This window comes from Lytechinus variegatus, chromosome 13, assembly GCF_018143015.1.
Source record: "Lytechinus variegatus isolate NC3 chromosome 13, Lvar_3.0, whole genome shotgun sequence".
Taxonomy (NCBI): Eukaryota; Metazoa; Echinodermata; class Echinoidea; order Temnopleuroida; family Toxopneustidae; genus Lytechinus; species Lytechinus variegatus.
This window is the reverse complement of record NC_054752.1, coordinates 13,432,184-13,504,272: the sequence shown is the minus strand read 5'-3', so window position 1 is coordinate 13,504,272 and position 72,089 is coordinate 13,432,184. Positions and strand designations below refer to the sequence as shown.

The 72,089-nt window shown below is 38.2% G+C and overlaps 4 protein-coding genes across 5 annotated transcripts in view; 3 read left to right on the top strand and 1 right to left on the bottom strand.

The window, feature by feature from the left end:
* The window catches only part of LOC121426811 (G-protein coupled receptor 54-like), a 7,880-nt gene extending 4,691 nt beyond the window's left edge, over nucleotides 1-3,189 (top strand). The window contains exons 4-5 of the mRNA XM_041623208.1: nucleotides 1-1,066; nucleotides 1,874-3,189. The exon at nucleotides 1-1,066 is cut by the window's left edge and continues 4 nt beyond it. Coding sequence (XP_041479142.1) covers nucleotides 1-457 — 457 coding nt within the window. The 3' untranslated portion in view covers nucleotides 458-1,066; nucleotides 1,874-3,189. The remainder of the gene's footprint in view (nucleotides 1,067-1,873) is intronic.
* Nucleotides 3,190-9,283: 6,094 nt separating this feature from the next.
* Nucleotides 9,284-27,912, top strand: LOC121426262 (peroxisomal bifunctional enzyme-like). Of its 2 annotated transcripts, none has more exons than XM_041622499.1 (17): nucleotides 9,284-9,731; nucleotides 10,245-10,281; nucleotides 11,483-11,594; nucleotides 13,233-13,371; nucleotides 14,157-14,313; nucleotides 15,648-15,777; nucleotides 16,463-16,574; nucleotides 18,102-18,189; nucleotides 19,358-19,513; nucleotides 20,777-21,040; nucleotides 21,551-21,703; nucleotides 22,749-22,920; nucleotides 23,667-23,807; nucleotides 24,674-24,798; nucleotides 25,717-25,814; nucleotides 26,346-26,458; nucleotides 27,117-27,912. In XM_041622499.1, the coding sequence occupies exons 1-17, from the start codon at nucleotides 9,580-9,582 to the stop codon at nucleotides 27,194-27,196; spliced, it is 2,229 nt and encodes a 742-aa protein (XP_041478433.1). In that variant the 5' UTR covers nucleotides 9,284-9,579; the 3' UTR covers nucleotides 27,197-27,912. The 2 variants fall into 2 exon arrangements, with proteins under 2 accessions (XP_041478433.1, XP_041478432.1); XM_041622498.1 differs by lacking the exon at nucleotides 18,102-18,189 and adding an exon at nucleotides 17,946-18,033.
* Nucleotides 27,913-32,453: 4,541 nt separating this feature from the next.
* On the bottom strand, nucleotides 32,454-55,869 carry LOC445813 (proteoliaisin). Its single transcript, XM_041622548.1, is given in 17 exon segments — nucleotides 32,454-32,648; nucleotides 32,651-33,109; nucleotides 33,957-34,034; nucleotides 34,357-34,434; nucleotides 35,075-35,200; nucleotides 36,736-36,844; nucleotides 37,661-37,750; nucleotides 38,706-38,861; nucleotides 39,703-46,643; nucleotides 46,877-46,957; nucleotides 47,794-47,986; nucleotides 48,814-48,947; nucleotides 49,801-49,975; nucleotides 50,696-50,818; nucleotides 51,469-51,521; nucleotides 55,298-55,349; nucleotides 55,759-55,869. Coding segments are annotated over 17 exon segments (9,048 nt in total). The 5' UTR covers nucleotides 55,864-55,869; the 3' UTR covers nucleotides 32,454-32,553.
* A 409-nt stretch (nucleotides 55,870-56,278) lies between these two features.
* Nucleotides 56,279-70,979, top strand: LOC447792 (soft fertilization envelope protein 9). Its single transcript, XM_041623025.1, has 14 exons — nucleotides 56,279-56,525; nucleotides 57,152-57,218; nucleotides 57,971-58,200; nucleotides 59,597-59,809; nucleotides 60,755-60,893; nucleotides 61,235-61,437; nucleotides 61,991-62,138; nucleotides 63,135-64,105; nucleotides 64,902-64,982; nucleotides 65,486-65,582; nucleotides 66,629-66,751; nucleotides 67,185-67,361; nucleotides 67,917-67,982; nucleotides 68,581-70,979. Exons 1-14 carry the CDS (start codon nucleotides 56,415-56,417, stop codon nucleotides 70,977-70,979), a joined length of 5,025 nt encoding a protein of 1,674 aa, XP_041478959.1. The 5' UTR covers nucleotides 56,279-56,414.
* The last annotated feature ends 1,110 nt before the right edge of the window (nucleotides 70,980-72,089 follow it).

The window sequence follows — 72,089 nt, the reverse complement described above, 5'->3', positions numbered from 1 at the left end:
AGAAGAGGCCAGTCAAAGTCAGAATCATCGTCGAAATCATAAACAGAAGCGGCGGGTAACGCTGATGGTGTTGAGCGTCGTCATCGTGTTCGCAGTCTGTTGGTTTCCCATCTACGTGGTCAACCTCTGGTTCCGTTTCGATCGCAACTTTCCCCAGACCAACTTCATGTACGGAGTCAAAGTCTTCGCGCACCTCCTGACCTACGCGAACTCTTGCGTTAACCCGTTCGTGTATTCCTTCATGGGCCGGAACTTTCAGCGCTATTTTCGGAAGGAATGCTCGTGCTGTTACTCGTGCCGATGTTACTCGCGGCGGTATCGGCAAAGCGGTGGTCGTAAGGTGATGACGGAGGATCGCGCGATGGCGCATTTTAAGTCGGGACATTCCACAGGGAACACGCACTCGACGGTAGCATTGCCTTTGTTCTCACGAAGCTCCAGAAGCTCACAATCATGATCACAGTCATGCGATGATTAAAACAACAGGAGACAATTTCTTTCTATTTTGCATATTTATTGTTAATGTTATTCACGATTGTGACCACGGAGTCAATATGGCACACTGATTGTTATAGTGCCTCAATTTATCATGAAACTGTTTTAGAAGATGTTTCAGAAAGTTGCGCAATGAACGGACATGTATATAAAAATACAAATGTTTTATATTTATATGAATATGAAAATGTTTATATTTATTGTTTTTTTTTTCAGGGTTAGATCATTGTCGGGAACAATAATTGTCAACAACACTATATTCGTTTGTGTTGACATTAGCGATTGGATTTGAGTGTAAAGTTTGTCAAAGTCTGAAGAGGTTGTTGATTTAGTGCAATTTTTATTGAAAAGCTATACTCCTTGGGTACTATCAGTTATCCGTCTTATACACGGAAAATGTGCATGGATGAATTGAGACAAATCCTAAGATAGATTAGACAATAAGTTCAGGTCCCAGGATAAGAAATCTTACAACTCGAGCACACACAAAAATCAAGAACCCAAAATATTACTTTATAACTTGCGCTTTTTTAAATGATATCATTCTGATTATCATTATTCACATTATTAGGTTCAGGGGCGTAGATAGCGGGGGGGATGCATCCCCCCCAGAATTTTAGGTGGGGGGGATGGTGTGTACAATCATCCCCCCCCCCAGGTTTCTGTGGGGGAAGAAGCAAAACTATACAGTAATAAAGCAGTGAATGCTAGTTAAAATCAATCAATAATAATAGCAGTAATAATCATAACGTACAGCAATGACAAACATGATCAAAAGTGGACTTTTATTCAGAGTCAGTCATCTTATATGCATTTACAACTTGCAAGTTTTAAGTAATAACAACTGTCTTGCGTCGTCATATACATTTAAGGATCGTTATTCAGAGTTTCACCAAGTACATTTCCTTATAATAATTATGTATTTGCAAAGGAGATAAGTTCAAAATATTTCATTACAGATTTAAGAAAGTGTCGCTTAATCACTCCCTTTCAGAGCAATTGCTTTCATAACACATTAACACTGTTCAAACGAATTAATAAGAAATTACCTATACACATACACTGACCCTTTTCCCTGCTGGCCATGTCCTCAACCGCTACTTTGCAAAGGAAAGGTGAAAATTTTCAGTCTCTAAGGAGCGAATTAGTAAATGAATGATTTTGGAATGAAAGTGCAAATTTTGGATGGCCTCAGTGATATCCGAGGTTTTTTTCACTCAATATTCACTCTTTCATATTATATTTATATATTAATTATATATATATATATGTATATATATAATATATATATATATATATATATATATATAATTATGACCCAGCTAGGGATCATCCCCCCCCCCCCCAGGTCTAAGGACCTGTCTACGCCACTGATTAGGTTGTGGCTGATATCCTATGAAAACTTTAGCGAAATTGGTACCGAATGCCTGTTAAATGCGTGGAATCAGCGTCTAGTTTTATTTAACTCGATGTAACAGTCTAACAACCTCATTGAATTGAAAATAGGTAGAAACTTTCTGATTATGATTTGGGCATGCTGATTTCAATGCCTCTAAGAATTAGTGCATGCTGTAAGGATGGTAAGGTCTTTGATCTATCTCGTTTACATGGCGTACTATGACTATATAATTTCCGTCGTCCTTATAGGGTATAGTTCCGATACAAATTTTACACGAGCGTAGGAACATAGCTCGTGAATACATCGTAGGGGCATCGTACGATCAACGAATGGGCATCTGGGTCCCATAAAAGTCACTATTGATTATGGTAACTTTGCTATCACGTGGTAGTGACCATAGGATGACAATGTTACCATAATAAATATAGTAACTTTTATGCAACGGGGCCAAGATGTCAATCTCGAGGGTCAATTAACCAAATCGGAATCACTCCCTTAAAATACTAACGTTAAACGCGAAAGCTTTGCTGTGGAAATAATTAATACACGATCAATCAAGCAATTCAATAGAATTACTATGCCACGGGATGCTCATCTTCTCAACCTCAATTTGTAAATATACTCCTGTGATTTTAACAATACTGTAAATGATTTCAAACATTTTGTAAGAAAACCATTTTGTACGTTCGGTGCAGTTTATGAAACATTGGATGTCTGTATAGATGCAATTTTCAAAGATCTTTTAGGTGGAGTGACGTGTAGTTTATTGCTTTTGAACTACAATGAGTACCATGTATTATTGATTAATATGTTCATTTTATAATCTGAATAGTATTTATCACCCTTTATTCACTGAATAATACACTATATCAATTTTGTAATATCACTTAAATGTATCACGTATTTACACATGTTACATGTAGATCAATCAACGAGACCGTAGCCGATATCGTTGGACTGTATTGACATTCATGTATTTCCGACTAAACATTCTTATTGTGCCTTTCAGTGTTTAGTTTCTGTACAAGTTTTACCTTCTTGAAAGAACATATGATTTACACAATTTTGACGTCCATCCATTTGCATCCCTTTATTGAAGAGACAACTGAGAGAAAGCTCTGAATTCTGCAAACGAGCCTGGAACCTGCATTTCTACAATAACGACGCGGCGCGCCGACGACGAACACGAGTATTTCAATTAAAATTACAACTATTACTTTCACCTCTGCTGTAACTACGACTGCTACTCTACTCCTGCTATAATTACTAATACTCCTACTACTACTACTACTACTTCTACTACTGCTGCTGCTGCTGCTGCTGCTACTGCTGCTACTACTACTGCTACTTCTACCATAACTACTACTACTACTACTACTTCTACTACAACTACTATTATTATTTATACTACTACTGCTACCATGACTAATACTATTACAACTACTATTACTATTTCTACTTCTACTTATACTACTACACTGTTTAAAAAACCCGTGATTTTACAGAAAAAGAGAAGATTTTGCAGAAAGTAATAACAGAATCATTCTGTATATTCATAAAACAGGAATTTTTCTGCAATTTAACAGAACAGGTGTGATTAAAAAGGGGAAAGGGTGTTTGATTTAAGGAAAAATGTAAGATTTCATACACCAAATACCAATTTCCTGTAAGATTACGCAATCTGGTAAGATTACAGGTGTTCTCGAGACTCAGCTGCAGGAACTTCTTTTATTCAAATTTTCTAACAGTGTATAATTTTACTACTGCTTCTACTCTTTCTGCTACTACTGCTACTTCTTCTTCTACTACTACTACTTTTACTACTTATCACTGCTTCTATTACTACTACTATACTTTTTTTCTACTACAACGGCTACATGCTGCTCCATGACTGCTGATATATTTTACCATTATTCTTCTTATATAATACCAGCACTATGCTAGAACTACTAGTATACTACTTTTACCACCACTAATACTAATACCATACCCCTCGTACTAATGCTATTACTATACTTCCACAATTCATGTTCCTATTCAAACTGCTACTACCATTATTCTACTACTACTTCTACTACTTTTACTACTACTTCTACTACTACTACTACTACTACTACTATTATACTACTACAACTGCTACTATTATTACTACGTCTACTATCATCACTAAAGCCACTACATTACTAATGCTATTTGCATTGGTAATGTTTATGCTATTACTTCCACAGTATCTCAGTTCTATTACTACTTCTATCACATCTACTATTTTTTTTTACTTTAACTACTATACTACCACTATCACCATTACCGCTACTACTATGACTGCTGCTGCTGCTAATATACTACTACTACTAATACTAATACTTCTACTACTACTACTACTACTACTACTACTACTACTGTCATGACTACCACTGCTGCCTTCTACTGCTATTTCTACTACACTACTGCTACATCAACATCAGCTATTCTATCAAGATTACTTCTACTGCTACAAATTATACTACTTATACTACTGTTGCACTTTCTACTATAACTACCAAGATCGCATAAACTCCCTCTATTAATCACTTTCATTTTTCAATTACAGCGTTACCGACGATATTAATTCTACTTCTACTCCTCCCATCCTTATAGTATTACTACTTTTTTACACTTCCTATTCTACTAAATGCTATACTACTACTACTACTACTTCTACTACTACTACTATTATCATTACTACTACTACTACTACTGCTACTACTAATACTATTACTATATGACTACGTTTTGAAAATATTATTTCCATGACTACCATTACTCCTGCAACCACTACTGCTGCGGTTACTAGAACCACTCGTACTATAATACCTATACTAATGACTACTATACTATTACTACTACTACCACCACAGCCATTATATACTACTTCTTCTTCCTCTTCTTCTTCTTCTTCACCTTCTTCTTCTTCATCCCTTTCTTCTGCTACTACATGTACTTCTTCTTCTAATATTACTTTACCACAACTACTATTCTACTCCTTCCTGTACTAATATTACGTTTACTAGCAAAATGTACTAATATACCATTACTACTAGTAGTACCACTATACACCCCTTATCACTTTTACAATTGCCGCCGCCTCCACCATTTACTGCTATTCTTTTTTTTGTTACAACTATCACTAACAGTACTAGCTGCTACCAACAGGTCTGTTATAACTATTACTACATGCTACTTACTGTTACTTCTGCTCTTGCGACACTCTTTCTCTTCCTCGTCATCCTAATCTTACTTTTAGCACTACTTCCACCAATATACTACTACAACCATCACCACCAGTTCACTAAACGTGTTACCCGGCCATATTAGTTTTGTAATTACACCACCAGTTAAGGTTAGTGATCAGACAGTAAGGTTTAATTCCTTGTGCTATCGGTAAGTCAAATACGAATGCAACAGCAACTTTAACTACTACTACCATGACTACTTCTACGTATTATACTCCCATGACTACTTCTTCTACTGCTACTACAACCATTGCGTATACGATACATTTCTAATTTTGTTTCAAGTATAACTTTACAACAGGTACTTCTACCATTATTCTACTAATACTACTACTCCTTCTATTACTACGACTGCTACTTCCAGTTTTACTACTATTTTATGACGATTACTGTTTCTACTATTACTACTACTACTTCTACTACTACTACTGCTGCTGCTAGTACTAAAGTTTCGACTATTATTACTATCTACTACTATACTACTACTACTACTATTACCACTTTTACTATTCTCATTTCTACTACTAGACTACCAATGTTTGTATTCCCATTTCTACTACTAATACTAATACTATACTGTTACTACTATCCTTCGTCATCGTCTTCTTCTACCACTACTACCTCCACCAACTCCCTCCTTACCGCCACAATCGATTCTACTACTTTCGCTACATTTTATTGTCACTACCACTGTTTCTGGCGTTACTTTACCAGTTACCACCACTAAATGAACAATTACAGCTAATCAAAGCACTCATATTTCAGCATTCAGTCTGAGAGGAAAACATGCCCTGGCATTAGAATCTTCTGATTGAAAGATTAAAAGACGAGTGTCAGAAGACTACCACATTTCCTGATGTATTTTTACTACTGCTACGTGTCCAAATACAATTCGGGTGGTACGTGCAAAAATATTTGTGTCGTAATTTTAGCTCTCTGCGCCATACATCAGTTTTAGCCATAAGAAAGTACTTTGCTTTCAAATGTATTTCAATCTGATATTGCATGTTTATGTATAACTATCATAAACCAGTTGTGTCAACATAATTTATTGAATAATTTGGTATATCCGGACTAAGCATATATTTATATATCAATATTATCATACGGTTTATATGTGATAGAAAATTTGTATTCTATTGTTTTGTTTTATTTTGTACAAATACCTACTAGACAGCAAACGTATTGAGGGATCTTGTGTTTTCCTGTTTTTTCCTGTTATTTATCTATGATTAAATTATAATAAAAAATAACATTTAAGAGAGAAGATGAATGTGTGACATCTTCTTCATTTCGTTGTCTTTGCCTCACTAACTATTTGCACAATACCCCCCCCCCCTCTCCTTATGTCTAGCACGCGTTTGGAACAGTGTAAAAAAATGTATATATTTTTGTTTGTATCGCCTGCATAGCAGAGCGAGACTGAAGTCGCCACTTTCCCGGCGGCGTCAACATTAAAATCTTAATCTAAGGTTAAGTTCTTGAAATGTCATAACCTAAAAAGTACATCGGCCTAGTTCATGAAACTTTGGCATAATGGTCACCCAGTATTATTAAACATCCTGCCATAGTTTGAGGTTTGCATGACCCAGGTCAAAGGTCATTTAGGGTCAAAGAATTAGACCATGTTGGGGGAATCAACATCAAAATCTTAACCGAAGGTTAAGTTTTTGATATGTCACCATAACTTAGGAAGTATATGAACCTAGTTCATAAACCGTGAACGCAAGGGTAATGAAGCATTACTAAATATCCTGTTTGAGTTTCAGGTCACATGATCAAGGTCAAAGGGCATTTACGGTCAATAAAAATTTTGTCCATGTCGGGGGTATTTGTTGATTTCCTTCAAAACTTTCAAAGTTTATGGATCTGGTTCATAACTGTATAATCAAGTATCACCGAACATTCTTTGTGAGTTTCAGGTCACATGACAAAGGTAAAAGGTCATTTAGGGTCAATGAACTTAGATTATGTTGGGGAAATCAAAACGAAATCTTAACCAAGTTTAAGGGGTTTTTTAAATGCCATGACTCTGAATGTATATGGGTCTAGTTCATGAAACCTGGACATAAGAATAATTAAGCATCAGTGAACGTCCTGTATGAGTTTCAGGTCAAATAACCAAGGTCAATGAACCTTAGCCGTGTTGGGGGTATTCGTTGAATTGAAATTTTAAGGATCTACTTCATGAAATGTGGACATAAAGGTAATCGAGGATTACTGATCCTCTTGCGCAAGTCTTATAGGTCACATGTTCAATGTCAAATGTCATTCAGGGTAAATGAACATAGTATTTTATCATCATATGAACGATGTTTTGAATTATATAATAATCATTCGATAGTGATATTCAAAGTCAGCACTGTTGCTATATTGGATCGCGTAATGCAGTTGAGACTGCCAGAGGCGCTCCAATAGTTTTCTATCACCCGATGATAACATTATTCGTGACCAATAAAGGAGCATGGTGAAAAAGAAAGAAAGGAGACTCGAGAGAGAAAGCATGGATCAATAAAATGAGGTGAATGTGAGACTCGAGACGAAGAGAGCGAGACGGAAGTGACAGAAACAAAAATGGGATGCCAGAGGGAGAAGAGAGAACATGGAGAAAGAAAGGAAACTGAAGAAGATGGAGTTGTCATGTCTAAAACTTAGAGATCAGAGCAAAGTATTAAATGCATAATAATAATAATAATAACACCAACAACAATTATAATTATGATAATAATGATAACTTATTCAGGGAGGTTTTATAAGGCAGTGAAATAACTTTAGCAAAGAGATGAAAAAATAATTTTCAATGTGCCTAAAATATAGACTGTGTATGAGCTATAGCTATACCACCCCTCCATCCAAATCTCGTTTCGAGAATCATTCATGTTGATTTGATAATGAGGTTTGCATTTTTAATCTAGGAAAATATGGACTTCGAATTATTACTTAACATTTGCCGTGTTTGTTGAAGCTTGATCATTCCAAGTCATACATGATATTTTCCAAATGACAAACATGACAAACGGAAAAAATATACTTCTTGACAAAGCTGCTAGGAATATGACGAAATAAATATTTAGAAGCCAGTACTTTTTAGCACAGTAGTGTTCTTTCAGTTATCGATTTCTGAACCTGTCTCCCATTAGAGAGAGAGAGGGGGGGGGGGGGGCCTTAACAATATGCATTTGAACAGTTCACAACAGATCAATGGCTCATTTTGAGAAAAATTGATTGAACCATGGACTTAGGTCCATGATTTAATTAAGAGGTCATTGAGATCACTAATTGATAGAGATCCTCAAATTGGCATTACCCAAGATTTATGATGTCTCGTATTCAGACATTAGAAAGTTCCCATTTACTTTCGAAAATATTTCACTTTATATAATCTATTTTCCAAAGTCTATTAGTATATATAATAAGTGTAATCTGGACATGGGAGGATACAGTTTTCACAAAATGGAGCAATTAAAGAGATATTTTATTTATTTATTTTTTATTTTTGCCCATCACTCGTGTCGAAATACATGTATGTTGGTGAGTGGCATGTCCCATCTTCGTAATACATTGCCAGTGTCAGTATTCTTTACATTAAAATGCTTTCGTCTTTCTCATTGTTTGTCCAATGAAACATTGATCGATCCCGGCAGTCAAAAAAATGAAAGCATGTTTAAAGGTATGTGTATGTCCACAAGTACGTTAGTTGCCCGGTACATTCTGCGGCAATGAAATGTCGGGCAACACAACCGTCAACGTCATGCCTGAGCACGAGAAGGGAAATCCCCTGACACGCCCATTGCCTGCCTGACTCGGACACGCCCCTCGAGCCATTGAATTGATCCCTGGGAATTAAATGTTCGTGTTTGTTTACCAACTGTCACATTGTAGATGTAGTCTTATTAAATTCACCTCTTGAAAGACACAATAGAACAGTCTCATAAAATTAGTTTTTCTTGATGAAAAAAAAAAGAAAATTGATTGAAAAAAGTGAGATGGAATTAAATGATATAATATTGGTTTTCTTCATGAGAAATTGGAAAGTACAGGACTATTTATATCCTGTTTTCGGAAGTCTATTTTGGCGTTCTTCTTTGAATTAGACTGAGTTTTGTGCGGAACCTTAACCTGCGCTAGCTATCCATGTGCAAAGTTCAGGAGCGAAGCGTCAATACGAATTTCGGGCTCCGGAAAATTGGACTTTGCCACTTCACAATTCAAACTACGGTGTCTTACTTGACCAGGGGATTGTTACACGCATTTTACATCAGCGGCTGATCTCTGGATTAATGATCGTCAATCATAATTTTATGATATTTGCATTGAAAACTACCAGCATATATCCCGATCTAGACGGTACTGTGTCGGCTATTCCGCCATCCACTACCCGGTGCATTGAGTGACGCCTGCAGCTCATTCGCGATGTTACGTGCGAAGAATTTGGTTCAACTCGTCATCAAGTCAAATCTGTGTACATCAAGCAGTGTAAGGACAGCTGAGGCAATGGCGACTCTCTCGAAGCGTGGACAAGTTGCTGTTGTCACATTGAAAAACCCACCACTCAATGTTCTCAGGTAAGTAACTTCTGCTCTGACTTAGTGGCAAAATTTATGCGGCAGCCCGAACACAACAAAGTGTCATCTGGGTTTATTGTAGGTGTAACACTGACAACTAGCAATCATCGTATTCAGGAATTTCAAATGTTTATGATGGTGGTATGAAATTTACAAACTCATGCTAAAGTTTATCATACATGTTCATGAATTTTAGGGAATCGTTCTGTTTTTCAATATGTGACTAAAATAAAAAGTTAGACTGAATGACTGATGCCATGGTCAGAGAGGATGGATATACATCTAGGCCTATTTCAATTAAGTCTGTTGATGTAATTTAATCTTGATTGTGTTCAAATTGATTTTGTTTTTAAGGTGCAGTACATGTAGTATTAGTCCCTCAAGACCTTTGAACAAAGTTACATTTTTCCCAAAAGTTTCTTCTGGTAAATTAGATGAGTGTAACTGAAGATTTTGTTCATTTGAGAATAGTAATATGTCCCATTTCTTTCCCAATCTCTTCTTGTCTCGCAGCTATCCAACCAGAGCTTCAATTGTTCAATCAATAAAGGTGAGATCTAGTCTTCCCCTCGAGAAGGCCCAACATGTTTTTTTTTAATTCCTACACATACCCTATTTAAAGGCATACTTATATATCAAAGAAAGTATTGACTGGAATGTGCTGATTGTATGGAACATCCGAAGAAATGCCTAGCAAATGTAGGATTAATTCCATAACAAAAGCCCCCAAATGTTAAGCTTACGAAAGCATAACAATTAATTACTCATTTATTTCAATCAAATTTCAGTAAAAATTTACCTACAATTAAAGAAATTCACATATTGAGGAGACAAGTGGAGTAAAACAAGATCTATTGAAATTCTCACCAATCAAATTGGTCTTGTAGAATTCTTGTCTCTTGTGATTTCTTGAATATCATGACTCCATATGTTCACTGTAGGCCCTACATAGTGGAAGAAAAGAATTTTTTTTATTTTTTTTTTTTTTTTGAAGACCAACACAAATATGGTGTTTTATACAGAAAGAAAATCTTAGAGCTTTGGCTATTTATCACATGCTTTTGAGCCGGGTGAGCGGGTGGGTTAGAGACACTTTGAAAGTCTTATTTGATTTTGAAATCTTTTCAAATACTCTTACAGGAAGAACGTGTGTTTATTGTATTGCTTGTCAAGTGCCCTACTTTAAAAACTGTGCAAACAAGTGCACCAAGAATCAATACAAATTATGTATGTGAAAGGGTATCCATACAATACTGTATTGACTTTCATATTCAAGCTAATTTTATGTAGACTCTGTGTAGTGTAGCAAAGGTCTGGGTGGACCGAACTGTAAATGCTAGCAAACCTTCATACACCAAGAAGCCACACGTTGGTTGTGTTTTAAAAGAGTTAGGATCTAGCTTAGCATCTCTAGTAACCATTAAAGTTGACCAATGATTTTATTTTTCCTATGAAATATGCCTATAATAGATACAATTTTTGCACCTACATGTACATGTAATCAATCATAATGCAGAAAGAATTGCAATCAAACACAATTTCTACCAAAAGAAAATCAATTTCAACATAATTTTCAACCATTCTGAAGCACACATGTAGAACTTGTGTGTGATTTTACGGTTGAATAGAATTCATCCTTTTGAGCAACAGGGCCCATGGCTAATAAAATCTATGCAGTTTACTGAGTTAAAATCCATATCTTTTGATCCATTATGCTCACTTCATTTTTCTCCTTCCAATCCCTGTGCTAGGAAGCAGAGCAAGATGCATCAGTGAAGAGCATCGTCCTGTGTGGTTCGGGCAGGTCATTCTCTGCTGGCGCTGATATCACTGAGTTTGGCAATCCAGATCTGGTGTTCAAAGGTAACTGATAAAGCTTTGAATATTAAACGTTAGTTTTGGCTGTTTACAACCAACTGTGGAGATTATATACCTCAGATTGGTAGGAAAAGGTTTCTTTTGTAAGCCCAATAGTTGATTTTGGCCATGCTGTAAGGTTTGGGTTTGCTAAGGTTAAAAAGAGGTTGACTTGGTTCTGTTAAGGCACCCTAACACGTGTCAGAGCGGCATCTTTTGTTGTAGGAGTTTTGAACGCATCTATTTGAATTTCTTCATGAACAAATATGCTGCGAAGGATAGTAGGATTCTGACTAAAAGACAACTATTTGAGTCACCCCAACTTCACATAGAAGTACAGACTTCAAACAGATGATTGGTCCAAATATTTCAACTGTTTTCTCATGCTGTTATGTTGAAAAATAATTCTCTCAACGGACAAGTCCACCCCAACAAAAATTTGATTTTTAAATAAAAAAGAGAAAAATCCAACAAGCATAACACTGAAAATTTCATCAAATCGGATGTAAAATAAGAAAGTTATGACATTTTAAAGTTTCGCTTAATTTTACAAAACAGTTAAATATGCACATCCTGGCTGGTATGCAAATGAGGAGACTATGACGTCACCCACTCACTATTTCTTTTGTATTTTATTATATGAAATATGATATACAAATAATGCATGCAGTCGAGTGCGTCAGTGGAAATGCAGAGCACGCGAGGTTTCTTTAGACAGATGCCGCACTGTACGTGCACAAGCTGCTTGCGGCGAGTGCCCAGCGTGCACCATCTGAAGAAACCAAGCTTTCTCTGCATTTACCTTTATGCACGTCAGAGCAAGTGCATTATTTGTTTATAAAATAGCAACACAGAAACAAATTCTTAAAAAGTTACAGTACAGTTTTGTTGGACTTCTCTCGGCACTTCTACTGCACTGGTTTCCTTGAGCATATACCTAATGTCAATTTTCGTTGCGCACCTTTTGCACTGCCGTGCAGTGCACAAAAAGGTTGGATGTCATGTGACGCAAATTGGCAAATCGCGATGCCTGAAATAATACACCTATTTTATAAAATATTCTAATTTTCTCCTCATTGTCAAGTGATAAAACGATTAATTCCTCCCTGAACATGTGGAATAAGCATAATTTAAGTCTATATATGGTTCAGTCAATTTGGTCCTTATTGTCAAATCTATAAAAAATGAAATATTGTATAATTCAAACAATAAAAAACAAAAGAAATAGGGAATGATGGACATCATCGACTGACTCACCTAGTTGTGCATATCACTTTCTTGTAAAAAGTAACCGAAACTTTAAAATGTCATAACTTTCTTATTTTACATCCGATTTTGATGAAATTTTCAGCACCATGCTTGTTTGATTTTTCTCTTTCTATTCAAGTCAGCATTTTCCTGGAGTGGACTTGACCTTTAACTTCTTGCATTGCATAATCTGCAATTTTACGATGTTTAAAGCCTCGCTTTCAGCGTTGGACACTTTCTCATATGACACAAATGGAAATCCATAATCAAAAGATCTACGCTTTGAGAAAGGAGGTTGTGACCAAAATCATTGTGTTCCTACACTTATTGAAGGCCGTTTTTAGCATTGAATTGTATTGGTACATATTCCAAGATTGTATCACTATTGTTTTACAGAACCAAACTTGATTGAGGTAACCAAAGCAGTTGAGGCATGCAGCAAACCTGTAGTAGCTGTGATGCATGGGACATCGTTGGGAGGTGGAGTCGAGCTTGCTCTAGGATGCCATTACAGACTCTTACATAAAGCTGGAAAGTAAGTACAAATCTGCAGTCACCTATCCAAAATATGACTTGTCTTTGAGCTTGAAAGTAATTTTAGCCAATTTTACGAGATCACTGTTTTTTACTCTCCAGGGGCCACGGAAGCGGGGGGGGGGATGCTGGGTGGGCTTCAGCCCCCACTTTCTTCCAAAACAGTGTAACGTAAAAATGACCATCAGGGGAGCGTTTCATCAATATTTTCATCCGATAAGTTTTCAGATCTGACATCTTTTCATGATTTTGATTGGCTGAGAGCCATTGTTCCTATAGTAATTATCGGATAAAATGGGACTTGTCGGATAAAACGTCTGACAAGTCCTTTCATGAAACGCCCCCCTGATTGTGATTTTTTTCTGCTCTGAGTGTTCATGAAGTTTATGAGCTCTCTACTATTGAAGAGGCATGATTTAATCTTAATCTCAGTGTACTTTGATATGTGTCAGAGGCTATAGATTTACTCTTATGTTGAGGGACTAGTTTTGTTATCATGTGATAACAATGCAACCTAATATTTCATTACCCAGAAACATTTTTTCTCTTCACAAAATGCCTCTGTAATAATACAGATCTTTAATAGTCACATTTAGTCTCTCAAGGAATCCACAGCATCTCTTTTGAGTTTTCATATTTTACAGACCAAATTAATGGGGGTGGGCGATTGGGAGCCAGAGGACCAAGGACCAAATAAATGATTTTTTTTTAACAGACAGTACATCGATAGACATACCATAGACTGCACTGCAATTTAGTGATTTCCTGTTGTATTCTCAATCCTAGACTTGGTCTTCCAGAGGTCCACATTGGTCTGGTACCAGGCGCTACGGGGACTCAGAAGGTACCGAGGGTCATGTCTATCCCTGATGCCATTGACATGATCACCAGTGGACGGCATATATCGGCCAAGGAGGCTTATAAAATGGGCATCGTGGACAAGGTATTATTCAACTCCATTGAGTAGTAGAATACTTATTCATTTATTTATTTACTTATTTATTTATTCATTTATTTATTTATTCTCAAATATTTCAACAGGGTGGCCTGATCTGCGTAAACATGCAATATATGAAAAACATAGTAACAGGATATTATGAGATAGAGAAAAAAATAACAAATAAAAAGTAAAAATACCAGAATATGTTAGGAGATACAAATGGCAAGATACATAATATTTATATGCAAAATACAAACATTAAAAACTGGTCTTCCTCAGGGGACTGTCGTTATTATAAAAAAAAAGATGAATGATTGTTAAATCATAAGGCAATGTATTACACAATACTAGTAAATTCAAGTTTGGAATAAAAAACCAAGCAGAAGACATATCGCATCATTTGGTCATTTCATCACTAATATATATCGAGATAAAAAAAAACATGACACGTTTTACTGTTTAAATATAAGGAATGAAGTGTGAGGGAATAACAGAAAAACAAGAAAGGAATAGGAATTGAGATTAAGTGTATTTTAGGAACAGGACAGACAATGGAATAGTGAATGATGTTATGCTGATTAAGATGAACGATGTGGTTTGTCTATATGTGTTTAAGTTGGTATTTGAAAGAGTGAACAGATTTTGAAAACCTCATATGGTCAGGCAGTTGGTTCCAACTGAAAGAGCCTAGAAACAGGAAAGATTTTTGGTAAAAGGTTGTGTATAACACAGGTGGTTGAATTTCTAGGTTGTACACCAAGACAATAGTAAATCCCGTTCGGTCTATTTTAAATTTTGTATAAAAGACTAGTTAGAGCCACCCAATTTAAAACCTACCAGGAGTTGATAATCAAGGGCCTATTAATAAGATTTTGTTTGTTATGAAATGAGAAAGAGCTCATTAGAAAGAGCAATGGTGTTGCCATGGGTCTCTTCAGATAGTATGGTTCAGAAAAGATTGGTAATGATGTATATATTTTTTTAAAGAGACTTCCCACACTAATCATTCACTATGTCTGGTGAGCAAAACCCTATATGGTCAATGGTCTTTTAGAACCTAATATCTCAACAAAAAAAAAATGAGGGCAGCAGATAATGTTTTACTGTAGAGGTAGGCATAAGAAGGTTGCTACCTACATGTACCTGTATGTCATAAACTCTAAACTCCTGTATTTTCATAGCTGCGCTTAATTTTGAAATACAAGAATTTAACAGCTCATTGGCATTACATCACAAGAAAATTATTGCGTAATAGTTCTTTATGCACTCTGTTATGCATTCCCAAAGAGCAATAATTTCTGTGGCACATCAGATTAAAACTTCATTTATCTTTGCAGGTTCTGGAAGATGATTACCTGGATGAGGGTGTGGCCTTTGCTGAGAGTGTAGCCAATGACCCGGTAGGACCAAGGCGTGTCAGTCAGATGCCCGTCAAGGTGGATGAGACCACGCCCATGGTATTCAAAGGTATGTAGAATTGTTTATACTCATATGGAATGCAAGAATAGTTTTATACTTCATGTTCTAAACTCATTTGGTCTACTACCAATTGTGTGTAATTGCTATTTGCTATACAATACACTTGTTCCAAAAGAAAATAGACAAAGTGGATGTAGAAAACCCAGAGGCCCGTATTCTGAAGTCAGGTTTAAGTTTATAGACCATGGTCTCACTCTGCTAAAATTATGGGAAGCCAAAAGTTCGAAAACTGTTATATTTCTTATGTTTACTATTTTGTTTCGTTTTGTTTTCATAATAAAGAAAAATACTTCAGTTATCATTCTCAGAAAATTATGAACAATTTGGGTGTCATACGAGTTAATAACTTGAATGTGTACTGTTAGGGATTTGTGCTTCAATTTTCTCTCCATAGTTAAACCACAACTTTAAACCAGGGTTTAATTTAAACCAGAGTTAAGAATATGGGCCATAGACTTCATATACATAAATTGGCATGAGGCCAATGCTGGCAAAATGTGGCCTATACGCTGGGCTGGAGCACCTATATGATTACCAGTAATACATGGTTATGTAGGTAAAGTACCAACACTGATCCATATGGATGGACAGCTTATTATACATTACCAGACTCCAGGGTCGATATTTTCCTTTCTTTATTGATGTTTTGTGCATGTTTTATCTTATGATGCAGTTGCATATGAGAAGGTTGCTGCCAAGGCCAGGGGCATGTACTCTCCTCTCTTCTGTGTGAAGGCCATTGAAGCCGCCACCAAGGCAAGCTCGTTTGAAGAAGGCCTCCAGATGTAAGAGAATTTGATTTAAAAACATTACAATCTTAAACCCTTTTTGATGAATTCATTTGAATTCATGTACAGGTGCAGTTGTGATGACATCATTTTTTTCCTATTGGTGTATGAACAGAGTTGTTTATTGATTGATTTTTCCCTTTCAGTGAATGAGAAGTACACTTTAGTTAGTAATGGAACTAAACTGTCTGCCCATTACCACTCTGTGGAATGATTTTTTTAAAGTAAAGGAGGAAAATGTGTCATTATTTTATGTGGTAATATATAGATTTATTTCATGTGATTGGTTTTGAAATGTCTATATTTCAGAAATTAGGTGCTTTGTGATTCCAATTCATTTGACATCATGAAGAGCAGAAAGAAAATGTACAAAATCAAGAAAAGGGTCAATTTTTAAGAAAAAAAATCATAGAGTTGCTTGCTTTTGTCATTGGACAGCAGTATTCCCAAAGAATTTACATGTATGTTGGTAATTCATTATTTTTCATAACTCTCCAATGTATTCAAATTACATGTCTTATTCATCTTCTTTCTAATGATAATAGTGTATATTTGTAGAGCGCACACACTGTCAGTAGACGCTCATGGCGCTAGCCTCGCAACAGTTCTCATTTACAATGTAAAAATTCGATTTTATAGAAATTGATTTAAATACGACACAAGAACCATGGACAAGTACAATGTAAGAATAATAATTCACATCTGCTTCATTCACCCCAACCCATCCATCAGCCCATCATCATGCGGAACCCAGTGCCCTCTAGCTACCCCGTTCACTGACAACTTAAGGGGTAAACCCAAATCTAGAATTGCAGAGAAAGGTATACTAAAAATGTAGCAAAACTAAAGAGGGGCATACAGCTACATACGGTACACATCAGAGGGCTGTTTCATGAAGCTGTTCGTAAGTTAAGAGCGACTTTAAGAACGACTGGTGAACCTTTCTTACACGCTAAACCATCGCCAATGGTGTATACCGTTTACCAAAATAAAGGATCACCAGTCGTTCTTAAAGTCGCTCTTATCTTACGAACAGCTTTATGAAACACCCACCAGATTTGCAATTGATAATGATATTGCAGGCCACAGAAATATCAGTTGATCATGATCTGCGCAGCTGTGCCATGATTTAAGCATTTATTATTATGTTGATTCACTGTGAGGATCGATGCACACAAACATACATGTAACTGTAGGACGTTGTTGAAAGGATGAAGCCTTGAAATTTGTTATATCATTGATTAAGATCTAGGGTGGGTTTTTTTTGTCATTAATCGGTTCAATGTTTTATTACTTAGTCACCTGTGTGCTTGTGACCATCTGTATAAAGTGCCCCATAAATGTTATTCGTTATCATCTTATTTTCAGGGAGGGATACATTTCAAAGTTTCTTGGATTGGGTGATCAGTCGAGGGCTCTTCAATATGCCTTCTTTTCTGAGAGGGCAGTGTCCAAGGTAATCAGTGTTTTCATTCTCACTTCATTCTCCATTTGTTTGTTTTTTATTTCCATTCACACGTCCAGGGAGAAAAATATTCAGACTTTTCTGGCTGTTTCGGAACAAACTCCGGCACTGCAGTATGCCTTCTTTGGGGAAAGGGCCGTGTCTAAGGTACCTTTCATTTCATTGTCAATGTTTTTCTGTTATCATTATTATTTGGTTTATTTTTTTTTCAATTTGTAGGTAGAATAACAACCTTCTGTCCACATTTTAGTAATGCATTTTAGTAGATTTTGTCAATACATACCAGTTCTACAGAGTATTTATATCTACTAAGTAATACTTAGTATACAAATATACCAGGTTTGAGAAAGTATAGTGGAAATATTTTCATCCGAGGTTCATTCGGCAATTACTATTTTCCCGAGGGGCGCGAGGCACGAGGGAAAATAGTTACATTGCAGGGCCAGCCAAAGATAAAATATTTCTCCTCCACTTTCGCAAGAAACGGCCGGTATTTTTGTTTTATATCCCTTCCATAATTAAAGTTTGAACGAAAAATATTGGTAATCTATTCCTGATTGGCCCATCTCCATAATCTGGACAAAATCTAGATCAGCTTAGCTCTAATTTAAGCAACATTGGCTTATCATTCTACAAAGCTAGCCGGTTCCTGAGAAGACTGCGCATGGTATCGTCGGTTCCCAAGATCGATCAGGGTGGTCTGGTGTCGCGCGGCGCAGCTTGGCGGCTGTAATAGTGAGATCGATCTTCTGATACTTCCACTTAATACCGGTTTTGAAGGTTGTGAACTAACCTTGCTGTACTAAAATCAGACAGCCCGAATCATTCGATGATCGAATGATGACCATCATTGATTTCATTTTCAGCATGCAGATTCATTATAAACAGACAAGATGCGATTTCACATTGACAGTTAGTTATCGGAGAGTTTGTGATTCAGCTTGCATTGCATTTTTGCCTGTGTTGATTGCGCTGCCCTCAGCGAATCCCTGATAAAGCATCTACGCCGTTGCATCACTAGACTTGCCCGATAGAGGCAGTCTGTCTTGCACTGTGCCTGAGTGATTGCGTGGTTTTCAGTGTGACGCATGATAGTAAAAAACACTATTCTACTCTGTCGTCACAAACTATTTTGATCTTCGATGATTATCATTTTCTGGTGAAATGATGATTAGTCACGTGAAGAGCTCTCGACCAATCAAATAGCAACAAAGTTTCAGTAAGGGATATAATATTCACTGTAATTATAATAATTGTTATCATTATCTTATTTTTATAACCATTGTGGTTGTTATTATCATCTTATTTTTATCAGTGGAGCGTCCCTGATGGATCTACCAGCTACAAGACAGCCAAAGGTCAAGAGGTCAAATCGGCAGCTGTGATTGGTGCTGGGACTATGGGTGTTGGCATCACAATGTCAATGGTATTGGCCGGTATCCCGACCTATCTTACAGAACAAAACCAAGAGGTTAGGACTGAAATTTATTAATCATAAAAATAAGTTCACACATGTAGTACAACAAGCATAAGGGGCTCCAAAAATTTGCAATGTAGCTTTTCCAAAGCCCCCTTTGCTTGTTATTGCTGTAACCTCCTCAATCACTTCTATCTCCTTTTCTTTATTTGTTTCTTATTCCTATCCAAAATTTGAATATATTTTGATTATAGCAGGAATAAAAGCTGGATTCATATATTGCTTTTCCCAGAGGATACAATGTGCACATGCTATTACACTGGCTTTAGATTGGGCTGTCGCTTAATTCCATAGCTCTGTACATTCAAGGAATTGATTTTGCCAGGTACACATTCATCTATCTCACCTGGGTCAAGAGCAGCACAATATGGATAAATTTATTGCTGACAGAAAACACTCATGGTAGGAACTTGAAAACAACACTCTGATTGCAATATGGGTCACAACCACTAACGCAACTTGTCAAAATTCTGTGCCGTGTCTTTTAGCAGTTATCCGGCTATAAGGACTCTATGAATGTGATGATTTATAATCAAAGGCTTCTTACAGGACTCCTGGAGAAAAGACACGGCTGTGGCGTTTGGCGAGGTGCCTCAACCACGATGTACCCACCCAATGAAATTAAATGAAATGAGCTTTACATGCATATCTCCTGTCAATTACATTTCTAATAAGTTGATATTTATGTCCCTCCATTGTTACATTATTTGTTTTGATTATGCATGAAAATAGTAACGTTTTGAAATAAGCTTTAAGGCTGCCGCACACCTTACGATTGGTCTGCGACCCGATTTAGAATAAAACATGTAGAATTTGATGCTTTTATGGAGAGATGGAATATCTTACTGTGTAATGTTTTAAATCAACCTATGTTCAAATCTGTGACTATTTTATCATTCTGATAATAATAAAATCTAATTTAATATCTAGTCGTAATGACGTCATAGCAATCTTACGACTGGCTATGATTTGAAACTAATTTTCTCTTTACTACAAAATAATGGCTTGCAATCATCCCAAATTGTTATAATAGTATTCTTTAAGTTAATTTAACCTTAAATAAAATGATTCTTTCATTCACATTTTCAGAAAATAAGCAAAATGTGATTTGTTCAAAAAATCATATCCTGGACCATTCGTAAGGTGTGTGGTGGCCTTTACACACATATCCTTTCTTTGATACCATGTACAATGATTGAATACTTGTGTTCTTCCACTGTTACAATATTATTATTTTTTTATCATCAATGAACGTAGTACCTTGATAAAGGACTCAAGATGGTACAAGGCTTCCTAGCCCACGGGGTCAAGCAAGGTCGTATGAGCGAGGACAAAGCCAAGCAGATCTTCTCATTGGTACGACCGACCTTGAGTTACGACGACCTGAAGGATGTCGATGTGGTCGTCGAGGCCGTCTTTGAAAACATGGCTTTGAAGAAGGAGATCTTCAAGAAACTTGACGGTGTCTGCAAGCCCAGCGCTGTCCTTGCAAGTAACACATCAACACTGGATATAGATGAGGTAATTATGTAAAAATGTGCTTTGCATGAAACTGTAATAGTAGAGGATGTAGTAGTAGTAGCAGCAGCAGTAGCATTAACAACAGTAGTGTAATGAACAAAACAATTTCAAAGGGGCACAAAATAGCGCAAGTGGGAAGAATTCTTAAAACTAACAACTTCTGACCCTTTAAAAGAAAGTTTTGTGAAAGGTTTTTGCATAGTATCCAGCAAATTATATTATATTTCACTCATTTTCTCTTTCTATTTCTCCTTTCTCCTTTTTTTTTGGTTGGTATTGGAGCTATTATTTTGAAAGAAGGGGGAGCATCTGCACACCAGTGATTAAAGTTGATAATAGTACAAAAGCAGTAAATTTGTCTAATTCTATGATTCCTAGGAATTTCTGCAGGATAGTGCTTAGTTGGCTCAAGATTGTTTGAGGGGCACTCATCCATGCCAGGCATGCATATTCATCGGTTTGATTTTGTATCATAATTTATCATCACTCAAATTTCCATTCCTATTGCAGATGGCTTCAGCAACAACTCGCCCAGATAAGGTGATGGGGATGCATTTCTTTTCTCCTGCTCACATCATGAAACTTCTTGAGAATATCAGAGGCAAAGACACTTCACCAGAAACCATGGCAACGGCCATGGATCTTGGAAAACGCATGAAGAAGGTGAGAGATTCATGTTCGAATCCATTTTTCTTCTAATTTCTATTCCTTATTTTGGGCATGCATTGAGGATGAAATCAAAATTTTGTGTTGATGTATATATTCACTGTATTCTTGCATTTTGAGGAGAATTTGAAAATATTAAGTAGTCTTCGAAAAAGTAAAAGTGAGACTAATCAAACTACCCCTTTGAACTAGCTACTGCCTTCAATGGTGACCAGCCACCCCAAAACAAACAAGTCATCAGGGAAGGTTCTCTGTAAATGGCCAAAATAGTAAGTTGGTCTCCAAAAGTAAACATGAGAACTGGCTTATCTGAAAGAGCAATTATTCTTCTTGATACTGTAAAACATTGAAGTTGTAAAGTTGAATGAAATAAAACATACAAGAGTTTCTTTGACATTAGTAATAACTGCTGGGAAATTTCACCAAGATTGCACAGCGAGCTCATCACTTTAAGCTCTCAAAGAATTTCCTCTGCATTCTATCAAATAATCGCAAAGGTTATTGTTGATCAATTTTGATATTAATTTAAAAGCTTCAACTGTTCTCTTCCAAACCCGATCAATCAATTAATTTTGGGCGACTTATTGTTGGTTCTTGGGTGGCTGTATTGTGTTATTCAAAAGACATTAAATATCATGTTGTGACTAATACTAAATAGGTTCATTATTGCGGATTGAAATAATCGCTAGAGGGTATTCATTTGTCTCGCAATCTACTATGGTCAACAAGGAAATTCGTGATCACTCTCACAAAGTGTTCACTAGCTTACAAGCTCGTGAACTTGTAGCTAGTGAACACTTTTTGCGAGAGTGATCACGAATTTCCTAGAAAGCCAGTGAACACTTTTTGCGAAAGTGATCACGAATTTCCTTGTTGACCATAGCAGATTGCGAGACAAATGAATACCCTCTTAGGATTATGTTGTGACTAGTTTCTAAATATCGGTAAGCATTTGCTTCATAAGAGTGATGAAAGTATTGAAGAGTGTTTTTTTAATAAAACTGATGACTTACTTTTTCTTTCTTCTATCATTTCTATTTAGGTATCAGTCTTGGTTGGTAACTGTCCTGGATTTGTTGGAAACAGGATGCTAGCCCCGTACTCCAAAGAAGCAATCTTCTTGCTTGAAGAGGGTGCTTTACCTCATGAGGTTGATCAGACGTTGGAGGACTTTGGTCTGGCTATGGGTCTATGCCGAATGGGAGACTTGGCAGGTAGGTCTCCCACGTCTCCAACCGGTGTGTTGGCTCAATTGGTAGAGCGTCCATCTCACACTTGGAGGTCGGGGGTTCAAACCCCGGCCGCGTCAGACCAAAAGACGTTAAAAGACGGGAGTTGCTGCTACCCTGTTATGCGTTCAACGATTAAAGGGATAGAGCCTCGTCGAACTGGCACTGCACAGCGGCCGCCGGGCCCACGATCAATTGGGCAAAGCAAATTTTGGGAGTATTTCATTTCTTGTCTATTTCGAACAATAAATTTTGGATTTATGGATTTATCATTTTTTTAATACTAGACACTGGAATACTTGTCACCACGTACTCCTCCATCTCTATCATTATCACTTCATTATCGTCATCATTATGATCATTGCATTATCATCATTAGTACATGCATTATGATCATCTGACCATTATTATTACTTTCATCATCATTATCATTATAATCATTTCCATCATCATGATCATGATTATAACTGTAATCAATATCACCATCATTACCATCATTGTTACCATCACACTTTTCATCCTCATCATTATTCTTGATCATTGTGATCATGATGGATTATCACCCTCATAGATATTATCATTGCTATTTATTAACAATATCATTGTCACCTTCCCCCTTCCTGATCTTCACTTTTCCTTGTTTTTTTTTCATCTTCTTTGTCTTTTTACTCTTTCTGCTGCTCTCCTTCTTTCTGCTACTACTGCTTTTAAATCTGCTTTGTTCATACTAGGTCTTGATATTGGTTATAAGAGTCGAAAGGAATTTGGTTACATCCAGCGGGAAGGACAAGACGATTTCCTCAGGAAAGGGGAACGCTACAGCCCTCTCTCAGATTGGCTGGTGGAGAGTGGAAGGCTCGGGCAAAAAACAGGTTAGTCAGAATCAACTGTCCCATGAACGTGTTTAGTGTACCTGGACAATATGCAATTTGACTCCTTTCCATTCCCCGAATGAATCCCAACAGCAGATACAGGGGAGTATGTTCCTAAGCATTTTTGTCAATGATTTGCATTGAAAACCTGCTGTCATTGTCACTGTATTATAGGGTATATGACCACTTTGCGCTCATGAACACAAATATCGAGAGCCATATATAACACGAAATACATGCATATAGGGCAACAAACATGGTAAAATAGAAAACATAATACATGGATGTTGACCAGTGAGAATACAGACCTGGGGAGCGCTTCATCAACATTTCTGTCCGACAAGTTGTCAGGTCTGACAACTTTCCTTGATTTTGATTGGCTGAGAAGCACTGTTACTATGGCAACTGTCGGATAAAATAGGACTTGTCAGATAAAACGTCTGACAAGTCCTTTCATGAAATACTCCCCAGCAGTGCTCAAAGCAAAATAGAGCAGTGGAATATACTCTTCAAGCTTGTTGTCAAGGTCTGCGACATTGGCTGTTTTGTGTCAATTGACCCAGGATGGGAGTAAGCTTTACCCAATCATTAGATTTTTTTTTATTCACTGTATTTAGTATATTTTATGTGTAGCATCGCAAAAAAAGAAAGAAAGAATGAATGAAAAGTATAGAAACACTTTGGCAACATGCAATGTCAACCACCTTGACAATGACACAACAAACGGCAAGTTGATTGCAGTCCATCACAGGAAGAAGAAAATGAAGAAGATGAAGTTAAAAATGTATAAATGATGGTGTTTCCCCAATCAGATGAATTTATTGTGTCAATCTGTCAAAATATTTTGTTTCCTCCCACTCATCTAGGCAAGGGTTTCTACAACTATGGCAAGCCAGGTGGTCGTAAACCAGAGGCTGATCCCGAGGTCACTCAGATGATAATGGATGTGTCTCAGAAGGCAGGGATCACTAGACGCCATATCCCAGCACAGGTAGACTTTAACCCATAGACCTCTGAATTTTATTTATATTCCATTAGGTTTTATATAGGGAATACCTGGTTTTGGTAGGCAATAAGTTAAACATGAATTGTAGACATTCGTCCATTTTTTATACTTCCATATACTTCATAATGTACATGTAACAGCCATGGACAGTGTTCTTAATTAGCAAATAATCTGAGTCAATACACATATTTGAAAACAAAACCAATCTGCTTTGAATTATGGATGTTGTTTGCAATAAATGTACAAATATATTTCTTATACCTGATAGCCTTTGAATTTTCCTGCTGGTAAGAAGGTCTACTCAAAGTCTGTTTCTTAACCTATTCAAATTGTTTTAATTTTCTTTGGTTTCAGGATGTTTTAGTAGAAATAGGTCATGTGTATGAATATGTTGTCTTGAGTTTTCTGATATATACTTATTTTGTCTCATTATTTATGAAGGTTTTCTTGTGAATAAACTTGAAAAAAAGGGCGTACTGAAGCGTGCGTCTTGTACTCATCAGAGTAAACCAAAAGAATGAACAGAACACAAAATTGACAGTGTGAACGAACCAAGGTCTGGGGGTTGTTTCACAAAGATTTAAGAATGACTTAGAATCGCACTTAAATACCGAGTTGCGTACGGTATGAAAGGCTTGACCGCATTGGTCAGATCTTGTCATGAGGACGCCCACTAATGTGTATCTACCAATAAGATCGCGCGTTGCATATCATGCATGCGTCGGCATTTAAGTGCAACGTAAGTCGTACTTAAGTCTTTGTGAAACACCCCCCTGGTTTGGAAATTATTTGAGATAGCTGCAGTGAAATCCCACATGGAGGGATGACTTTCTTAAAGTTACCTGAAACATGTTGGCACCAATGGCATATTTAAACTGTATAGTAATATTGTTGTCTCAACAGGAAATTCTTGAGCGGTGCCTGTATGGTCTTATTAACGAAGGCTTCAAGTGCCTTGAAGAGCAGATAGCATCTTCTGATGAGGATATTGATATGGTTTGGTAAGAGAATGTATCTTTGAAACATTCCATTTAAAACATAGGACAACTAGGGGCGTCATCAGGAACTTTTTAGTGGTGGTTTAATTAAGTAGAAAAAAAAATTCTGTCTAATCTAGGGGGGGTGGAATCTTGCCCCTGTCCCTCTGGTATATTTAGCATAGATTACAAACTCCAGTCGATTAGGGTACAGGGAGAAAAGTTGCTTTTTGATTGAGCTTGCAACAAAATGGGAGCTGACTGCTGTAATATTTAATTAAATATTAATGTGTCATATTTTCACCCCCCCCCCCCAGAAAAAAAACAGATGAGGTATATGGGTACCGACAGGAAGTAATACCTCAAATAGCTGTGTACACCTGAATAGGTAGCTTAGCTTAGCCGGGGTAATAATAATAGCAGGGTTCGCTGGGAGAACAGTTTTCGGAACTGAAGTGGCTACCTTGGGTAAATATACCAATATTGTTATTATTATTAAACCTTGATTTAACAAAAAACTGTTCTTTCCTTCTAATTTCCATCAAACATTTACAGGTTGTATGGCTATGGTTGGCCAAGACACACAGGAGGACCTATGTATTATGCTAAGAATATTGTCGGCCTTCCTAAACTATTGGAGAGAATACTGTATTATCACTTTCAACATCGTAAGTACCTTTGATTGTGATATAATTAGTGATGTGCATCTATACATATTTATGTAAAATGTTTTACTATATTCATTTTCTATTTCATGACTATGACATTTTGTTTATTTAAATGTAAAATCATCTGCAATTTTGCATTTTTATCAATAATCTTGATTTCTTTATTTTGTATATCAAAATTGGATTAAATTGGATTAAATTGAATTGAACCTTTATTAGGATTGTTTTAGCGGCACCAGTAATTAAATGATGTTTACTGTAGTTTTATAGAGACAAGGAAATGCTGTTTTCATATGTTTTCTTACTTAATTATGTATAACTTAATATTTTATAGATTTGGTCTTTTAAGGAGACATGCCCTATTTCAGTGATGAACCTCAACCCTTAATTCAACCATTCTTTCATTAAATTTGAATAAATTACATACCTTGGGCCTGTTGCAGAAAGAGTTGCAATCAATCGCAACAGCACGCATTACGAAGTTGCGATTGATTTTTTTTACTTGCATTTAAACACAACTTTCTGCAATGGACCCCAATACCTGTAACATCATCAAAATAGGGTATACACAGGTCTGTACAAAGCAGATCAATGTATATACCATTTATGTGACACATCTCAAGAAGTGTATCTCTTTGCCATATTTTCCCCCATACAGCCAATAGCCCATACTGGAAGCCTAGCCAGCTACTCATAGACAGGGTTTCAGAAGATCATCCACATGCCAGCAAACTGTAGTATGCCAGTAAATATTCCATGTTTAATCTACTCCTGAAATACCTTTGTTATTAAGTCAATGATTAGAAAATCCTGTTACTTTAACTGTTTTGGGAACGACAAAAACTAAGGGGTGTAGCAAGAAATGAAACAAATACTGCAGATCATGGAGGGCGTTAGAAAGAATTATACACACAAGGTACCTTGGAAACAGTCCCAACAACGCCTTGGGCATTTTCACTCTTTCAAAGGTAGCAAGTGTGGGTAATAATTCCAATGCCTTTGGTGCTTTATCCTAAGTCTGTTCATTTTTGTTATCAGAATCCTGCTACACTGTATAAAGGCACCAGCTTAGGAAATACATGAGGACGTTGGGCAATTTTCTCCCCCATGACAGCCTAAATCACCATGTAAAATTCCCCAAATTGTATGCTTTGGGGCTACCAATCTTTCTAGAGTCACCCCAATATCTGTTCCAACAATATTCAAGATTATTATATTCTCATTGTAGCAGAAGAATGATATTTACTTTTACTGCACAATTACTCTTTACCCCTGACCTGATTCCTAACATTTACAATGTAGAACAAGGCCAATAATGCATTGACTTCTGTGGTGCTAATTATGTATTCATGAGGTTATACTGGTATATCTCAAGCCACCCGTGGACCAATTCTCACCAAATTTTGGTCGTGTGGGTTTTTCATCATGCTCTGCCAACATATGGTATAAAAAGTGCTGAAATGCAAAAAAGTGAAAATTGATGACGTCACACTTCAGTATAGCGTATGACTTATGAGATGGTCATGGGAGTCGTTATTTGGGAGCTTCTCCAAATCCCCCATTCCTTTGTCTCTGATATGTCATACAAAAGTTCCATTCAAGAACGAGACTACACATTCTTATTTTGAAAGAAAATTGATATTTTCATCAAAATGTACTTTCTTCTGACAAAGAAGCTTTCTCTAGACCAATGAATATATTTTATTTTGATAATTGTTGATAATAATAATATTGAATGCTTTTGACTCTCTTGATGCTCCATGTTATTGATCAGGTGCAGATCCACAGTACCATTTTAGGACCTCTTAAAGCCTCTTAAAGCTATTGTTCAATCTGGAAAGATCCACGTCTGTTACCAATCACCTATGTAGAATGCAAACTGTGACGCAATGACACTCGTCAAGTTTGTTATTGCAATTTATATTTTTGACCAAATTCTACATTACTACCTCATTGATTAGAAACACGCTAACTTGAGACCAAAGTTCATGATGTTTTGTGTTGATGATTCATTTTAGCTAATCATAATATAGGTAAGTTAATAGTGTCCTGTTGAGATATACATGTACATGTAGTATGCAGGCATAGACCCTTTTTGAGACCTTGATCATCTGGAGAGTGTTTCATCAACATTTTCATCCGACAAGTTGTCAGATCTGACATCTTTCTCTGCTGTTGATTGGCTGAGAGGTACTGTTACTATGGTAACTGTCGGATAAAATGGGACTTGTCGGATAAAACGTCCGACAAGTCCTTTCATGAAACGCTCCCCAGGTGGGTCTTCACACAAGACTAGCGATAGGGCTTTCTATACACAGTCATTGTAGGCTGTGCACTCAGACCCCTTAACTCGGGGGTTTGAACAGCAGGCTTATATACATGTGGATTGTCATACAGTGATGATCATTAACGAAAGAGGGGAGGAGTGATTGAATATTTGAACATTTTGGCCTCTGACACCAAGAGTTCTTCCAAATTAGTCATGATCGGTGAATTAATGAATCTTTTGTGGCTCAGTCACTTTTCCCCTACGGCAGCTACATGTATATCGCGAGTCCAAAACGGCCGTTTTCATCATTTTTCGTACCAGCTACATATAGGCTGTTTAAATGAAAATTCTGTGTTTTCTACTTGTATGGCCACCTTAGAGAAAATATGACTGCATCATTAGACATCAGGTAGAGTTTCCATTGTTTAATTGCATGAATCAGGTAGTAAAAATATGGTTCTTTTTAGTCTTGCATTGGAGCGTTGTGGCCCAGTGTATTAGTCTTCGGACTTTGAAACAGAGGGTCGTGGGTTCGAATTCCAGCCATGGCGCAATTTCCTGCAGCAAGAAATATATCCACATTGCGTTGCACTCGACCAAGGTGAGGTGAATGGTACCCGGTAGCCGTGCTAAAGCCGGGGTAATAATAGCAGGGCCCTATGGGAGAACAGTTTTTCGGAACTGAAGTGGCTGCCCTGGGTAAATATGCCGCTATTATTATTATTATTATTATTGCATTTGTAAGCTTGACCTTCTGAACGGGCTATTGAATTAACAATGTCCAGCGCCACAAAGAAATCACTCAGCTGAGGCATTTCGGAAAGTTTCAGCCAGGACCCCGCTGCATAACAGTTACTATTCCAGTAACTTTGTCATCCAAAGGTAACTACCAGCCAATCAAAATCAAGGATTCCATGCAAGTTACCATTGCACTGTAAAAAGTTACCATAATGGTAACTTTTATGCAACAGGGCCCAGGCCTTTAACAACAAATGGAAATTTTTTTTTACCCAATGTCAGTAATTAGTAGAATCTCACATGGTGTCAGAGGTACAATTGAATATGAATTAGATCTGAATTCATAATTTAATTTCCTCCTTGCATTACAATGGAAACGCGAGGAAACTGCTAAGAAAGATACATAGTGCCATAGTGCCAAAGGCTGCGGGGCTAAAGCCAGGGTAATAATATCCAATGAAGCGCATAGGGACGCATTTGGCAGTGATATGCGCTATATAAGCATGTTGGTATTATTATTATTGAAACTTTGTGTGAATGCACTAAGCCTTATACAGTGGCTTTCGCTCATTCCTTGTAATTTTGTCTATAATGACTCCAAGGATTAGCTTTGAGGAAACACAATTTCATACAATGAATAAATGTTGCTATCTTGTTTGTATAGATTATGAATAAATTTCTATCAGTAATTTTGTACTTCAAATTTATCACAATATTAAAATATATATTATATATTGATACTAGTATACATGTATGTGACATGTTTTGTGCAATTTTGAATAAAGAAATCTTAATTTTATATACATTGTATGCAAGTTTTTATAGTAAGAATAATTTGAGTTGTTTAATTTTTAATAGGTGTAGATAGTTGGTTCATATTAGTTTGTTATAAGCAAAAAATATGGAACCAGTTTTTCTTGATTTTCGAAGTATTATGATTATGACAACCACTATCCCAGATCATACAGCATGTATAGGAATCATAGCGTTTAATCAATCCATGAGCCAACCTCTTAGCATATTGGCAAGAAAGTTGCAAATTCTAAGGTATTGTCTAAATTTAGCCAATTGGACCCTTAACCCTAACTTACCGGGGGGGGCAGCCATTTTCAGCCTCCTCCTCCCTTGACATTTTCTGTGATATATTCGCTGTGTGAATTTTTTTACCTCGCTGCTTACCAACGTTTCACCTTCAAGTCTTGTGAATTATTTGAGACCACGCAATTGCGAAATTATGCAGCATTATGTAGGTGCATGTCAGACCAAAATTGCTCAAAAACGTATTCATGTACAAAGTCAATATAAAATCTGTTTCATTTAAAATTTATAAATCAGTGATTATTCTCACTTTTATTTACAACAGTTATATAATTTGATGCTATTTATGACTAAAATAATGCCCCCGATGACTTGTGTCAAAAAACAAAGAGATAAATGTACATAAGAAATTGATTTTGGTACCGAATTCTTTGTCATTTATAGTTATTTGGAATGGCATAAAGAATATATTTACCAAAAATTAGCTTTCCAGGAGCCTTATTTAGTGAATTAGAGCAAAGAGTACGATTTCATGAATAAATTAGCATAGTTCATATAAAAAAAATGAATTTTGTGCAATAAACTTATGCAATGGTGTAGAGCCACCGGGTATGGTGGCTCAGCGGTAGAGCGTCCACCTCATGAACGGGAGGTCGTGGGTTCGATCCTCGGCCGAGTCACACCAAAGACTTATAAAAATGGGACCTTCTGCCTTCTTGCTAGGCGCTCAGCATTTAGATTGGAGAAGGGTAATAATAACATGTTATGTTATGCAGGGCCCGCTGGTAGAGCAGTTTCCTAACTGAAGTGGCTACCCTGGGTAAATAAAACATAATTATTATTTATTATTATTTCATTATGTACCTTTGTGCAAATTTTCGTCATGATCATGCGATCGGCAGCCGAGATCTTGGCGGGGGCCTTTTAGGTGCCCCACCCACCCCCCAGGCTAAAAGCTCGCAAAATAGCATGGGTAAGTTGGGGTTGAATTGCAATGGGTGTTGAAAATCACTATCCTACATGCAAAGGCGTTCATAGCCTTAAAATTTTCATCTCAATTCAATTATAATTGGCATTGACAATTATTTGGCTTACAATTTTCATATCAAATTGCATTTTTTATATTCTCAAATCGCCCCTCTGATAATAAAACCGACAAAGTAATTACATGTTTTCCACAAGATCTTTTGAGTTCAATGACTTCCATTGTTTTAATAATAAAAAAGAAATTTTTGAGAAATAAAACTTTCCTCATAGTATGTTATCAATGTGACATAGTAATCATTCCAATTAAATTAATTGCAATGAATTAGCAATTATCTATGCATTAGCAAATTAAACTTAATTTTAATAAATTAAAAAGTACACATCCATGAAAATGGTTATCACAGATTGAATATCTTTAAATAAATAAGGTATATTGCAAATGATATAAAAATGCAGTGAATACTTGTAGGACAAAACTAACACAAATACTTTTGGATAAACAAAAATACTTTCAGTAGTTTCATGAATGAAATGCAATACTGGAATATTTATATATCATAATAATAATATGATCCTCATCTCAAAGAAAGGGTGCTTACGAATTATAGCAGAAGTAATATGCTTTTTTAAGCTATTTAGGGGGGGGATGTATGATGTTGATCTTCATTCCATCTCGGACCTGTTCATATGAGTCTTTAAATGCCATGGCCCGTATTCTGAAGTTAGGTTTAACTTAAACCTGGGTTTAAAGTTGTGGTTTAAGTATGGACAGCGATTTGTTACATAAATCAGTAAAGATATAATATTTTACCTCATTTGGCTCTCAAATCATTCATAATTATGTAGGAAGTAGGAATAGGTGATTGTCTTCACCATCGATGAATCGGGAAAGAGCACAGTAAACATAAGAAACATACAACTTAATTTTAAAAAAATGACACTTTTGGCTTTCCATAATTTTAGCACAGAGTTAGACCACGGTCTAAGTTAAACCTGACTTCAGAATGCGGGCATCTGGGGATTGTATCTGTCTTAAGATGTCATATCTAGGAAAAAATGACACTCATCGTTTTCGCAATGTTTTCCTCTTTCTATTGAGCAAAGCATTCTCCAGTGCTGTAATACGCTTCAGCATCCCGTTTCTAGGCAACGCATCATCGACCTTACCCCCTGGTCCGTGTTGAGAGGGATTCCTTCCTCTTTTCTCTTCATTCTTCTCTCTTTCAACTTCAAGGACAATTCATTCTTCAAGCTGCTTATGATGTCAAGTTTCTTCCGGGCATCTTGAGACAGGAGGATTGGATGATGTCGACCTGTCTCCGACCGGGTTGTTCCCGTCCCTGCATCGTTTCCGAGATCATGTTCGATATCATCGTCTCTGATAGCATTAAGGTCACCGTCATCAGAATCATTTTCTGCAGGGTCATGGGAATTGCGTGAGGCTGCTATGGCTTCTTTGAGGTCATTTATGATCGAGTCATCCTTGATCTTCTTGGTGGCTTTGAAACGCTTCTTGCTGGATAGATTTGGGAGATGTTGGTCACGACTATCAAGAGGACTTTCCTCAGGCATGCTGGTGCTTGTAACATTTTCAACTTCCTCGTGCAATGTAAGATACTCTGAAGAAAAATAAAATGATTGATGTAGATCAGAGAATTTGAAAGACAAGAGAATTGGCTAAAAACAAAGAATACGAAGAGAGCAGGATTTTGTGTTTGATGTTCACTCAATCATAAGATATGCACACTGTGCTACCTCGGTGAAACTTCCAAGAAGTCCAGAAAAAAAAATAGTCGTCAAAGAAACTTTTGTTTTTCGTCTTTTATTTGACTTTGCAACTTTATAGTTTGTTTTGCTGTGGCTGGTCACCGCGATATCCATCCACATCTTTCATAGGTTTTTCAATTATCCTTGTGATCTCTCGGCAGCCTTTCACCGATATCCGAAAAAAATGAGAGACTCTTGAAAGAGCATTGAAAGGCAAAGTATAACATTTGGCAGTTCGCTGACAGACCGCTAAGAGATTCCATAAAAAACTACAAGATTTATTTTCCTGAAACACCGCTGTTTTTAACCTTTTCAATTTTTTGGAGACCACAGAGACCAAGTAATATAAAGATCATTCCTGGATTGTAAAATACCTTGGGGATCAGCAATAGTTCAAAGACCATTGAAAGATCAACCCAGTTTTAGCCTTTCAACAGTTCTCCAGTTGTCTTGCTCTCTTTTAAATTGGGATTTTAATAATGCCGAAGACAACACATCCCTCCCCGTTACCAGGCAGGGGCCTGGGAGCGATTTTTTAAGAGATGCTAATCGGAATGAAAACCTTTTTTGTTTTAGCATACCAACCGTATTTCCAGGGGTGCTGTCTATGGTGTTTAACATACGCAGCACCCCTAGAAAAACCTTTTGGATGCTCTAGCATCTCAGGGCCATGTTCCCATGACACTTAATTAAACATACCTGCACGATTTAACGTTTGTTCGATGTTATACAGCGTGTTTGTTATATCCCCTGCATTGTACGTCGTACCATCGTAACCTTGAAAAAAAAAAATTATATAATTATTCAAAATTGATATCAAAGCTTTGATATGCAAGACAATTGCTTCTTTGTAATTGCATCAGCTTCATTAACCATACCGGTTTCTTTTTTACATTTTAATATGTCATCAAATATTGGTATCATTAAAACTATTCATTTCGGTACAAATATATTTTTCTTGTATAACTTTCTTCTTTCTACTTTATTATATGAAATGATAAAACGTTGCCATCACCCATTTCATATTTAATTGTGAATCGCTTAAAGAGCGCATGGTATTCTACAAGCAAAAGCTCATTAAATTTTTGAAAATACGTACCATTTTCCAGAATATTGACGAGATTATCCAAGTCACTGTTCAATTCTGAGAGTACGTACGAGAGTCCATCATTTGACCCTGAGGGAAAATGATGAAACAGCCGAGTTTAAAGTTAAATATTCTAGATTAATGCCATTGGCATTGGCATTTGTGTTACAATATTCACTCTGGTTGGACTACATTGTATTTGTGCCTGATTTGTTCTGATGTAGTATAAGTCGTTCATATCGTAAGTGTCAGGGGCCGCGGAACCGGGGGGGGGCTGGGGGGCTTCAGCCTTCCCCCACTTTTTTCCAAAACCGTGTACAAAATGTAAAAATGACCATATGATTGTGATTTTTAACATGGTCAGCCCCCCCTCCCCCCCCCCCACTTTGAAAACCGTTCCGCGGCCCCTGAGTGTATTCACTTCGTCGTCTTGTCTGTAATGTCACATATTCTCCACGTCTCTCTCACACACAAGCTGTTGGTACCGCGGGGCCACACCAGACTATTTTCATGGGGAAGGGAGCGGGCAAGACGCTCTGAAAGTTAAGGTAACTTCTTGTTTTCTCTTGATGAAACCTTCGGATATTTAAGGCCTAACCGATGTTTCAAATAATCTTGCATTTCCCAGCACTTCTGCCATCTGTCGTTGTTTGTAATCACTAGAAATATTATTGGGTTTAACTCCCCCCCCCCCCACCCCTGCGTGGTGCTTGTCTTATTGAAACCATACCTTGTTGTCCTGGGCACAATGCTTCGTCTTCACCTCCGAGGCAGTCATTATAATCATCGCATACAGCATACACAGAGATGCAGTTACCGGCATAGCAACGGAACTGATAGTGCGGATCACAATCCTCTGCCAAAAGAACCATCAGGTTTACGTGAAGAAATATTGGCTTGTGACAAAAAACAATTAAGGTACATGTATATATCATTGACAAAAATCACAAGAATCTTAGTCGATTTGGTTACAAATGTCATCTCGTCAAAATGTAATCAAAAGGTAGTAAAATAATCATTTACTGCCAGTCAACTCTTTCATATTATTGTCTCGCCCACCAGAGGTGAATGCGAGACTTAGGGATCCAAATGTCGTCCGTCGTCCGTCCGTCACAAATCTAATGACACATAACTCCACAACCGTAAGATGCTTTTCAACCAAACTTGGATGGTAGATGGACTTGGGGGACCTGCATGCTATGCTGCAGTCGGAGGTCACATGGTAAGGTCAAAGGTCATTTTCAGGTCAACGTTAAAGTTTACATGCAAGACTCTCTTATGACACCTAACTCCGCAATCGTAGGTCACTTTTCAACCAAACTTGGATGGAAGATGGACTTAGGGGACCTGCATGATACGCTGCAGTCGGAGGTCATATGGTAAGGTCAAATGTCATTTTCAGGTCAACGTTAAAGTTTACATGCAAGACTCTAATGACACCTAACTCTACAAACGTAAGTCGCTTTTCAACCAAACTTGGATGGTAGATGGACTTGGGGGACCTGCATGTTATGCTGCAGTCGGAGGTCACACGATAAGGTCAAAGGTCATTTTCAGGTCAACCTTACCTAACTCCGCAACCGTAAGGTGCTTTTCAACCAAACTTGGATGGTAGATGAACTTGGGGGACCTGTATGTTATGCTGCAGTCGGAGGTCACATGATAAGGTCAAAGGTCATTTTTAGGTCAACATTAAATTTTATGTGCAAGGCTCTTTAATAAGGCAAGTGTTATTCCATCCCAGTCATATTACAATGAAGTTTTGATACAATTCTGTTGCATGCCCTCGCGAATCACGATATTTCTGGTTATTTTTACACGTGGGCGAGACACAAAATTGCTTTTGCCTCGTTTTCAATTATTGTTATCAGAGTGAAGGCTAAAGTGACTGAGATTTTGGGAGGGGCTAGGGGTGAGAGAGTGAGAATGTTAAGGTTACTTAAAATGCCATGAGAGAGAAGGGGACGAGAGGAACAGAAAGTGACATAGTGGGAAGCAAGTTATGGATCAATTAAAATGAAAATATGTGAACGCTAGAAATAATTTATTTGAGAGGACAGGCATGTATGATGTGGGTGTGATTATGAAAGGGGGGTTAGACTGGGAAAACCAAAAGGAGATAGCTTGGCTGCATCAATGGAGATTCTTCTTTTCTTTTTAGTCCAATCATGTTCATTTCTTTGTAACGGATTTAGATTTTCCTGCAAGTGAACGTTAGTAGGATGACGAGCAGAAACCTATGAAGATGGTGCGAGATAAAATAACCGTCACCATTAAGCCTGGGAATGTCGAAATCATTCCTGATAGCGGATTTTGTAAGCGGACTTTGACAAATTATCCAATGAAAATTTGTCAAGGAACAACCTAGGACCTCTGCATCTTTTGACTTACCAAGGTTTAGGAAATCATTACAGTTCAAGGGAATCTCGTCAGACCCTGAGGGACAGTTATTCCTCCCGTCACACATTCGACTGGCGGGAACACAAGCACCCGACTCACACTGGAAAATATAGAAGGAAATAAACGTTAGGTAATGACTGCAAATGAAAATTCCTTTCCAAAGGAAGGGCTTTACAATGAAAATAAAGAACTTTGGGGATGTAGAGGTAAAATATGACTGTCAACAAATAAAAGTCTACAACAATCAATCTGCTCCATAATGTTTATTATGATGACTGGTCTCCACCAGACAAATTATTCAATTAATGTCCAGATATCATAACTGCAGTGCATATTTATACTCTAGGTGTTTGGGTAACTCAGTTATATATTTTTTTTAAATATATATTTATCTACATTTTTGTACGTCCAAACCATAGATCCTACTAGAAAAAGTAGGATCCATGTCCAAACTAAGGGCGTAGGCTGGGGGTGCACATGCAGCCTTTAACTGAGGCAGAGGAGTTCCAACACTGGCAAGCAAAACGAAATGTATACCCTTCTGCTTTCAACAGCTGATTTTCCAAAGTTTAGTTCCACCTCTATGACCTCCCCAAGGTGTGCACCCCCATACCACTTTAGTTCCACTTCTCCGGGACGTGCACCTCCCCATGCTCAAACCAGCCTGCGCCCTTGCAAACCCCATTTTCCCTTTCTTATTCTGCTTCATGAACTTCTCAACCCATTGTAACTAAGAGCATTACAACATTTCATTTAAAATTGAGAACGGAACCAATCACTTCTCAGGAAAATCCTACAAAGACCTATGGGGGTATGTTGCCCATCTACTTTTTTTCCTCTCTCTGTATTCCGTAAACATTGTCGATTTAAGAATAATTTTCATTATTGTTATTATGCCAACCTTTTATGGTATTACCTCATACTCGTATGCGCCACATGAACTTGGACAGCTTAATTCATCATCACCACCCTCACAGTCCTGGTAACGCCCGTCGCAAACGTAATCCTGATGAAAAAAATATAGTTTGGCTAAGGGTAAGGATATTATTTCCGTTAAATAGTTACTGTGCAACACACGGTTTAGGATTCAGTTCACGGTCAGTTCTTCTTGTTGATCAATTTGAATTCGTCTTTACACATTTCTTAAGTCAAGATGGTAAGCGATGCTGCTACTGATGAATCACAGCATAGACACACTTTATTTTTACAAACCCACCTTCATGACCCTTTTTAGGCCAGTCAAATGACACACACACACAGTGAGCTACACGATATTTACTTTATGTATCTTCGTGTGCCAAATGAAGCAACCTTATTGGAAATACATGCATTTCGTGTGTCGCACAGATGCATTTTTAAGGTTGTTAAACATATCATGTGACTCCATAAAGTGCGTCATTTCGACTCATATTTATTCTACATGGGGTCTCCTGGCTCGGGAGGTAGGTCATTTTACTTCAAAAGTTTTCTGATCAAAGCATGGTGCGTATTCTGAAGTCGGGTTTGATTTAAACTCTGGTTTAAAGTTGTGGTTTAACTTTGGATAACCTATATTGGTAAAAGTCTCTAACAGTATTATTTTAATGTATCAGCTCATTTTCTCTTTCAAATCATTCTTAACTGTTTCGGAAGGAGAAATAGGATAGCTTTCTTCACCATTTATGAGTTAGGAAAGAGCACAGTTAACATAAAGAAGCATACCAAGTAAATATTTTGATATTTTTGGCTTTCCATCATTTTAGCAGAGTTAGACCACGATCTAAGTTAAACCTGACCTCAGAATACGAGCCCATGTGTTAAATGCCATGTCTTTGTTCAGACGTTTTATATAAATGATTTATGCTACATTCTTTATAAATGCAGAGAAGGCCATGTAAAGTAACCAGAAAAATATGCTATTTTTGTTGTCAGAACTACAAAAGGAGGTAAATTTTAGACATGCTATGTCTTATGTGTAATACCTTTGGAATACATGATCCGTCGTTACACCGGAATTCCGACTTTCCACAGTCGATGAAATTAGTACCTCCGCAGTTTTCTTCGTCTTCTCCCTTCATACAGTCCCTGTACATACCGTCACAGCGCCATTGGGATGAGATACAAACACCATTGTTGCACTAGCCAAAATAAATTAGAAAACAGTTTGTTAAGTCCATAAACAAGACGATTTAGAACAAGTTGTAATCTTGCATCGTTTTGTATTGTGAACTATATATGAATGTCAGTTTTCCAAATTTTGCATATTATCAGAGTGATTATATTTTGGTTGTTCATATTATTTCTTTCTGGTTTGTTATTACCCGTAATGAATTATCGAACTCCTATGTTCTCCCAGAGAATGCTAATGGGCTTAGGGTAAATATAAAAATGGCAAAAATTTTTCATTCAGAATGATAATACTTTCCACACCTCAGTTTTCAAGGCTCTATTCTACACTCTACGGTATTCTGATAAAACCATGAGATGTTTTCATATCGGATCGGCATGTAGTTGTGAGATTCTAATATTTTTTTTCACCATAGACTTTGTAGATAATTAATATTTTATTCAATTCAATTATTTCTTACGTAATGATTGGGGCTTTTGTATTGTGTTTGATGAGTGGATTCCTGTTGAAAACTAACTTTACATTCTGATCACTTTATTCTTTCCCGCAAGTGAATGATTTGAAAAATAATCGCGGTGGTCAAAATCAAGCAATATTAACAGATTTAATTTTAAGGGTACGGGTACATGTGTGTGTTTGTTTCGGAGGGACAAGGTGAGCGTTAAAACTGGGAAGTTTTACTTAGTTGCCTTTCCATTTTAGAAATAGCTGCCTTGTCTATTGATCTGAAATCATGTTTAGCAAATATATACATTTTTCATCACGTATTAGTTTTCAAGGTTTGGACGTTATGTTGTTGTAACTGGTGAAAAATCAATTTGCACGTACAGGATACACATCTTCATAATTACCTGAAATTGGTCTCGGTCGCATGTGTTCTGCGGTTCACAGTCTCTCTCATCTTCACCATGTGAACAGTCTTCGTAAAATCCGTCACATCGGAAGTCACCAGAGATGCACTGGCCATCGCGACACCTGAATTCATCACTCCTGCATCCAGTGATTGGACAAGCTTCCTCATCCTCTCCAAGGTAGCAATCGTCACGGCCGTTGCAACGGTTCCCCAGAGGAATACATTCTCCGTTCCGGCATCTGAACTCTCCTTGACAGTCTTGAGCAACCGGACAAGAGGCTTCATCCTCGTTGCTAGGACAATCCGGAATGCCATCACAAGTTCTCTCACGGTCAATGCAATGACCATTATAACAAGTGAACTGTCCACTGTTACAGCCTTCATTGATGGGACATGAATTTTCATCGATACCATTCGAACAGTCTTGTCTTCCGTCGCATATATACCGTAATTCGATGCAAAATCCAGTCTGACAATCAAATTTGCCCGGGCAGACCTCTTCTGATTCACAGTTCTGCTCATCAGAACGATCGGGACAGTCTTTGTAATCGTCACAAATCTTACTGGAGTCGATGCAAGTACCATCACCACATCTAAATCCATTGCAAAGGTTCGTGAAGGGGCACTGTCTTGTTGACTCGTCTTCACCATCGTAACAATCTCGAACGCCGTCACAAATAGCCGAGGAAGGAATGCAGTTGCCTGTGCTGCATTGGAATCCACATACAGTGCTGCAGCTCGTCTCGTCTTCCCCTCCATAACAATCACGAACACCGTTACAGATCTTATCTTGAGAAACACAGATACCGTCATCACATAGAAATCTAGGTGAGGGACAATTGTCGATGACAGGGCATCCATCTTCATCTTCCCCGCTATAACAGTCGGGTTTACCGTCACATTTAGCCGCCAGTGGAATACATTCGCCTGAAATGCATTTGAATTGATTCAAACATCGATCCACTATTGGACATCCTTCTTCGTCTTCATTTCCATAGCAATCTCGAACTCCATCGCAAACAGCTATTCTTGGAATACAATATCCAGGAGGACAGCTAAACTCACCTGGACAACTATCGTCTACAATAGGACAGTTCAATTCGTCTTCCCCCTGCGAGCAGTCTCGACTATTATCACATATTCTAGAAATCTCAATGCATCTACCATCATTACAAGCGAACTCACACTGATCACAATTATCCTCATCTTCGCCATCGGTACAATCTGATCTTCCGTTACAGACGTAGGTTCTAGGTATACAGTTCCCTCTGTTACACTCAAATTGGCTACCACACCCTACTGGACAGTCAGTCTCATCTTCCCCTGCAGAGCAGTCGGGTATTCCGTCACAGCGTTTGTCATCATCGATGCAAAGGCCATTATAGCAGGTAAACTCATCACTGTCACATCCCTCGTTTATTGGACAGGAGTTTTCATCTAAACCGTTTGAGCAGTCTCGCCTTCCATCGCAGACATATCTAAGTTCAATGCAGAATCCGGTCTGACAATCAAATTTACCAGGACAGACCTCATCTGATTCACAGTTTTGCTCATCAGAACGATCTGGACAGTCTTTGTAATCGTCACAAACCTGACTCGAGTCGATGCAAGTACCATCACCACACCTAAATCCATTGCAAAGGTTCATGAAGGGGCACTGTCTTGTTGACTCGTCTTCGCCATCGTAACAATCTCGAACGCCATTACAAATAGCCGAGGAAGGAATGCAGTTGCCTGTGCTGCATTGGAATCCACAGACGGTGTTGCAGCTCCTCTCGTCTTCCCCTCCATAACAATCACGAACACCATTACAGATCTTGTCTTGAGAAACACAGATACCGTCATCACATAGAAATCTAGGGGAGGGACAATTGTCAATGACAGGGCATCCATCTTCATCTTCCCCGTTATAACAGTCGGGTTTGCCGTCACATTTAGCAAGCAGTGGAATACATTCGCCTGAATCGCATTTAAATTGATTCAAACATCGATCTACTATTGGACATCCTTCTTCGTCTTCATTTCCATAACAATCTCGAACTCCATCGCAAACAGCTATTCTTGGAATACAATATCCAGGAGGACAGCTAAACTCACCTGGACAACTATCGTCTACAATAGGACAGTTCAATTCGTCTTCCCCCTGCGAGCAGTCTCGACTATTATCACATATTCTAGAAATCTCGATGCATCTACCATCATTACAAGCGAACTCACACTGATCACAATTATCCTCATCTTCGCCATCGGTACAATCTGATCTTCCGTTACAGACGTAGGTTCTAGGTATACAGTTCCCTCTGTTACACTCAAATTGGCTACCACACCCTACTGGACAGTCAGTCTCATCTTCCCCTGCAGAGCAGTCGGGTATTCCGTCACAGCGTTTGTCATCATCGATGCAATGGCCATTATAGCAGGTAAACTCATCACTGTCACATCCGTCGTTTATTGGACAGGAATTTTCATCTAAACCGTTTGAGCAGTCTCGCCTTCCATCGCAGACATATCTGAGTTCAATGCAGAATCCGGTCTGACAATCAAATTTACCAGGACAGACCTCATCTGATTCACAGTTTTGCTCATCAGAACGATCGGGACAGTCTTTGTAATCGTCACAAACCTGACTCGAGTCGATGCAAGTACCATCACCACACCTAAATCCATTGCAAAGGTTCATGAAGGGGCACTGTCTCGTTGACTCGTCTTCGCCATCGTAACAATCTCGAACGCCATTACAAATAGCCGAGGAAGGAATGCAGTTGCCTGTGCTGCATTGGAATCCACAGACGGTGTTGCAGCTCCTCTCGTCTTCCCCTCCATAACAATCACGAACACCATTACAGATCTTGTCTTGAGAAACACAGATACCGTCATCACATAGAAATCTAGGGGAGGGACAATTGTCAATGACAGGGCATCCGTCTTCATCTTCCCCGCTATAACAGTCTGGTTTACCGTCACATTTAGCCGCCAGTGGAATGCATTCCCCTGAATTGCATTTAAACTGATTCAGGCATTGATCCACTACTGGACACCCATCTTCATCTTCATTGCCATAACAATCGCGAACTCCATCGCAAACAGCTATTATTGGAATACAGTATCCAGGAGGACAGGGAAACTCACCTGGACAATTCTCATCTACAATAGGACAGTTCAATTCGTCTTCCCCCTGCGAGCAGTCTTGGATGTTATCACAGATTCGAGAGATCTCGATGCATCTACCATCATTACAAGCGAACTCACACTGATCACAATTATCCTCATCTTCGCCATCGGTACAATCTGATCTTCCGTTACAGACGTAGGTTCTAGGTATACAGTTCCCTCTGTTACACTCAAATTGGCTACCACACCCTACTGGACAGTCAGTCTCATCTTCCCCTGCAGAGCAGTCGGGTATTCCGTCACAGCGTTTGTCATCATCGATGCAATGGCCATTATAGCAGGTAAACTCATCACTGTCACATCCCTCGTTTATTGGACATGAGTTTTCATCTAAACCGTTCGAGCAGTCTCGCCTTCCATCGCAGACATATCTGAGTTCAATGCAGAATCCGGTCTGACAATCAAATTTACCAGGACAGACCTCATCTGATTCACAGTTTTGCTCATCAGAACGATCGGGACAGTCTTTGTAATCGTCACAAACCTGACTCGAGTCGATGCAAGTACCATCACCACACCTAAATCCATTGCAAAGGTTCGTGAAGGGGCACTGTCTCGTTGACTCGTCTTCGCCATCGTAACAATCTCGAACGCCATTACAAATAGCCGAGGAAGGAATGCAGTTGCCTGTGCTGCATTGGAATCCACAGACGGTGTTGCAGCTCCTCTCGTCTTCCCCTCCATAACAATCACGAACACCATTACAGATCTTGTCTTGAGAAACACAGATACCGTCATCACATAGAAATCTAGGGGAGGGACAATTGTCAATGACAGGGCATCCATCTTCATCTTCCCCGTTATAACAGTCGGGTTTGCCGTCACATTTAGCAAGCAGTGGAATACATTCGCCTGAATCGCATTTAAATTGATTCAAACATCGATCTACTATTGGACATCCTTCTTCGTCTTCATTTCCATAACAATCTCGAACTCCATCGCAAACAGCTATTCTTGGAATACAATATCCAGGAGGACAGCTAAACTCACCTGGACAACTATCGTCTACAATAGGACAGTTCAATTCGTCTTCCCCCTGCGAGCAGTCTTGGATGTTATCACAGATTCTAGAGATCTCGATGCATCTACCATCATTACATGCGAACTCACACTGATCACAATTATCCTCATCTTCGCCATCGGTACAATCTGATCTTCCGTTACAGACATAGGTTCTAGGTATACAGTTCCCTCTGTTACACTCGAATTGGCTACCACACCCTACTGGACAGTCAGTCTCATCTTCCCCTGCAGAGCAGTCGGGTATTCCGTCACAGCGTTTGTCATCATCGACGCAATGGCCATTGTAGCAGGTATACTCATCACTGTCACATCCCTCGTTTATTGGACAGGAATTTTCATCTAGACCGTTTGAGCAGTCTCGCCTTCCATTGCAGACATATCTGAATTCAATGCAGAATCCGGTCTGACAATCAAATTTGCCCGGGCAGACCTCTTCTGATTCACAGTTCTGTTCATCAGAACGATCGGGACAGTCTTTGTAATCGTCACAAACCTGACTCGAGTCGATGCATGTACCATCACCACACCTGAATCCATTGCAAAGGTTCGTGAAGGGGCACTGTCTTGTTGACTCGTCTTCACCATCGTAACAATCTCGAACGCCGTCACAAATAGCCGAGGAAGGAATGCAGTTGCCTGTGCTGCATTGGAATCCACATACGGTGCTGCAGCTCCTCTCGTCTTCCCCTCCATAACAATCACGAACACCGTTACAGATCTTATCTTGAGAAACACAGACACCGTCATCACATAGAAATCTAGGTGAGGGACAATTGTCAATGACAGGGCATCCATCTTCATCTTCCCCGCTATAACAGTCGGGTTTACCGTCACATGTAGCCGTCAGTGAAATGCATTCCCCTGAATTGCATTTAAACCGATTCAGGCATTGATCCACTACTGGACACCCTTCTTCGTCTTCATTGCCATAACAATCGCGAACTCCATCGCAAACAGCAATTTTTGGAATACAGTTCTCAGTGTTGCACTGAAATTCGCAAATTAGGTTGCAGTTCCTTTCATCTTCACCTCCGTAACAGTTCCGTTTTCCATCACATAATGCTGCATTCGATATGCAAGTACCTTCCTGACATCTAAACTGTCCATTGCATATATCCTGCACGGGGCAATTCTCTTCATCCTCCCCGCCAGTACAATGACGGTGAGCATCGCAGACGTAGCTCTGAGGAATGCATCTACCATCACGGCACTGGAATTGGCCCGGACAGCCATAGTCTTCATAACTTTGGGAGTACCTTGTTGAAGTGTAGTATCCTTGGGTATAAACCTCATTGGTGTCATCCTCATATCTGTCAGCTCCACAGTTGTACCTCTCCTCGTCCGAACTATCACCACAATCGTTGTAGCCATCACAAACTCGATTTGAATCGACACATCTTCCATTTCGACAACGGAATCCACTTGAACATCTATCATCAGGACAATCAACCTCGTCCTCCCCTCTCGAACAGTCCCTTTGCCCATTACAAATAGCCGAATCCGGAATGCATAATCCATCTCTACATTCGAACCCATTACATGTTGCTGGGCAATTATTTTCATCATCACCTCTGGAACAATCCCGTCGACCGTCGCAGACGTTTTGGGGATCAAGACATGTTCCATCGGTGCATTTAAAACCTGAACACTCTACTGGGCAGTCTGTTTCATCATCCCCTCTAGGGCAATTTCTTTGGCCATCGCAGACATTCCGAGTAGGTATACACGAGCCATCTGTACAGGTGAATCCAGTGCATTCCTCAGGGCAATCTAATTCATCTTCTCCCGCAGCACAGTCAGTGTCACCATCACAAAGGCTCGAAAAGGGTATACAAGTGCCGTCAGTACATTCAAATGCAGTGCACCCGGGCAAACAGTTTTCCTCATCTTCAGCCTCAGAACAGTCTCGAGCTCCGTCGCAAACCGAACTAATGTCGGTACAAGTTCCGTCGTTGCATTCAAAACCTTCTGCACAATCAGATCCAATGAAGCAAGACAGTTCAGTCTCATCTCTGCCATCGATACAATCCAAATTTCCATCACATACTCGGGAAGAATCGAGGCAGTAATCAGTGCGACAGAAGAAAAATCCTCGACAGCTTGGCAATTCCGGGCATCCTTCTTCGTCAACGGCATCGTAACAGTCCACCCATCCATCGCAAAATGCCACACCGGGGACACACTGTCCTGAACTGCACATTTTAAGATCTTCATCTACATCACATTGCGGAAGTTCCCTACATGATTGCTCGTCTTCACCACGGGCACAATCAATGTTACCGTCACACATCCTAGAAGCTGGGACACACGTCCCATCCATGCACTGAAAGTCACCACCGCATTGCGTCATCACGCAGTCATCCTCGTCCTCACCATGACTGCAATCGATGAAGCGATCACAGATTTGACTCCTGGAGATGCACTCGCCATCATTACACCGGAAGTCGCCTCCACAGCTTCCAGGCTCATCAACAGGACAGTTCATCTCGTCGGTTCCATCGAGGCAGTCTTTTGTTCCGTCACAGATCCTTGTTTCCACAACACACCTTAATCCATTGCCATCGCTGCAACGTATCTCGTTATGGCGACATGTTGGTGAACTTGAACATCTGAGTTCATCCTCCCCTCCTGAACACTCCTTTCTTCCATTGCACACCAGACTAAACTCCAGACATCGCCCATCTGACGGGCATTCGAACTTCCCAGGACATGCAGCTACTGCAACACAGTTCTCTTCGTCTTCTCCTGCAGAATAAAGTGTAAGAATATAAAACCCGATCGGACAAAGATAATAGTTTACTCTTAAACTATATGAAATTGTGCTTTTTTTTATTACGTGCTTATTCATGCTAATTAATAAAAAATATATTGAACTTTTACATGAAGTGGAAACAAATTATTTTGTATCAATACCTCTCCGTTGAAAACTACAGAAGTTTTATTCACGGACAATTATTTGATGTTTAGAAATAACTCACCATTTCGACAGTCTTGGTCAGAGTCACAACGAGCTGATCGCGGTAGACATTTTCCTTCAGGACATTGAAACTCACCACTTCCTGTAAAAAGTCAACAAGAAAGAAAAGTGTTACACGCTGCTTTCGCTTTTATGGAGTCATGCATTTCAAACAACTTGGTGTCGAAGTTAAACTGATTGTAGCCTCTGACGAAGTTTCGAGAGTTCGGAATTGACTGCTTCGGATTGTTACAATCAGACGTAAACAGGTATATCCAATAAATACATTTCATCACAAACCATTTTACACGCAAACATAGCTAGAGAATAGACCAGTTCGTAGTTACTTCAGGGACAATTTTGGTCAAATGACCTTTCATTTCTTTCATTATGATAGGCAGATTTCAAAGCAAGATATTACGTAAGCATGCCTTACATAGCAGGATGAAGAAATTGAATGGACCAGGTGACTAGAATAGCACACCAATGAACACTTTATGAAGGTATTTGTTGCATTCCTATTTGAATGCATATCATAGCATGTTGCACAATGTACTTGGCAAACTGTGAAATACCAGTCGTTCGTGGACGCATTGTTGTTTTTTGTGGATGTACATGAAAAAACACAATTCAAAAGAATATATGCATAATCAAGACATCAAAGTTGGTGCTTATCTCATTAGATTTTAAACCACCATGTCACTTTAGTACAAATGACCTTCCTCTGATCATGCGCAGAATCTTTTGATCATGCGCAGAAAGGAACTACGAATTGGCTTATTTTGAGATGGTCTCATTGCATTGTTACATTGCAATGGTATGTGGAGTGGCTTGTGGCTATGATTTTCTTCCCCTTCGCGGGATGTCCTTAAAAGAATTTTGTCAGTGTTCTTCTAGTCTAATGTAAAGGTTGGTGTTTTACCAATCTAAGTTACGTACTGCATGAGAAGCAATCCTGCTCGTCTTCGCCCGACGTGCAATCGTAAGATCCATCACAAACCGATTCTGGTTGAATACATCGACCGTCATCGCACTGGTATCTGCCATCGCACGGTTCATTGATGTTCAGTCCTCCGCAGTTGCGTTCCTCCTCGCCAAAGTAACAATCGTGGATTCCATCGCACACGTATTGCTGGTAATAAAGTAACATACGATCATATTGGTCACATTTTCCGGCAAATCGTAATGCTTATCCAAAAGATTCATTGATCAGTAAAGTATCAAAAATGTCCTAAAAATAAATAGTTTGTGCAAATGGAATTATCCAAGTATATAATTTTGCAAGAGAGATGTATATTTTTATCGGGAGCCGTTGCAGAATGATTTTATTTAAAATGAAAAAAGGGAAAACATACAAATTTACATACATACACCCACTCCCACATACGAGCAAACACATAATCTAATGTAACCTGATTTTCAACAAATAACAATTGGGAAATTTGAAATTGTGAAGTAGGGTTTGAAATTAACCTCTTCTTGCAACCAATCGCAAGTTATTTGAGTTACCTTTTATTATTTTTTGGTAAATACAGTTTAAATAGAATGCCGCCTTCGATGATTGTGCGGCTGTAATGAGATCACCATGAATAGTTCAAAGAAAAAAGGGGAATTAAACACCTTTGAACCTTTGAAGAAAAAAGACAGATAAATAAACAGGTCAACTCTGAATACAAGTATTGCTTCAAACCTGTCCACCTACTCATCTTCTGCTTATTCGATTCGAAGGTACGCGACCTGTCGGGGGTTTTTTTTAACTTAATCTTTGTGGATATTCTTTCTTGATTTACATGTATCTTCCTAGTTTCTTTTCCTAAAAAAAAAAACGGGAAAGTATCCCCCCGCCTTCCCTCCCCTTGGCAACGCTGCCTCTTTTACCATGGTATATCGTCATGATCCCACAACATTTAATAACACGCCCCCCCCCCCCAAAAAAAAGGAATGAATATTACATCTTACATTGTCCACACAAGCATCATTGTTGCACTTGAACTGACCCAGAGGGCAGGTCTTTATAAGACATGCCTGTTCATCTTCCCCATCATGGCAGTCTATGTGGCCATCACACACCCATTCTGTTGCTATACAGGAACCTGTGGAATACAAAAAAGGGTATTTGGGATAAAAGTTTTTATAAAATGCATAAGCCCTCATCATAAATCTTAAATACTATGTGATCCTGGCGTACACTACCAGTAAACATGTGTATACAATTAAGGTCTAGGAAAAAATAAGCGATATTCTATTTTTCAACCTCTTTATTTTTTTCTGAAAATCTTTAGGGTTCATTCGTATATATTTCCTGCACCTACCCGCCCGTGTTTTCCCTCGTTCGCTTTTAATGAAATGCACTTCCTTCCAGTATTTGGCTGGATGATTCGACTTTGATGCACATAATGTATACATGGATATAACTTAAAGGTAGGTGTTAAGAACATAAACATACTCTGCGCTTCATGGATAAAGAAAAGTTGTTGAGGAGTGTTCGGTGATTCATGGGACATGAAAGAGGGTTCGAAGCCCCTGTATGGCACTGACTTTCATGTAAAAGACAAGATACATTACTCCGAATATATCGATTTACAGCACACTTCTACAATATCATCTCTTCCTTCTTTATTTTTCTTCAGGCCCTTACAGCTGTACATGATCTCTACTTTATTGGAAGGCATTCATTTGTCGAAAATTCGTTTCTCGTAGACAAAAAAAAAGATTGGTAACCATAGAGTGCATCGACTTTTACCTCATCGAAAATTGGACAAAAAAGTTAAAGACTACAAAAAGGTCGCCACATTCCAACCACAAAAACGACACGCCCCCTCCCCCGAAAACGGGAAAACCAGTCCCCGCGAATCCCTAGATTTTACTAACTCTTAAAGGCCATTGTCTAATACCATATCTGCATTTTGTATATTAAATTTTATAGACGGAATCATTATGATTTACCTGTTGTGCACCGGAACTGGTCATTGTCGCACCGTTTTCTAGAACACCCGAGCTCGTCTTCCCCATTCGAACAGTCTTCAATGAGATCACATAGCCAGTAATTAGGAATGCATTCACCGCTCTGACATCGTGTCATGTTCGAGGGGCAGGTGCTTAACGAGCAACTCCTTTCATCCTAAGAATATGAAGAAGTATTACAACCTAAATTAGTTCAAAACGCCAGGGCGGCATTCAGAAGGTTGGTTAAAGGGTTGGTGGGTCGGTTGGTTGATTGCATTTATTCTTTTTCATTCCAACATTTAACAAAAGTTACGATGCAAGGCAAAACACAAAAATATAATATACAGAAATGAAAAGAGGGAATTCCACTGGAAAGGAAAGCTTGTTAGTATGGGTTCCCTGCTATATATAGCTAAAGTATGTATTTGATCAATGAAATTCAAATCGTAAATTAACATGGCTTAAGAAAGATGGGGCTGATATGACCACCAAAATTGGATAGATTTACTAAGTTAATAAAAGATATTGTCAAAGACTTTGCCTTTGATACCATAGTACATCCTTCTTTTGTCCTCTTTGAGTTTTCTTCCTCACTGTTTGTGTCTCTTGAAAAATAAAGGGTCAATGGTGCCTTAAAAAGAGTGTAATGATCTATGCATACCCAATCAAAACAAAATTGTAGAATGATACTGCCCCCCCCCACACACACACTTTTGTTGTTGTTGCTGCTGCTTCTGCTGTTGCTGTTTTGCTTGCCTGAAAATTGATGAGAAAAAAGGTGTGTTTTTTAAATGGCATATCCCGGATACACTACCCTCAGTTTTATGCACCCTTTTACAGTTCTTTGCCCCATGCATTTAACATGATTAATAAAGAGACTGGAATAGTTTCTTACCTCTCCGCCTTGGCAATCGTATAGACGACCATCACAGACTTGACGAGACGGGATACATTTACCATTCTCGCATTGAAATGATCGAGGTGGACATTGGAATGGGTATGCGGGTGGTTTCGGTGACTGAAAGAAAAACATTATAAGAGGGGGAACAAATGAATATGAGCATCTAAGGCCTGAACTACGTGTCAAAAAAAAAACTTTACTACCCAGCTTTAGTATGTTTAGAAACCTTATCCACAAACTTCAAACAATTCTTAACAATTTGATTTGGTGGTAAGCAGCGCCGATCTTGTCAAAGAAATTAATGAAGTGGCAGCCATTAAAAAAAATGTGAAATTTTTCATTAGTATATTAGCATATTAATGGACTTATGGTATTGCATCTTCGGGCATTGACCTATGAAGAGATGGACATTCATCGATTGTATTATGAATTCACTAACAGGTGACCGTTATTGTCATCTGAATAACATTCTCTTCATATTAGTCACTTTGGTCATATGATCGTCATCGTGAGAAGGGCTGTTAAGCAGTTCGTTATTGGACATTTATATTTCACAAATTGTATGCACAGTAGGTAATAAATCACTGAAATCATGGAAAATGATGTATAGTTCTTGTTTACCTTAGTTTCATCTGTTTTTTTTAAGGGGGGAATGCCTGCATATTTTAATGTAGGGTCCTGATTACATCAAAGATGGTAGCTGTACTGATAACAAAGATAACAAACGATCAGAAGAAGTGGGATGAGGGAAAATTTGAAACACTTACCAGTGAACCCTGTCTCGTTGTTATTTGAATCTCTGAAAAGTTTGCTGATCGAACTTGATATTTAAAAGAAATTCAAACGAACAGATGAAGTCAGTATACACACACACAACATAAACTATAAAAGTGGCAATGAAAGAACGTATGAAAAAATGAGAGGTGTTCTTGTATACAACACATTTGGTTTTGACATAATAATCCAAGACCCTTCTTAGACATAAGAATACGACGGTAACATTGGAATTCTCATTTTCATCCTTGCTTTCAGATTAGTCCTATGGCAAAAGATGGAGTCACGATTACTAGATTGAGAAATATCTCGGTATGTTATGGACTGATAATGTAAGGGTAGCAAGTGGTTGGACTAGAAGTAAAAGTTTGACTATCTTGGGCATTCTACCTCCCAACCAACCTCATCTGTAAGGTGTGTTTGTTTTTTTCCAGAAAAAATACCCTAAATGTTTAATTTTGTTTTGTTCCATCAGTGGTGGATCCAGTTGGGGCACATTGGGCCCGTGCCCCCTCCCCCCGGCCTTTAAGAGTCATAGAAAATAATTGTAATGGGAATATGCCGCTCATATTCAAGTGATGACTTTTCTCTCGTAAGTCCCCCCCCCCCAAAAAATACCTCCATTTTGTAGTCACGACCCTTTTTTGCCTTAAATTATTCCTGACATAAATCACCTTTTTTATTTGGGGGGGGGTTGTTATTTTTTTCTGTTAAAATGCCACCTCCCCTTAGAAAATTATGGATCCGCTCCTGTGTTCAACAATGGTCATATTAAGTTAACCGTTTATCTTTGGTCCTAAAGAATAACCAATCTGCAGTGTGTCAGAGCGGAAAAATGCTAAAAAAATTTACTTTGATTAATTTTTTATCAGGATTCATTGCATGAACTACAATACACCTGAATAATATTTATCTTGTGTTTCTTGTTTCTAGATCAGACGTAACTCAGGCAAGCTTTAGATTGCCAATACCAATGACAACCTTTGTTTAACACATACCAATTGGTTTGATAGCATTCTTTTGCTCTAGCCATTAAAATCCCTGCTTATCATAAGGGTGTCGGGTAAAAATGGCAAAGGTAAAAATGGCAGAGGTAATAATGGCAGAGGTAATAATGGCAGAGGTAATAATGGCAGAGGTAAAAATGGCAGAGGTAAAAATGGCAGAGGTAAAAATGGCAGAGGTAAAAATGGCAGAGGTAAAAATGGCAGAGGTAAAAATGGCAAAGGTAAAAATGGCAGAGGTAAAAATGGCAGAGGTAAAAATGGCAGAGGTAAAATGGCAGAGGTAAAAATATCAGAGGTAATAGATAGACTCCTATCAACAAAATGAGTATTATGAACTGATTAGATGTTATTTTGATTTTTTTCCATTTTAGGTCTATACTTTATCGTTGATATGGTTAAACTCAAACATTTTCATGCCAAAATGATTTCAATTAGTGAGCGATGAAAGGATTTATGTTGGCCAGATCGTAATGTAACAGCACTTCATCACAACATACCAAACGAATTTTAATGTGAACACCAATGTGCGCTACCGTTAACACACTGAAATAGACAAGTTCAGGATTTCTTTGAGCCACTTGCAAAACTTGGATAACAGAAAAATTAAACGTTCGGTAATAAAAGTATTCTTTTCATATTTCAACATCACAATAGATCCGAATAGATGTTGATATGATACATATATAGTTTAATGTAAATTATATAATAGCAACTAGCGTTCAGGTTTTCAGAGCAATACCTCATTGCAGCTAGCTAGTCCAAGTGGATGTCAGGTTCCAAAGCTAGTTTCTATGGTAACGGTTACCGCATGAATTTTGAAATGTGTAGTGATTTGGGGATTTAGGTGTTTCTTAGGTACCATTCTATCAACCAGTTTTGAAGGGGAAATACACTCTGAGTAAACTGGTTAACTGTTAGAATAGCAGAAAAATATATTGGTGGTGAAGGTTTGCGGAAACCCATCAAAGATTAAGAAAGCTATTAGAAGTTTGAGTTTTTGATTTATGACGTCATTGTAAAGTAGCTGCACTGTATTCTATGCACCAAAAATGTATACTTATCAATTTTTAATCAGTGGTTGATGATTGCTAAAATATCTTTCAGGAGCGGATGTGAAATGATTTGTATGTTGACGTACTTAAAGTACAATGATAACCATTTTCCTTTTTTTCAGAAAATGAAATTTCATTCATATTTTTTATTACACCATATATGGGAAAAACTGCTCGCAAATGACATCACCGTTAAAATTTAAAGGTTCGCTAAGACCCTCATCAATATCATTTTAATTATTTTCTGCTATTTCTACAATAAACTATATGTTAGTGTAAATTCCCCTTTTAATGAATTTAGTACAATACTTGGGATCCAAAGTGTGCTTCAACATGAGAAGGCCGTGCATGTTAGTCCAGGAAAAAAAATGCCAACTCTAGTGTTATCAATTTGGTACAGAAAATGAACAGTATGATTTTAAAATGTTACCCTTTCCATTAGTCCAACATTATAATTCCAATTTTCTTCTCAAACCCTTTCCTATTAATCTACTGTACTTAGAGGGACTTTTGGAGTTTTTCCACGGGGGTTTAAGACTGGCCATTTAAAACCTCTTCCATTTTTATCTCAGCTATTTCTACCGCCGCCATTTATACCTCTGCCATTTTACCTCTGCCATTTTTACCTCTGCCATTATTACCTCTGCCATTTTTGCCTAGAGCTGCCATTTTTACACAGAGTCATCATAAGCATTATCGAGTTTTCATTCTGAAAGGGGTACTCCAGACTAAAAGTAACATGATTACGAAATAAGATTACGAAATATCAGAAAAACAAAACACTTAAAGTTTGATCAAAATCAGGTAAAGAATGACAAAGTTGTGCCATTTTCTGCATTATTCCGGTGAAAAGTTTTAGGCATGTCTTCATGAATATTCAGTAGGCAAACTACTGATGTCATTGCCTCTCTTGTTATTTTGTATTTCATTATATAAAATTAAGTTTAATCATTTGTTTTTCCTTCAAGAACCAAAAATATTGGAATAACAACCGATTGAGTGCATTAGATATTTATTGCTGCAACCTATTTCATTACAAGGGAGACATATGTTTCACACATGAATGAAAAAATTAAACAATTATTATTTAATTTAATAACTTAAAAAGGTAAGTGGGGATATGACATCATCGGTCCATCTAATGAATATTCATGACGACGTGCCTATAAATGTTTTTACAATATATTGATAAAGTTTAAAATTCAATAACTTCACTATTTGTTATCAGATTTTGATGAATCTTTCAGTGTTTTGCTTTAGGAATTTTACTATTTTTATTTATGTATCAATATTTGCAGCCCGAAGCTTCCTTTTAAGGCCTAAAGAAAGTGAAACTTTGTTAATGCAGTCATACCTGATATCTATAACGACACATATTTTGCAACAAATATGAAACCATTAAGAAAAGTTCGTAATATTCAGATAAATATCATAGTATCAAACCAATACCAGAATGTTGCAAAAAGTATAAGTACTGCGGATTCAATTCTATCATGGTATAGATGGCTAATCGTCAAGAAGGAAACCAATAACCATATTTTATGTACCCTGTCATAATTGATTTAAGAATATAGAGGAATATCAATTTTCTTGTTCCATAAAATAGTTGTTTTTATCATTATACCAATTGAATCTGAGCATGATTTTTTTTAGAACCAGTTAATGATAAGATCTATATAACACTCAGTCGATTAACTGAAATATCCACATTTTGAGGTCCCCCCCCCCCTCCTGGATTTGATGTTTCATTTTAAGACACTTACCATTATCCAGATGACGAAGTACTCGTAACTTTGTTGATCTTTTATTTTCCAGCTGCAAAGGAAATTTTAAACCAGAAAATTATAAGTTTGGAGAAATAGACCAACATCACACTCATCAGTATTTAAAATAATCTGGGAATCAACATTTCGTTATTTTGTAAAAAAAAAATCTTTCCTACTACGTTTGTTACATCGTGAGACAACTGGTTATTTCTTCTACTCAAAGATCTTTCTTTTATTGACGTCGTTGTATAACATGGTATTATAAATACCTTTGATTTGTCATTGGTATTGGTTATAATGTAAGAGTCATGTAGAGTGAGATGTTTTCATCACTCGTCTTGAGAAAAAGTGTAAAGAAAAATACTTTTCTAACTATGTTTTATTTGATAAAAAGAACACTAGTAACATAAAGCTTAATATGACGGATAAGCACGTTTAATTTTAAAGTCGAATCTCACCGGAGTGCCACGCCTCAAGAATCGCCTTGGTCTGGTGCAATCGTCTATTCCGTAACAGCAAATGATCAGAATCAGCAAGGAAAATATAAATATCAGTGACTTCATGCTGGCCTAACGATCGACCTTAAGGTTTTCCTCATGAAAACTCTTTCCCCTTAATTGGTTAAAGTTCAGAATGCAACAGCTAAATGGCTGCAAGAAAGACGAATCATTAATTTATTCTTCTAGTAAAATTACGTTACACTCGATCGGGAAATGGCAGCGTCCAACTTGCCATCACCGTTTTCACCATGTTCTGTGCATGTGTTCGTAGACGACTATACAGACGACGCAGTCAAGCATTCAACCGTTCAGCAATTCACCGCGCATTCTTAGCATGAAAGAGACAATTACATTTGCATGCGGTGCAATGTCAGTAACACCTGGTACAATAAGGGCAAGAACCTACACACAATGAGTAAGGAATGAGCGTCCAATTAAGTTGGCATAACACCCTCACGTATGCTGTAGGGCGCGGCTAAATGGAAAACCTCCACAGATTTGGTAGAAAAACCGCCGTCGGATGAGGAGCGCGGGAAGGATTCAAAAAAGGACATTGCAATCTATAGTTTTGTCATTTTTTCGGCTGCCATTTTCCTCTTTGATCTTAGAAGAAAATGGCGGCTCTCTTCCACGTTCTCATGGCTCTACAGTGCACTATCTCCATCGTTTTAAGTAAGCCTGTTGAATTGACTGAAAGTTGGAAAGGCTCACCCAAGAAACAACCGGTAAGCAAGAAGAAGCTTTCCAGAGGTTGTAGTTATGACAGTTTTATTCATATGACCTAATACGTATCAAATAATTGAATTCATTGTTTTCTATACGTGTTCATTATGACTTCCATTCTTGATGCATTGTCATAATAATCCGAGGTGTCTATATTCTATGTTTGAACAGATCATTGAAAAGGTTGAAATTAGAGAGCTGTATTTTACAAAATGATTACGCAATTGTCACATCAACGAAAATCTTTGAAAATCTGTGAAGCCCTTCTATAGAAAGAATTAATGATCTACTGAATACTGATAGATGTGACAGAAGAGGCATTTTAAGTGAAATATATACAAAAACAATGGGAAAGTTGTTCACATGTGATATCACACATCTTTGTCACATTGCAAATTGGAGAATCAACATTACATTAATGATCTAAACTTCAAATGCTCATACCTTTCTTATTACTCATTCAATTGTTCTCAAACTTTCGTTGATTTGTTTCTTTGATTTTTTCTGTTTTCACAGACACAAGCTTTTTCGTTTCAAAGGTTTCATTCTCCTTTAATAATGTAGAAGAGTAATAAAAGAAGGTCTGCATGTAAATTGTGTTTTATTGATCCATCTTTGAATTTTATAGATCTGGAGAGATCAACCGATGGACATCGGCAATGAGATCGACCTTGGCAAGAGAAATGCATTCGGAAGTGAGTTTCTTTGTATGATTGCGTCGAGAAGTGACATGATTATCAATTTATCATATTTTCTATAGTTGTTCAGTTTTTCAGGAGGCTTTTGTCACTGGTTGGATAATTTCTATTGTTTTCACTCTCTTATTTCACTCTCTTTTCACTGAAGTGAAATGAATCTGAGATCGCGGAAACGGTGAAGGTTGGGTGGGCTTTGCCCCCCCCCACCTCCCTTACTTTTTTTCCCAAACCATGTACAAAAACGTAAACATGACCTTCTGATTAAATTTTCGCATGGTCAATCCCCCCCCCCCCCCTTCAAAACTGTTTCGCGGCCCATTGTGATTGTATCCTATTTATTCATAAACTCGAAAACACACAATTCAATGTAACATTCGATACTTTTAATTCATTCACTCCTTTATTGAATTCAACTCATTACATTCATAAAACACATGGATATACAGAGGAAAACACAAGAATTGACGTATGAATAAGGAGACAGCTTAAAAAGAAACCAGTATACAGTGGCGTCAGCAAATATCTAAATCACATTCAGATTGAATAAATTAGCATAATATCAAGGTAATACAAATTTAAAAGAAAATATTGATATCCCAGGACAAACCCTACACATAACATGAACAAGAAAGAGCTTGAAGAAAATCTCAATATAATAAATTGTACATAATAGCTGTTTTTTTATATCCTGAGACGGTATAGTTTCAGTAAGGTTTTTAACCCAATTTTTCAATTTTTTCATATGTCAGATTGCATGCCACCGGGATCCGATGTCCCTGGGTTCCGGTGTGCAACGAGTCAGGAATGTATCCCTTTGGGTGAGGTCTGCGATGGCGTCAATGATTGCGACTTCGATGCCTACGACGAGACGGATGATGCATGTATGGTAGTCCAATGCGAAGGATTCCTCTGTACCGATGGGTCGTGTCTCCTCGCCGAGTTCGTGTGCGATGGATCTTACGATTGCAGTGATCGCATGGTAAGTCAGGAGCGGATCCGACAGGGAGGGGGCAAAAGACACCCCTGATCAAGGGCGGAAATCCCTGGGGGACGTGTCCCCCCTACTCAAAAGAGTAGGGGGACACAATATCAAATGTCCTCCCTAACATTTGTGGTCTTTTATGATGGTAAGAAATACACCATTCAAAATCGAAATAAAACAAGTATTTTAGGAAGAGATGACCTTACTTTGGAGTTGATAACTTTTTTTTTTTGCTTGTCAAATTTATTTTCGTCGAAATGATCTTAAATTTGGGGTGATAACATTTTTTTTGCTTGTCAAATTTTCCAGCCCCTTGTCCCTCCCCCCCCACCTCTTGGGAGAGATTTCCGCCCCTGCCCCTGATCCATCTGATTTTTTCCAGTTTTTGTACCTGGTCCCTCCCGCCCCTTCTGATTAATACTAGATCTGTCCCATATTCACAAATTGTATTGAAGAAAATTTTTGTTTGCTAGTTTCAATTACACCATGGAGCTACCTAGTAGCTTCGTGGTTTACTGTATTGGAGTGGTCATTGCCTTTAGTGTATATGACCTTTAGCTTATAATTATTGTAAAGGGTTGAACTAATTCGCATCCAGATCTGCTTCCTTAAAGGGATGCTCCGGGCGGAAAATAATCTGATTTTAACAGATAAAGAAAATCAGACAAACACTGAAAATGTGATCAAAATCAGCAAAGGAATAACAAAGTTATAGCATTTTAAAGATTTGAATTATTCTGGTGTAACACTTTTAGACATATCTTCATATATATATATAAAGTTGGCAAATTAATGATGTCATGTCCCCACTTGTTCTTTTCTATTTTATTAAATGAAATTGGGTTTATTCAATTTTTTTCTACCAAGAACTGAAAAAAAATGGATTGACAGCTGATTTAGTGCAATAGATATTCATTGCTGCAACTTCAATATAAAGGAGATACATTATTCACACATGTATGAAAACATTAAACAATTATGATTTCATGTAAGACTACAAAAAAGGAAAGTGGGGATGTGGCATCATCAGCCCATCTAATGATTATTCACGATGAAGTGCATATAACTATTTTCACAAGATATTGCTGAACTTCAAAATAAAAAAATCGTTATTTGTTGTCCGATTTTGATGAAATTTTCAGCAATTTGCTTTGTGAATATTACTCTATTCATTTAAATATAAATATTTTCAGACCGGAGTACCCCTTTAATTACAAGTTATTGTTATATACTTTTAACCGAAAAATCCACTTGAATGTGTTATTATTTTTTCTTTCCATTTCGGTTGGTAGAATCTTGGTTAGGATTGGGAGTACTTTAAGCAAGGATCGATCAGATAATTTTTTTTATGAGGAATGAGTAATACTTTTTTTTCAAAATAATGTGTTTATAGGATGAAGAGGAATGTAGCATGAATCAGTGCAGCGCTGATCGCTTCCAATGCCGGAGTGGACGGTGTATCCCAACCTTCTGGCGGTGTGATATGCTTGAGGACTGCCAGGGAGGGGAGGACGAGCGAGGATGCGATGAACACGTTTGTCCGGGGGACGAATTTCGCTGTGACACCGGCTCTTGTGTCATCCGCCTTTGGGTTTGCGACGGTCAGGTACATAAAGGAAATAAATGTACTGACAAGTATTTAGAATCACACCTCTATATATTACAATTTATCACGAATAAAGTGGCAAACTGAGAGCTTGATGAGAAAAGGAAGCCGGACATTTGAATTGATTGGGTGGGGATATATAATAATGGTTATCTTCATGCATGTATATGCGCGATCATGTTTTTAATTAATTTCACATGATTGCTTGATTTATTTGACGGTGCAGTACAATATGCCATTACATTCTATATTGTTGTGATAAATTCACAAATCTATTGATCTTTAATGAATGTTGCCATTAATTAATGACTGTTTCCTTTGTTTCTTGGAAAATATCATGTGAATGTGATACACAGTAAATAAAAAAGCACGTTCCTTTGACCCGTCACTATTAGTTGTTTAAACGCAGAAATGTTTTAACTTTTTAAAACAATTTGTTTAAAATTTAAACTTGGTTAAAACTTGTATAAAATTATTCTTACAATCATGGGCATAAAACAACGCGCTTGTTTTTTTTACGTGAGATCATTCACAATTATATTGGGTATACAACATGAATGCACTTGTATCCTGGGTTAGGCTCATTGAAAATTATAGGCAATGTCTTGGTCTCAATCAGGCGCCTTTTTTGGCACTTCATTTTTTTTTACATTACACCATAGATGTCAATTTATTATTTGTCTGGTTCATAACATTTCAAAACGGACCAAAAATACATCGGTTTCAATTGGGCTAATTATGTATTCACGAGGTAATATCTTGGACCCCAACGGACTGATTCCAACAAAATTGGCCGGGGCATTTTTGGAGGTATTTCATGATATTCAATCCAAAATAATCAATCGCTGACATGCAAGAAGGAAAATAGATGACGTCATACGTTGATACTCTTCATGAAAATACTAAGATTTTTTTTCATTTGTAATTTCATATTATATATCTTAGAGTGATTGTCCCCATGGCGAAGATGAGACAGTTGGTTGTAACGTCATTGTGGACTGTGATGACGACCAGTTCCAGTGTGGAGACGATTCGTGTATACCTAAAAATTGGGTCTGTGATGGAGTTGACAACTGTCCCTTAGGTATCAATCTGAGAGAAAAATTAATCCTTTCAGGCTAATGAATCTGCACACACATTATATTTTGCATAAACAAAAACACTAAACAAAACATTAAAATGTTCAGTGGGCAGAGAGGTAAAGTTATTGGGCTATATTTAAGACCAAGGGGGGGGGTAAAAAGGAGACAATGAAGGGAAGGAAAACCAAAAACGGGTGAAATAATTATGAATCATCTTATATCAAATATATCTATAAATCAGATTTTTTATCATTATGTCAATATTTTTGCTCCTACGCTTCGATTGTTTGAAAATTTTCCCATTACTAGATGTCTGCTCCCCTATTTTACACTTCTGGTACAGGTGAAGATGAAAACCAAGATTGTTGCAAGAAGAAAGAGTTCCGCTGCCATACCGGGCAATGCATCCCTGAAGAGTGGCGCTGTGACGGACGTATTCGGGACTGTCCTTCGGGAGAGGACGAGGAGGACTGTGGATGCGGTCCGAATGAATTCCAGTGCGACAGCGGGACGTGCATTCTGGATACCAAGTTCTGTGACAATGTGGTAAGCAAATGGAGTCGGACAAGCACAGGGGCGTATCAAAGTTATACCAGCGAAGGGGGAGGGCTTTCTTTAAACAAAAATTACAAGGGGACAGGGAGGCAAAAGCCTTAGTATCATATTTGAACCAGACTTAGGTCGGTTCTGATTGGATCTGTGCCGGCACATGAAGTTTGGTCGTCTTAAACGTTTTCGCCAGCCCAAAAGGCCCTTGATGGGAAAGTGGCAGACAGATTAAGACAAACTTCAGGGACGCACCATTATATATCTATAGTGGGGCTGGAAGTTTTTCAAAAATAAATCGACTTGCTGTATGAGCAAAAAAAAAATCAACATCAAAGTAAAATAAGAAACTTGGTCCATTGACAAATCATCTTAAAGGGGCATTAAAATGGACTGAGGAAAAAAAAGCTTTACTCAAAGAAGAAAGGAAAAAATATTGCATCAATCCAAGATTCCAGCCCCCCCCCCCCCCCCCCGGTATCTAATGGTGCGTCCCTAATACACAAAGTGCTATTACTCTATTATTTACAATTTCAATATTGTTTTTTTGTAGATTGACTGTGATGATGGTGGGTCCGATGAATCAAGATGTCCAATCATTGATCCTATACCTGTATGCAAAGCAGCTGGGACGGTCAAGTGTATGTATGGACAGGTGTGTGCTGTAGTATGCAATGGCATCAGAGAGTGTCCAGTGAATGGTAAGTGTGCGGATCAAATTTGTTATTTTAGTTTCCTCCATTTGGCGAAGGAGTGTTTACTAGTTCAGTGGGTTTTTTTTATCGTGTTCGGGAAGAGCCGTGGAAGAGCCGTGGTGTAGTGGTTCTGACCCTCGCCTTGTAAACAGAGGGTCGTGTGTTCGAATCCCACCACGGTCTAGCGTCCTTTGGCAAGGCGTTAATCCACACTTTGCCACTCTCGACCCAGGTGCTAAATGGGTACCCGGTAGGAGGCGAAAAATATTGTAAGTTTGATTTTGCCAGCGCCATAATGTGGCTGCGACGAATGCAAGGAATGCTCCCCAGGGAGTGGAAATTGTGTACTTTTCGTGCTTGATTGAAATGAATCCAATGACCAGGGTAATGTGTTGTAAGGCGCTTTGGGCCATTCTGGGAAAAGCGCTTTATAAAAATTGGCTATTATTATTATTATATGTCTTAATACACCAGGAGCGCTTCATTATGTTTAGAGGTGCACTTAAATTGTCTTTATAGCATGATGATATAAAGCACTATTAAACTCCTCGTCAACTTCTTTTTTTTCTTTATTTGAGCTATACATCCATATTTTAATTAGGCATAATTTATTCTTTCCCGACATGGATATTTTCTGCAGCATTTTTCCCGTTTGATATTTTCTATTAAAGGCGTTCTATAACAGTCGTCACCATCACCACGGCAAAATAGATATTAATTCCGTGAACATTTTCATCAATAGTTTTTCAGAGGAATATTTATTGCATTATAACAGAATTAGTTTTCATGATGTATGAAATGTGGAAGCGTTAAGGCTAGCTAGGAATAACCCTTGCATAAATCGTGTCGTATAGAATTCATATGGATAACACATCTTGTCACTGTAAGACTAATGGAGAGCTCGAAGAACAATTAGAAGTAGTTTCAAGTACATTTCAGTAAATGGTATATCACGTTTTACCTAAATACTTAACAATTTTTCCTTTAATATTTTTAACACAGGTGAAGACGAAGTTGGGTGTCCAGTGACGAACTGTCAGCCTTCAGAGTTTGAATGCCGAGACGGTCAGTGTTTACCGGCTTCGGATATATGTGACGGATACCCGCATTGCTCCGGAGGGGAAGATGAGATTGAATGTCCTCTGACTAACTGCTTAGCATCCGAGTTTGAATGCCGAGATGGTCAGTGTTTACCGGCTTCGGATATATGTGACGGATACCCGCATTGCTCCGGAGGGGAAGACGAGATTGAATGTCCTCTGACTAACTGCTTAGCATCGGAGTTTGAATGCCGAGACGGTCAGTGTTTACCGGCTTCGGATATATGTGACGGATACCCACATTGTTCCGAAGGGGACGACGAGATTGAATGTCCTCTGACTAACTGCTTAGCATCCGAGTTTGAATGCCGAGATGGTCAGTGTTTACCGGCTTCGGATATATGTGACGGATACCCGCATTGTTCCGAAGGGGACGACGAGATTGAATGTCCTCTGACTAACTGCTTAGCATCCGAGTTTGAATGCCGAGATGGTCAGTGTTTACCGGCTTCGGATATATGTGACGGATACCCGCATTGCTCCGGAGGGGAAGACGAGATTGAATGTCCTCTGACTAACTGCTTAGCATCCGAGTTTGAATGCCGAGATGGTCAGTGTTTACCGGCTTCGGATATATGTGACGGATACCCGCATTGTTCCGGAGGGGAAGACGAGATTGAATGTCCTCTGACTAACTGCTTAGCATCTGAGTTTGAATGCCGAGATGGTCAGTGTTTACCGGCTTCGAATATATGTGACGGATACCCGCATTGTTCCCAGGGGGAAGATGAACGCGATTGTTCGCTACCAATTGTACCAACTGAATCTCCGTATCCTGTAACGAGCCCACTCTCCATCGTATGTGGACTGCCATTGTTTTTTGAGTGCCCGGATGGTACCTGCATATCACGTGACCTCCTCTGTAACGGAAAGGTATGAATACTAAGAGGGCGCCACCCAAATGTTCATTAATATTGTCGATCTAAGCATTTTTATTAGTTCTCACATCAAAACTATTAAAAAAAACTTTAAAAACTGATGAGGAGAGGTGGATATATCCAGACTAAAGTCAAGCGCATACTATGCCATCCGATGAGACGCGATTTGTCTAATACATCGAATTTTGCACTAACTTCAAAAGTTCTAAGAAGTAAGAATATTTCATTGTAAGTTCGGGCAAATGTTAAGAATAATAAAACTTTTTTTGCGGTAAGCTCAGTGGTCAGAGTAAAGTTCAAAAGTTTCAGGTCACAGCCGATGATGACGTCCTTACGATTTGGACTTGGAATTGCTTTTATATCTTAGGGAGGCTCGAACTAGTTTGTATCGCAACAAAATTGCGTAGTGGACGGCATGTTTTAGTTAATTTTCACAACCATTTTTTCATTGGTGTCCGTTGCCCCTCTGACAACGAAAATAGGCCAATCACTAGGCTAAAATAATTCTAAATTAACCATAAGGCTTTTTGTTCGTGCGATAATACGAAAATAAAACTCTTCTCAACGGGTGATCATCCAAATGAAACTTATCTTTTACTCTGCTGTGAGCTAGAAGATGCGTTCTATATCATATCGAAGACCACTATAAATAAATGGACGATGCTTTAAAAAAATGCATCAATAAATGAGTATCGTACGATAACGGTTTGCTGAACAATTCCCGAATTATCATGCTTATCTGAAACAATTACTTCAGTTACTCTGTGAAATATTCTTTTTCATCCTGCTAGTCCGACTGTCCATATAGCGATGCAGATGAGCAAACTGGTAACTGTCGGATCGTTTCTACATGTGAACCTGATGAGTTTGAGGTAAGAATATCAATTGTTGATCTTCACCAAAAAGGATATGAGATGATTTTATCAACCAAGCTATAATCAGCTTAAAAGGAGCACTTTAAGGATAGTGTTTGAACTTAAATTTGGTCAGAATTTCTTCAATACAAGGTATGGTTTCAAAGAACAGACAAAGTACATATCAATGATAGAAGGCTAATACAAATAATGATACATCTTTTTCTTTATCCTCCTAAAGACCATTCCTCACCGATACAAATTTAAATACATACAACAAGTATTTACAAGAAAAGTTATCATGAAGTAACTAAATCGGAAAATAAGAGACAAACTGACATATGACATAACTGGATGACGACTGCTTTTGTCATAGTGGCTTGAATTAATAATTTTCAAAATAAAATATGAATGTTGACATTGCAAATATAACTAGAATTGATTATCTTTAAAATATTTAAAACGGGTAATATTATGATACCATGGGATTATAACGCCATATAGCTTACCTTCTATTACAGTGTGACGATGGGAGTTGTATATATTCAGCGCTTGTCTGCAATGATCGAGCTAACTGTCCCGATGAGTCAGATGAAGCAGTAGAACGATGCGGATTTAGTGAGTATACACCCGAGTAATCTCAACTTCGGTGCTGGTGCTATGACTCAATGTAACACTATCCACTGTTATACAGAATTACACTTATCGCATTTCAAATAGACAATACACCGAATCAGCTGAATTTTCAACACCGAATTCATGTAATATTGTTGGGCGATTTGGTGGTTTGTAATCATTTGTTCTACTAGCAGATGGTCTAATTTACGAATTGTCTCATACCATCGTTGGTAAATCCACGCGATCAACTATTAATGTGGTCCAATCAGGGGCGGAAATCTCTCCCAAAAGGTAGGGGGACAAGCGTCTGGAAAATTTGATAAGCAAAAAAAGAGGCTATTATCTAAAATTTAAGGTCATTTCGACGAAAATATATTTGACAAGCAAAAAAAAAAGTCATCTCGTTTTATTCCCATTTTGAGTGATATATTTCTTAGCATCACCAAAGACCCAAAATAGTGGGGGGGACATTTGATATTTTGTCCCCCCCCCCTACTATTTTGAGTAGGGGGACACGTCCCCCCTGTCCCCCCCCCCCTGGGATTTCCGCCCATTGGTCCAATCGCCACGTCATGCTCACTTGAACGTAATAGGTCCTTGCTTGAGCCAACTGCCATGTGGTGTCATCATCCCGTGTCTTGATGGTCTAATTTCCACTGATTAGAGTATTGTACACAATATTCATCTAAGCCAAGCAAATGATTTTATATGCTTGGCCCATTGTTGTCAGTAATCACTGCTTAACATTGCCCAACACAATTTCAGATAAGATCTCAAGTAATGTTCTTTGTAATGCACAAGTGGGACCTTTGCTGGAGACGGAGACAATATGGTTAATATTTTGAACTGTTTCTTTTCTGTCCCGACTTGTTTATGACAGTTGATATGCCAATATTTCGCAAAATTTGATTTTCTTCAGTAGCAACGATGAAAAAAATATATGGTCTCTTTTATATCCAAGGCATATACCTCACTCCATTAGTTCAATTAGCGTAAGGAAGTTATCATATCTTACATGTACCTTATCAAACCTATCCACGTCTCAGATCTGTGTAATTCTGAAGATGGTTTCAGATGTCGAGACGGATCTTGTATACCTCTGTACCAAGTGTGTAATGACGTCATCGATTGTCCTGATGGAGGGGATGAGGATGACTGTGCTGCAATATGTGAGTTTGGTCAAAACAGCATGAAGCAAGATAAAGAGAGTTAAATGGGAGGAGGAAGAGTTCGAAGATAAATATGAATATGGACCTCTCACAAATTGCAAGGAAAGAAATGGCTTCGCGCTCGCATTATGTTGGAGAGTACAGCTTTAATCTTTATTACTAAACTCAATGATCCCTTTTTCAATAGTTTTGAAAAATACTTGATATTCTATCTTAGCACTGATTTCAATGAGCGCCATTGGCATTTTATCATACAATTTTGAAGTTTTTTCTTGGTTTATCGTTTCCGTTCATCATGATTGGTATTTCACTATAGCTCAGCCCTGTAATACCCTTTTCTGTCTCTTCCCACAATCATTAAAAGACTTCAAATATTTTCAGCAGAATCCTTTATCAAATTTGATTTTTTTTCTATGATCTCTCCTTTAATAAGATACTAGACCAGGCATATGTCCCGTACATCCCAACATCGCATACGGAGGAAACAATATCTGCGTCGACAACTGTTTTCAAGATACAGACTGCCCCGAACCAATGAAATGTTGTCCGGCGCCCTCTGCGTGCGGCCTAACATGTACCACCGTCTTCCTTCCTTCTAACCCTTTGACAGGTATTTTCTACATGTATTTAATTTGATCGATGTTGAAGGCCGTATTTTCGTACAATATATTCAATATAATGAAAACAACACAGACAGCACAGTGCTGCAGTGTTTTACTGGCCATTACTACGAACAACACTGAATAGAATGTCAATTGCATTGCTTAACTCTAATATTTGACACATAAAACGGCTTGGGCCACCCCCCCCCCCCCCCGTTCGAAGTCCGATAGTTTCAATGGAGTCACAATTTTAATTTAATTTCATTTGCGGCGCTGCAAAATGATGGAATATGGTCTAGAACATACTTAAGAACTTATTCATCCCCATGGGTAAACAATTATTGTATGAACGCTGCATTATATTTCAGTTCGTACTGTTCTTTAACAGATTGTTTTCATTGAAATGTCCGTGTGCTTCACTCATCTCCCTTCATTAAAATAAAAACGATTTCTGGCGAGCTGTTTTATTCTTCATGAAATCCTACGTTTATGCTAACCAAGTGACGTTTAATGAAAAAAAACACGTTTTTTTATTCTTACACGTTTTTTATTCTTTTATCAAGGTTTGGCAGAGCTGGCAAATTTTGTTGAGACTCTTCGTGATGGCCTAGATATTATCAATAATGAAGGTAAGTGTGTTTATTTGGTATGTTATTTTATTCTTTTTCGTCCCCTGTGCCTGGGTGGCGAGAAGCGAACTGAATATCTATGACCCGCAGGTCTCTTCTATCGAGTTCTTAATTGATACATACCTTGGTATGATCATAAACCAATTAGGGATAGCTCTTTCTACCATTCTAGGAAAGAAAATGAATGATATTCAATATCTTCTCTTTTTCTAGCTACGAAGCACTGCTTCTATGGTAATTGCCGGATAAAACGTCCGACAGGTCATTTCAATGAAACGACCCCAGGTCGCAACTGGGATATTTTCCAGGGTAGGGATAGCGGTTTGGCTAGAAAGTGTGGAAAATTTTCTTTGGTAGTCCTTCCCATGCAAGTTACGTCATAGTTTTTTTCTTCTTCTTAGTATTCTTTTTCAGTTAGTCAGGTTGTCGAGTCTTTCTGTGCAAGAAAGTGCGAACAGACAAGGGTTTACCTAATTGGAGCTATGGTTTAAGACAAATTGACTGTTTTAAGTAATTATTTCCAATTGCGTGATATTTCGCGGCAGTAACGGATCGAATCACTGCCATGTTTATACGACTTTTATTTTTTGTAAAACAGTTGCAATCCTGACAGACGATGTGGATGATATAGAAACACGACTGAAGAGCCTTGAGACAGATACGCGTCTACTGAGACAGGATGTGGATATCCTCAAGCAACAGGCAACAGCGGGTGACAGACCACAAGCACCAGTTTATCCTGCACCATATGAATCGGAGCCTACCACACCGAAAGTGGTAGATAGCTATGTCAAACCTTACCAGCCGCAAGATGTTCAGCCTTACAAACCAGAAGACGTGCAACCGTATGAACCAGTAACCAAACGACCTAACGAACCGGAAGAACCTTACGAGTCTTATAAACCAGAAGAACCGCAATATGTTCAACCTTCTGAACCACAATATGTCAGACCTTACACACCAGAAAACGTTATAACCTATGAACAAGAAACACCCTTGTCTTATAAACCACAAGACGAACCAGAAACCGTCCGACCTTACATCCCGCCACAAGACGTTAAACCATACGAGCCAGAAACCGTTCGTCCTTATGAACCAGAAGATATCCAACCCTACGAAACAGAAACAGCCCAACCTTATGAACCACCACAAGATGACCAACCCTACAAACCACCTCAAGATATTAGACCTTTCGAACCACCACAAGATGTTAGACCTTACGAACCACCTCAAGATGTTAGGCCTTACGAACCGCCACAGGATACAAGACCTTACGAACCACCTCAGGATACAAGACCATACGAACCTCCACAGGATACGAGACCTTACGAGCCGCCGCAAGATAATAGACCTTACGAACCACCTCAAGATGTTAGACCTTACGAACCACCTCAAGATGTTAGGCCTTACGAACCGCCTCAGGATACAAGACCTTACGAACCACCTCAGGATACAAGACCATACGAACCTCCACAGGATACGAGACCTTACGAGCCGCCGCAAGATAATAGACCTTACGAACCACCTCAAGATGTTAGACCTTACGAACCTCCACAGGATACAAGACCTTACGAGCCGCCACAGGATACAAGACCTTACGAGCCGCCGCAAGATAATAGACCTTACGAACCACCTCAAGATGTTAGACCTTACGAACCACCTCAAGATGTTAGACCTTACGAACCTCCACAGGATACAAGACCTTACGAGCCGCCACAGGATACAAGACCTTACGAGCCGCCGCAAGATAATAGACCTTACGAACCACCTCAAGATGTTAGACCTTACGAACCACCTCAAGATGTTAGACCTTACGAACCTCCACAGGATACAAGACCTTACGAGCCGCCACAGGATACAAGACCTTACGAGCCGCCGCAAGATAATAGACCTTACGAACCACCTCAAGATGTTAGACCCTACGAACCACCTCAAGATGTTAGACCTTACGAACCGCCAGAGGATACAAGACCTTACCAACCACCTCAGGATACAAGACCATACGAACCTCCACAGGATACAAGACCATACGAACCACCTCAGGATACAAGACCATACGAGCCACCGCAAGATACTAGACCTTACGTACCACCTCAAGATACAAGACCATACGAACCTCCACAGGATACAAGACCTTACGAGCCGCCGCAAGATAATCGACCTTACGAACCACCTCAAGATGTTAGACCTTACGAACCACCTCAAGATGTTAGACCTTACGAACCACCTCAAGATGTTAGACCTTACGAACCACCTCAAGATGTTAGACCTTACGAACCACCTCAAGATGTAAGACCTTACCAACCACCTCAGGATACTAGACCATACGAACCTCCACAGGATACAAGACCTTACGTGCCGCCGCAAGATAATAGACCTTACGAACCACCTCAAGATGTTAGACCTTACGAATCGCCACAAGATAATAGACCATACAAGCCACCTCAAGATGTTAGACCTTACGAACCACCTCAAGATGTAAGACCATATGAACCGCTACAGGATACAAGACCTTACGAGCCGCCGCAAGATAATCGACCATACAAGCCACCTCAAGATGTTAGACCTTACGAACCACCTCAAGATGTAAGACCATACGAACCGCCACAGGATACAAGACCTTACGAGCCGCCACAAGATACTAGACCATACAAGCCACCTCAAGATGTAAGACCTTACCAACCACCTCAGGATACTAGACCATACAAGCCACCTCAAGATGTAAGACCTTACGAACCATCACAAGATACTAGACCTTACGAACGGCCACAAGATCCTAGACCATACGAACCGTCACAGGATACAAGACCTTACGAACCGCCACAAGACACGAGACCATACGAGCCACCTCAAGATCCAAGACCTTACGAACCGCCGCAAGATCCTAGACCATACGAGCCACCTCAAGATCCAAGACCTTACGAACCGCCGCAAGATCCTAGACCTTATGAAACACAAAATACCAGACCCTACAAACCGCAAGATGTTAGACCTTGAGTACTTAACGATGTGACATTGTATGTACGGGGTAGTTGTTAAGACCTGACTTACCATGAAATACAGGGCTGCAATCTTTGTTAGTATTGTAAATCGGAGGATGACACGGGTGAAAGAACATAATTTCAATTAATCAATGCAATCAAACTTAAAAGATGATTGTTCTTCGGTAAATCGTAGATTATAGTTAATATAATAACTAAATATTTTTTTTAAGAATAGACAGGTATGTTGATGATGGATGATACATTTCAAAAGCTACTTATGAATTCAAATTTCATGAAGATTATCATTATGTATTCAAAATCAAAATTGTAAATACAAATTACCATGGTTTTTATTATCATAATTGTTCCCATAATTTTCATTTTCCGTTAATGTTCTTGACACCTTGTGTATCCAGATAGTCATGCTAATAATAATGCACTTGGTGGCCCTTACGTCTTGAATTAGAGTGCAAGATTATATTTTCTATAATGAATTCAAAGAATCTTCAATATGTTATGTCTGTACAGCATTACAAACAGTCGTTCTGTTTTGTGTTACTTGCAACTTATGTAGGAATGTATGTATTATTTTTATGACAGTATACCATATACTATTTTAGCAATCAATTTATTTTGCGCATTGTTGATTGTAGATTAAAACCGAAATTTGATTTCGCTATACAATTGATTGTTGATTGTTTTTTCTTGCAGTTGAGAATGTCCTTTGCAAGGTAACAGACAGTGTAAAAAGAAATTCAAAGATCACGTTTATCTTTACAAAGTTTGATCTGAATAAAAGGAGAAAATCAATAAAGCACAACATTGATAATTTCATCAAAGTCGTATATGAAATAACATATACGACTCTTTTCATTTTTTTCTCTCACTTTCACAAAACAATGCTGATGATAATTACATTATGCAATTGGGTGAGTTGACGCAACTGTACCAAACACTACTATATATTTCATACTTTATCATTTGACGTATTAAATATTTCCTTTTTTTGTTAGTAATGCAAAACTTGATTTGATTTAATGTGGATTCGTAAAGACCAGCGTAATTCGATTTATCTCTGTTATTTATTGAATTCAACTTATTTTTTATATGGGCTTAGCCTTTA

Excerpts from the sequence above, each read along its gene's own strand:
- LOC447792 (XM_041623025.1), top strand. The coding sequence starts at position 56,415 with ATGGCGGCTCTCTTCCACGTTCTCATGGCTCTACAGTGCACTATCTCC. Across the intron at positions 64,106-64,901 it reads ACCTCCTCTGTAACGGAAAG|TCCGACTGTCCATATAGCGA; the intron begins GTATGAATACTA and ends TCATCCTGCTAG. Across the intron at positions 64,983-65,485 it reads GTGAACCTGATGAGTTTGAG|TGTGACGATGGGAGTTGTAT; the intron begins GTAAGAATATCA and ends CTTCTATTACAG.
- LOC121426262 (XM_041622499.1), top strand. The coding sequence starts at position 9,580 with ATGTTACGTGCGAAGAATTTGGTTCAACTCGTCATCAAGTCAAATCTG. Across the intron at positions 11,595-13,232 it reads TCCAGATCTGGTGTTCAAAG|AACCAAACTTGATTGAGGTA; the intron begins GTAACTGATAAA and ends ATTGTTTTACAG. Across the intron at positions 26,459-27,116 it reads GTATTATCACTTTCAACATC|CCAATAGCCCATACTGGAAG; the intron begins GTAAGTACCTTT and ends TCCCCCATACAG.